The sequence below is a fragment of the Amblyomma maculatum genome, chromosome 1 (assembly GCF_055883805.1).
Source record: "Amblyomma maculatum isolate TAMU_Amacu chromosome 1, ASM5588380v1, whole genome shotgun sequence".
Taxonomy (NCBI): Eukaryota; Metazoa; Arthropoda; class Arachnida; order Ixodida; family Ixodidae; genus Amblyomma; species Amblyomma maculatum.
In genome coordinates, this window is record NC_139344.1 from 457,860,872 (window position 1) to 457,924,877 (window position 64,006).

Sequence of the window (64,006 nt, forward strand, 5' to 3'; positions counted from 1 at the left end):
CTAAAAAGATGACACACGCACACGCACACACACACACGCACACACGCTTCCGTACATGCGCGTGTTGTCTTGGGACCTGTATATGTTTATACTAATGCGTTTTACAAATACGTCTGATTGTATATAGTGGCTGCACAGCAACCATAGTTCTGCATAAAGAAAGTAATAAAACTCCCATAAAGAAAAGCGTTCGGCAAGGAGACACGATCTCCCCAGTACTATTCACAGCTTGTTTAGAGGAAGTATTCAGAGACTTGGAATGGGAGCAGTTAGGGATAAGGGTAATGGAGAATACCTCAGTAATCTGCGATTTGCTGATGACATTGCCTTGCTAAGTAACTCGGGGGATGAATTGCAAGTAATGGTTGACGACCTAGACAGGAAAAGTAGAAAGGTAGGCTTAAAAATCAATATGCAGAAGACTAAGGTAATGTTCAACAGCCTCGGGAAGGAACAGCAGTTTACGTTAGGTAGCGAAGCACTGGAAGTAGTAGGCAAATATGTCTACTTAGGACAGGTAGTAACCGCTGATCTGGACCATGAAAAGGAAATAACAAGAAGAATAAGATTGGAATGGAGTGCATTTGGCAAGCACTCGCAGATTATGACTAGCGGCTTACCGGTATTACTCAAGAGGAAAGTATACAACAGTTGCATCTTACCTGTACTCACCTATTAGGCTGAAACGTGGAGGCTAACCAAGAGGGTTCTACTTAAGTTGAGGACAACTCGGAGGGCTATGGAACAAAAAATGGTAGGGGTAACATCAAGAGATAGGAAGCGTGCAGAATGGGTCAGGGAAATAACTCATGTTACTGACATTCTAGTGGAAATTAAGAAGAAGAAATGGGCATGGGCAGGACATGTAGTGCAAAGAGAGAATAACCGATGTTCGCTTAGGGTAACAAACTGGATTCCAAGGGAAGGAAAGCGTAGCAGGGGGTGGCAGAAAGTTAGGCGAGCGGATGAGGTTAAGGAGTTCGCAGGAGTCAAGTGGATGCAGCTAGCACAGAACCGGGTTAATTGGAGAAATATGGGAGAGGCCTTCGCCCTGCAATGGGTATAGTCATGCTGCTGCTGATGATGATGTTTGTTTTCGTCGAACGTAGCTTCCACTTCCGTTTGAAATAACATTATCTCACGCCGCTTAACCAATCTGCTTGTAAGCGCGAGCTTTGTGCTGTTTTTGGCTTCTCCAATCTAGCATTGTGTACAACAGTGATTTTGAGATTTTGGTCTGCCTTCAACATTGAAGCAGGCCGAAGCATCATTACAAACGTGAATATTACACGCGTTGCATCGCATTGCATGCATGACGTCGGGGGTAGCACGCTGTATTTTTTAGGAGTAAATTTTGTTATTTTCAGCGTGCGTGAGGAATTATAAGCTAAATATATGGACAACTGCGTCTGCTATATTCTAGTTATTCGATAAAATTTAGTATAACTTTCAGCGAGGGACATTCGACTTTTGTATCATTCGCGCAGTGTCACACAATAATCTCTGTTGACTGAAGATCAACCTTTCTATGTTCATAGCCACGCCACGAACATATGGAGAAGGTCGAGCCTGGTATTTGTCAAAGGAATGCTCCATCGGGCCAAGTGGGCTTTTCGCTAGTACGACATTTCGTGAAACAGGAATAATAGGTCCTCTGAAGCTTTTTCGTTTTCAAATTATACGCGGGAATAGTTTTTCGCGAGGTTTTAGAGATTCGCAAAAATAGAAAAAGTTGGGATCTCATAAATATTAAGTCGTTTTGAGTATATGATTGGCAGCTCGATAAGTCACAAAGAAACTTCTCTCGTGAACTGAAAGGTGTAGCGGCGGCGTCTCGTGAAAGCGCTCGTGGGGAAGCAAAATGCTTGCGCAGTACAAAAGTTCAGCCCGAATGCAGCATGGTGTGCACATCGCAAGGCGATGTTCACGCCATGTTATCTCAGGAAGGTCTCATTGGAGGTTAAGCCAAATTTAGGTGAAGCTAAAGTTGATCGCCTGACACCCGAATTAGTGCTATCGCTTGTTTGGGCATCCATGAAACAATTGCGCAATAATACATGTAATTATCGCATTGCTTCCATAATGTTTTTATTATTTCATTCATTTGCATGCACACTACAAAAGACGAAAAATGACTGTTATCGTCGCCTAACTCATTTCAACGCTAGTTCGAGAGCAACAGAGTGTATGGACTGCAGCTCCAAGTCAACGGCTGTCCCGACATTGTCTGATTACGTGTAAAAGCTTATCGGAACAAAACGACATCTGCCATTTGAAGAGTCCAGCAAAATACATTAAATGCCTTATCAAAGAAACCGTTCCGATTCCAGTGGTTGATTGCGCGGAACACCCACAGCTGATAAACAGACTGTTGGAGCGATTTGTGACGATGCGCCTGCGCATTTACTTCAGTTCGCTATGTCACCCAGAAAAATCGAATGATGGGTACGACACCAAAATTATAGCTGGTGCCAACCTTGATTAAGAGTGTCCTAGGCGTGCATCCAAAATCACCTGCAAAGTCTTGATGTGGATTGGTTTGAAATAAAATGCTGTGTGCATCAGCGTGCGACACGTGTGAAAGGTTGATTTACTGATCGTTTTCTTCTGTGTATTTTCTACTGTTTACGATGGGCCATTGCAATAGATATAATTTTCGATATACGGCTGACTGAAACGTAGACATAGTTGTTGATCTTTAGCAATAGACGCACCTGAAGCCCACTACATGTTATGCAACTCGTAAGCTCATCATGTCCGCGGCAGTCCAAAATACATTGCTTTGTAAAGTAGTCAGTCGTCGAAATAATCGCACTGAACATCCGAAACGGCGAAAGAGTAAATGCTTGCCAACTACTGCGCGGAGGCCAACCGATATAGATTCACTGCCTGTCTCCAGTGACGCATGCGAGCTGTGCGTCGGCCACACAAGTCTTAACCTGTTTTCCAGCAAAGGGTTCTTTTTTTTCTTTTATTTCGTGTCCGTTGACGGAGACGCGCATCGCGGTCGTTGGTTGCCGCGCCGCTCGCAGCTCAGCCAGCCAAGTGATGCCTGCCTGAAGCTCTCGCTTCGAAATAGGTTCCCCCCCTTGCTTTCTTCCGAAAGGGGGTGGTCATTAGGAGACGGCGACTCTGCGGGCGAATTACTCGGACAACGAACTGCAATATGATCCTCTCCTGTGAAAACAGCGCATGCTAGCAAGCAGTAGTTGTTTTCATTTTTTTTTTCGAGCAGAAAAGCACTCAGGTTTTCAAATATATATGTACAAACGTTATACAGCTGAGCCAGCTAGTGCAAGTGCGTGGTGGACAAGAAGTCCGACCGACGCTCCATAGCCCACCATATCTGCGCTCGCTCCAATATGGCGCCGTCGAAGGCGCTGTGTCCACCCTGTATGGAGGCGCGCTACATCGAAGCATCCTAGGCTGCAACCGATATCTTCCGTTCGTGAAACTTTGTTCAAGGTTAGTTGAACTTCTACAATTTACCCCCACAGTCTCTCTATTTTCGGCAGGGCGCGACCACTCGACATCTGCTTCTCGCCAGTAAAATTTATTACGTACTATAATTAATCATTGCACGTGACTTGATGTCAAGTGTTTGCTACTTTTGTGTGTCATTCGTCTTGCGAATCAGTGTGGCGTGGTAATACCTTTCGCGACTTCTAAGTGCTGGCAGCCTTGGTTTAGCCCCCTCTATTCCTGACAAATAATTTCAGAATTCACGTTTTTCCGCGACACAACCACTAACATGCATTCCTGCAAGCCTATTTAGTTATCGTTTTCGCGACCCAATGTAACTAACATATTTAAGAAAACAACATTCGCTGAAGTCACAAAGGGAAACAAAAACATACAAAACATAAAGGCTTTGACGTTTTGGCACCGCTATCGGTGCTTTACTCACAATGAAGATGGAACGAGATGAGCCGTTGGTTAAGAAGCGAAAGTGTTGCATACAGAGCGCATTTACATCTCGGATAGATATCCCCGCGTCCTATTTATCGCTTCGCTTGTCATTTGGATGTGTAACGAGTAGGCGGATAGATAACAGTTTTTCTTTTTCAAGTATCCGTGCGGAATCCCAGTCAATCCGGTGGCCCGTGTCTTGATTGCGCTCTGCTAGAGCGTTAGAAGTCACTTTTGTGTTCTTCACGTCACGCTTGTGCTCTTTCAAACGTCTTCTGAAATCGCCAATATCGTCTATGTATAGGAAGCGCTGCAATGTCTGAAAGGAATTTTGTAGACGACGCCAGGGTAGCTTGTCTTCTGTACCTGTACCAGATGATTTCGGTACTTGCTGTATGGTACATGGGACACTTGGATGTCGTAGCCAGCGAATATCCTGCATCAGAATTCGCTGGCACCCTGGGCATAGGGAACGACAGCACGCTTTTTCTTTTCTGTTCTTGCTCCGGTTTGAGGGGCTGCAGCGCGTACTTCTTGCCAACGGAGCACTTGGTACGGTTATCTGTTTTCTTTAAGATTTTTCTTTATAAAGCTCAGTTCACGACCTATATTTCCTGGGTTCGAGAAAATTGGAAATCGCCGAGGCAACTAATTGTTTATGTCCTATTGGGTGCGCGCAATGAAAATTCAGGTATTTACCCTTGAGGATGGGCTCCCTGAGCACACTCGCCGCGAAACCGTTTCTTTTTTTTTTTTTTGTTCTTTCGACCAGGCCGCCGAGTAAGGGGAGGCGCCCGTTGACTTCTTCCGTATTGAACTGGGGGCTTTCTTGAAGCGAGTGTAGATGTCGAAGAAACCTTTCGGCGTCCTCTCGATGGTCAGACAGACGCAGCCGTCCGCGTACCGAAGAAAAAAGCCTTGGTGGAGGGTCGAATGACATGAGAGCGCGGTTTTTGATCGTTCTAGGGCCAGGTTGACACAAATCACGGATATAGAAGCACCCATTGCTGTCTCGAAGACCTGCCCGTAGAGCGTCTTATTGAATGCAAAGTATAGGCTCGACAGGCAGAATTTGAGAAGCTGGCACAAATCATCTGTTTCAATGGTCGTACGTTCTGTCAGAGACGAGCCGTCGTTCATTGCTGTTCTGCAACATTCGACTGCGAAGGTAGACTACGTCACACGTGTAAACATTGACTTCAGGTCGAAAGACACCGTGGCGGGGTCGTTATAAAACGTTACCGTCTTTAGTTTTTCCACAATATATGCCGAAACTTTCACGTGCGTGCTGGTTCTCCCGGCCAGAGGAGCAAGTACCCGGTGAAGGTAGCCCTACAACTTGTACAATGGAGACCGGGTGAATACACAATGATCGAAGTGGCACATCCTTTTGTGCACCTTGGGTACCCCTTATATGGTTGGCGCGGAGCCATTGTGGCAGAGAAGGCGATTGTGGAGGTAGTCTTTCTCCGGAGGAACGAACTTGAAAACCTCTGTCGAAAGTTTCTGCAACTCGGCTTCAATTCAATGTACTGGTCTGCATTGTGTCTTCTCATGTTTCTGACTATATATCCGTGTTTATGAGGTTGAATCCAGCAGGTGCCCCGCCAAGGTGGCGCAGTGGTTACGGCGCTCGACAACTGTTCCCAAGGGCGCGGGATCAAATCCCGGCCTCGGCGGCAGCTTTTCGATGGAGGCGAAAAACAAGGCGCCCGAGTGCTGTGCGATAACAGTGCACGTTAAAAAGACGTGGTCGAAATTTCCGGAGTCCTCCACTACGGCGTCTCGCATAGCCTGAGTTGCTTTGGGACGTTAAACTCCACAAACCAACCTGAATCCAGCAGGTGCATTTTGTTGTTCGTTTCCTACTTTTTTGCTTATTCCCTACGTTTTTTTTTTACAGTGTCAACAAAATGGTTACAGGGATTTAATGTACCTGCTGTCCCCTCTGCCGATGTACCATTCAGTCATTTTGGTTTACCGTGACATGGCGTACTCCGAACAGTTCTTAGAATATCTGTCTCGTCATGTATAAATCCTTTTTCGATATCCCACACCAGGACATTAAAACCTGATTGCACAGAAAGGTCATATTCATATCTACAATAAATAACCGCCTTTATGATGTTTTAGCAACAATTGAGCATTGCTTCGCTAATTGCACAGGAGCGGTGGTCGTCGGGGTATGCTGCAACTGACATTATTAAAGGCTTAAATTGAGACCAGTTTCTTTGCTATTCCACTTCCATTTGATGTTTATCTTTTAGAAATGTTGTTTTTGTATGGCCTCTGAAGTGTCCCGGAAAGATGCATGATGGACCTCCATTGCGAATCAATTGTTTCCGCAAATGCACACTTGATACAGATCATCTAAAGGAAGTATACTTTCGTTTTCTTTATTTTCCTTTCATATATACATTCGGAGGGGACGGAATCCAGAACAAAGCTACAGTTATGCAGCTTGAGAGTTCCTGGATATCTACAAGCAAAAGATTCACGTGGGAGACGAAACAAAAGACATGCAGCGCAATCACACAGACGACTGTATGCACCAAAAAAAAAACACCAAAATAATGTACTGTTACAATCTGTACATAATCTTAGCACATATACAAAAGTAATATGCTTGACAGTACAAAAGAAGAGCTACTCACCTCTGCTATGAAACTACAAATCCTTACGTGACATAGAATAAATGATATTATGACTCTTCTGGTATTTATGAAGTGTATGTGGCATGAAGAACTGCAATGCTTACTTGCCATAATTCGTTCGAGTGTTTAAGGCCCATTTATGGAAGCCTCACTTTATGCTTTTCCTTTGAGACGTTAGTTCGGCAGGAGAGCTTAAAAAAACAGCGAATATAGGCTGAGAAAAATTTTAAACAGTATATGGTAAGCTATATATAGACCCAATGAAATTTGTTGCACGATCATAACCAGCAAGAAATCACCCCTAACTTTTACCTGTAGTATTAACAACGTTCCGGTCCAAAGGTATAACAAATTAACATACTTAGGCGTCACATTTACTAAACTTTAAATTGGGGCGTACACATTGATCATATATGTGGTTCAGTTCAACGAAAAGTTGGCTTCTTAAAACGTAAACTGAAACACTCAACACCTGATGTAAACCTTGAGGCATTTAAAAGTATGGTCCGACCTAAGTTAGAGTATGCAAGTATTATATGGGACCCACATTGCCAGTACCAGATCAATAAACTCGAGAGGGTGCTAAGATTAGCCTTAATATCTATGTTTTCAGCTTACCGCAAAACACAGTCAGTCACTGATCTACGCATTCAAGTTCAACTACCTGAACTAGCCACACGTAGAAAAATAGCGCGCCTCAAGTTTCTTTAAATTTAAAAAAAGATTAATTTAGACCATACTCTTTATATCCGACCACCAGCAAGATTATCAGCCCATACTAATCACTCATTTGCCATTATGCCTTACACACCTAGAATTTACCTGTTTAAGCAATCGTTCCTTCCGAAAACTATTGTTGAATTTAATAACCTGAACCCCCACATTTTTCATAACACCAGCTCAGCTTAGGCTTTCGAGAAAAAAAAAACTAGAATTGTATAAAGTTTAAAGTTGAAATATAAGTAAGAAACGGTTAAAAAGTAGTGCAAGATACAGACAGCATTGAACAGGAGAAAAAGCAAAAAGTGAAGTAAATACAATATTAAGGCTAGAAAGTGGGATAAAGTACTATTTAGAATACAACGCTACGAACATCCAATATAAATGAACAGAGCGAGTTTCGCAAGTTGTCAAGGTGAGGACAAAAAGAGTTAAATAACCACTGCATCCTGTCCAGAGGGGAGTGGGAATGAAGAGGGGAAACCTGAAATGGTCTGAATTCCCTCATGCTCTTTCGCGGAACGCGCAGTAGGATGTACTCTAAGAGCTGAGGGCACATAATGTGGCCATGAAGGAGTTTGTACAGAAATATGATATCAAGTCTGATACGATGGCAGTGAAGAGAAGGAAGATTCAGTTGGGCGCTCCTGGTAGAGCGAGAGGGGGAAGTTGCGCAAGGAAAGCGATAATGGAATATCCGTAAAAAAAGTTTTTGTACTCTATCAACCATGTCCAAGTTCGATTTGCAAGTGCCATTCCAAACAACCGACGCATACTCCAAGACCGGCAAGCATATGGACAGGTACAGTTTTAGAAACGGAAGTGGAGTATGGAACTCTCTCGAAAGTCTGCTAATGTATCCTAGTGTGCGCATAGCCCGCTGAGCAATGCGTTTAGTGTGAGAGGAGAAGCTGAGGGTGCGGTCAAAAAGTACACCAAGGTCATTAATTTCATCAACCCTGTCCAACAGCACAGAATTCACAGAATAATGGTAGAGAAAGCTATAATAATAATAATAATAATAATAATAATAATAATAATAATAATAATAATAATAATAATAATAATAATAATAATAATAATAATAATAATAATAATAATAATAATAATGCTTTTATTTTCCATTCAAAATGATGAGGGAAGGTTCGGAGCTTGACTAGGTCTCTACGCCTCCTTACAAAATAAACAAGATTTATCGAAGGCTCGCAATGCGGCCTAGTGCACGCAATATGCACAAAACTATAAAAAAGGAGATAAGCTCATGTAATACAGGCATCATAAGGTGTTCGATAAAAAGGAAAAACATAGAAATGTACACAGTTTGCATAATTATGGTGGGAATCGAAAATAATATGTCAAATTTGCAATAGTACGGTACAACACAGGAGGATGAAAGAGTTAATAAAGACTGCGGTTAACAAAAAATCAAGCACATTGACTTCAGATGTTGTGTGCAGCTGAATATCATAAATCTTGCAGTAGTTTAACACCTTCAGAAAGTTTGCGTTGCATAGGTTGTTCCCCATAAGTAGTCCGACAAAGAAACACTTTCCAATTTTCAAGTGGCGTGTTGTGTATACCGACACTTTTTCGTTAAAAGGGCTAGACGAGAAAGCAAGTTAGTATTGTTTTTGTTTCTCTCCTAAAGGCTACGCACATGCGGTACATATAAATGTTGTGTATGTTAATGTTGTGTTTGTGGATAAGTGGAGCAGAGGGTTCAGAGTATTGGAAGAATTTGCTTTGCTTCTATTTTTTTTTCTGTAAAGTATGTTTTTCTAAGTTCTTGTAGGTTGTGGTACTCTACACCGAACAACAGTAGTACAAATGGGACAAAAATAGAAAGGCGTAAATAAGATGCTTCATCTTTGGAGGCAGAAAGTGTCTGTTCCTATAAGTTACTCCAGCAACACTTGAAAGTTTGGACATCATGTAATTTATGCCGTCGCCCACGTTAGCCGTTCTGAAAATGTCCCCTCAAGAATCTTGAAGGTGTTAACTATCTCTAGTTTACTATTGTTCAGCACGATATTGTGATTAGTGGATATAATCTTGTTTTTGGGACGGAAAAATATTACCTTTGTTTTAGTGACGTTAATATCTAGTCAGTTACATATTGTACATATTGACCATAATCCTAGGTTTTGAAGTGCGGTGTTACATTGAGTTGCAAGTTCTTCCGTTATAACAGCTGAAAAGAGCAGTGTTGTGTTGTCGGCATAGATCACAATCTTGCTGCTTGCAGTCTAAATTCATTTTGCTGCAGCAAAGCTTATTCAGTAGATTTATTCTTATGAAACCCAAATTTAGAATGCGGTCTAATAGAATGTTCACTAAAAAAAATTTCGCCTGAAAATGACGGACAAAATGAGTACTAGAGTTGTGGTTACAAATAGGCAAGCGTGATCAAACGATCAAATCTCTTACCACTGTGACCAACCAAATATCTAGAATGATAAGCAGGATAACAAACAAAAGAAGGGGGATCAAGGAACAAGACGCAATACGGATAATGACAGCCCTCGTCATCCCACGCCTAGCCTACAGTCTCCCATATCTTAAAACAACCAAGACGTAAAGGAACAAGATAAACGTGCTAATGAGGAAGGCATACAAACTGGCTCTGGGATATCCACCATACGCCTCTAACAGCAAGTGTGACGGTCTGGGCATGCACTGTACGTTCGAAAAACATAGCGAAGCTATGCTCGACTCCCAGATCAGAGGACTTAAACAGACCCAAGACGAGCCGTGCTCTCCTTTCGAAAGTCGGATATACCCTTAAAGACGACAATAGCGCCGAAACTACAAATATCGCGCTAGACATCAGAGACACTTTCACAGTCAGGCCACTGCCCAGAAATATAGACCCCATCAATCATAACGGCAAAAGGAATGCCAGAGCCAAAACCCTTGACAACAGAACACAAAACATTTTGTGATGCACGTCGACGGAGCGAGGTACAAAGGCAGAGAGGCGACCGCAGCCGCGGTCTTTGACTCACGAGGCAAGCTTATATACGGAACAAGTATACGAACTAAATGCATCAGCAAAGCGGAAGAGCCCTAGCAATATCGGAAGCAAACCGAAGACAACACAGTTACTGGATAGTCTCGGACTCGCAAGCCGCCTGTCGAGCCTTCCAAAACAACATGATTCATCGCATAGCAAACCACCTCCTAGCCGGCCGGCCAGAAGGAGCAGACTCAAGTAGGCAACACACGATTGTTCGGGTCCCCGACGCTGGGGTGGAGGGTAACATTAGAGTAGACGCTGTCGTCCAAGGCTTCACTAGCCGCGCGGCGGAGCCATCGGTAGAGCCTTTCACAACACCAAAAACATACGAGGAAACAATACGAGCGTGTAGGGAGAGGCGTAGAAAGTACGCACTTCCACATGACCCACTAAGCCGAGAACAAGCCACTACACTTAGACACCTACAAGCAAACACATATCCAAACAGAGCCCTGTACCACAAGATATGGCCAACATAATACAAAAGCGAATGTGTCTGGTGCGTAGACACTGCTACACTGTACCACACAACATGGGGTACAGTGTAGCAGGGTACAGTGTTGTCGGGTACACTGTACCACACAACATGGGGATGTGAAGCAAGCCCCATAATTCCTAGCATTGATAGCCCTAGCCCTGAGCACCCGGAGGACCTTCTAGCCGACTCGGACGCACAGCATCAGCTCATGCTGGTACAGCGGGCCAGAGCCGCTGCTGAGAGGACTGCCGACTACTGCTCTTTCCTAACCCAATACCCCTAACACCAATTTTCCGCAATAAATTTTATAAATCAATCAATCGAAACAATAGGAAGGACGGCAAACGGGCGATGGCTATATATACTGTTTTTTTCCTGCTGTTTTAAAGATAACTGAAACTTCAGCATTCTTTATTCCGTTTGGATGAGTGGATCGTGATGAATCATCATCATAATCCTCATCAGCCGGACTATACCCACTACAGTGCGAAGGCCTCTCTCATATTTCTCTAATTAACCCGGTTCGGTGCTAGCTGCATCCCCTTGACCCCTGCGAACTTCTTAACCTCATCCGCCCACCTAACTTTCTGCCGGACCCTGCTACGCTTTCCTACTCTTGGAATTCAGTTTGTTACCCTAAGCGACCATTGGTTATCCTCTCTTCGCACTACATGTCCAGCCCATGCCCATTTCTTTTTCTTAATTTCCACTAGAATGTCAGTAACTTGAGTTATTTCTCTGACCCAGCATGCACGCTTCCTATCTCCTAACGTTACTCCTACCAATTTTCGTTCCATAGCCCTCTGCGTTGTCCTCAACTTAAGCAGTACCCTCTTGGTTAGCCTCTATGTTTCAGCCCCATAGGGGAGTACAGCTAAGATGCAACTGTTGTATACTTTCCCCTTGAGCGATGCCGGTAAGCTTCTAGTCATAATCTGCGAGTGCTTGCCAAATGCGCTCCATCCCAATCTTATTCTTCTTGTTATTTCCTTTTCATGGTCCGGATCTGCGGTTACTACCTGTCCTAAGTAGACATATTCGCCTACTACCTCCAGTGCTTCGCTACCTAACGTAAACTGCTGTTCCTTCCTGAGGCTGTTGAATATTACCTTAGTCTTCTGCATATTTGTTTTCAAGCCTACCTTTCTATTTTTCCTGTCTAGGTCATCAATCATAATTTGCAGTTCATCCCCTGAGTTGTTTAGCAAGGCAATGTCATCAGCAAATCGCAGATTACTGAGGTATTCTTCATCTACACTTATCCCTAACTGCTCCAATTCCAAGTCTCTGAATACTTTCTTTCTAAGCAAGCTGTGAATAGTACTGGGGAGATTGTATCTCCTTGCCTAACACCTTTCTTTATGGGAATTTTGTTACTTTCTTTATGCAGAACTATGGTTGCTGTGCAGCCACTATATATATCTTCCAGCACTTTAACCTACGGCTCGTCAGCCCCCTGATTTCGCAATGCCTGCATCACCGCCGAAGTTTCTACTGAGTCCAATGCTTTTTTGTAATCAATGAATGCTATGTATAAGGGCTCGTTATATTCCGAGCATTTTTCTAGTTGATGGTATGGACGCCAAGGTAGAAAAAAAGCAGGCAGGAGACCAGGCAGTAGGTGACTATGGCATTGGATCGTGATGAAACAGCGCAGCAAAGGCACTGACGAGAAAGGAAACACGGCTCAAGCGCTGTCCTGTCACAGCGCTTGTGCCTTGTTTTCTTCCTCGTCCGCATCTTTGCTGCGCTGTTCTGTCACGCTGAATGACCAACTAGCCGGTTCATCCGACTTAGCGAAAAAGTGGACACGCAGATTAAAATGTTGGGTCTATTGTCTATTGTATAAAGCATGGGTCTATTGTTATCCTCAAACGTTATTGATTTAATTTGAAGACCGTCGTAATCCACACGTCGTATAGTCGTACTGCATCAAGATTAAGTAGAATAGAAAAATATTCATCAAGATCTGTAGGATGAAATGCAACTGACTCGCGAGAGTTATGTGTAAAAAATTAACTGCAGCAGCAGCACATGAGAAGGTTTAAATCTTGTAAAGAAGCTGCTGAATTCTTCTGAAAAGTCGCCACCTGATACAAGCTTACCATTGATATTAGGCGGTCCTAATTTCTTGGCTCTAGTTTTCTAGAGGAGTTGTTTCGATTTTTCTGTTAGAAATTTCCATACAACTGCTAGGTGTATTTTTGTTACTGTTTTCAAGCAAGTGCTGTTGATACGTAGCCTTTGCAGTTCTTAACACTTTGTTTAGGATATCTTGATATGCTTTGAACACAGCAAGGTCAACACTGAGTTGAGTTGGAGGGACGACCCCTTTTTAGATATGAGTTCTGCACTCCCTATTTTCTTGAACAGATTACTTTGATGTCTCTGTATTCTGCTCCACATTTGATTTGACATTGGTGTAGTAGTAGTTTGTAGAAAGTTTGCTTATATAAAACATTGCTCGTAGCAATGAACATCGGGATTGAAAAAAAAAAAAACGTCTTTAGCAGCGATGTTTTGTACCCGCTTCCCATAATTAATCCATTAGTCCGATGTTTGTTGTTTGTTTGTTTGTTTGTTTGTTTGTCTGTTTGTTTGTTTGTGTCATCCGAGCAAGCAGGTGCAAGCGACATTTTGGTCAGGTTTGACGGTGTGAAATAGTGCTTTCAACTAAGAATGGTGTAGGTCTTAATTCTGCACAGTTTGAATTTCCCGCGCCAATACACGTGTACTCTGACGTCACGAGCTGGCGGTCCAATCATGTGTCAGGCACAAGACGATTTTGTTGATCGGCTCAGGAGTCCTTATGAGCGTTTTCGCACAAATATGATCTGGCAAATCGTTCCATTCAGATTGCGTATATATGAATACATTTTTCAAGCATCTTAATTCCCGGATTTTCAAGTCATCAAGTCATCGATGCGACACATATGTGCGTGGTTTAATGTATATGTCCTTATCAGTGCCGGCCTTTTCCTAAAATTTCTTTGAGAAAAGGCAATTTCAGGTATTACGTGAAGCTACGCGAAGCCTGCATAGCTCGCTCGGTCGAAAAGCTATCGGCGTAACTCAGAAATAAGAAAAAACGCGTCGGAAAAATTACAAAGGCCTTGTTTGGTGTATATCAGTATGTCGTACCCAGCAATGTCGTGTTAAGTTGTCTGAAGTTATGATTAAGTTTTTATGGGTTTATTGAGGATTATTATAGAGGATAGGTTGAATTAAGGTTGGATTACATTAGGTTAGGCTGAATTAGGATATGTTTGAATAAGAGATGATCACGGAAGATTACATCTTAATTAACGTGATTAAGTTGGGTTAAGGGTGGATTAAGTGGGATTATGGGTTAAATGCTTTTGCTTTCATAGCACGCAAGAGGCAGAAATTGAGGAATTGGCAATTAGGCGAGCAGAGCCTAGGTGTATCTGAAAGACGATCCGCAATAGAAAGCGCGGGGAATAACCGTTAACGCCATGTCATGTTATATCCTTAAGTGTACTAATTGTTTTGCTACCATTTGATAGTAGAGGTCCTCATAGCTCATTTCAAATCACTGTAGCACTTTTTGGTGTGATTTTCACCGGAAACAAACCATGCTACACATTTTTGCGCAGCTTCAAGTTTGTTGATGTCCAACAATCCACTTCACGTAAAGGTTCCGTGCAGAGCAACCAGACTCTGATGATAGCGCAGATTATGTTCGGGTACAACAATTTTAAGTTCAAGATACCCTGACCAGAAATTTCGCTGGATAATGTTGAACGCCTGGTTGGATTTCGACAACAAGTTGAACACGGACGTTGCATGGCAGATCATTGAAAAACAGAACTCCCACGCACTTGTATTCTGAATCTGCAGTCAGCTTACGCTACACGAAAAATGGCTACTCATTCACGAAGTCATTTTTGTGATCGCAATTGTATTACATCATAAAATGTTCAGGGTCATTTTTTTTTCTCATTCTGACACCACGAGAAAATGTGATTTAGATCCTTTTGCAGCACCTTAATTTGAATCAGCTTCGAAAATGCTACTGCGGAAGACATAGCAATCATCCGCATTCAATCTAACCGAACTGGACACATGTTCTGGTAGATCACTGGTGTCGGTCTCGACGCGGACTTTAAACCTCCTCCTATAAAACACTTAGTTTCACTAGTACTTGTAAAGAATTAACTCCATCGATGACTACACGATAACTATGTAATCTTGTTTTGAAAAGATTTCGTGCTGAGTGTATGTCGAGATGAGCAAAGCGATACCAAAATCATAAAGAAGACATTTAGCGCACGTCTTGTTCGCAGAAAATAACTTTATGCGGTTGCACAACCTAGCGACGTCGTTTCGCATTGTAGGAACATTCTGCCTCTTTCAGCTCGTGGTCATACTTTCACAGTACAGAGGAGACGAGCGAACTTTAAGCCCCACTTCAGCTCCGAAAGGGTGTCAGTCCTCTTCTTAAAACTTCATCGCCGTCAAGCGCCACGTGATGACAGCAGGGGGTGCCCCGTTTTCAAAAAAAAAAAAAAAAAAAACGTGGAAGTAGTGGAGGGACTCACGCCGTCTGGCCCGCATAAGAAAACAGAAAAAATGAGAGGAAAAAATGACAAGACAGACCGCTCCTGGCTGAAGAAGGAAAAAAATGCAATCGCCTGCCTTCCTACGGGAATTAGGTCTTAATGCGGAGCACCACTCAGGTTGGTGTTGACTGTGTAGACTATGCACTGTAACGTCGGGAATCATTTTAGATATCTCATCGCAGCCCTTTCTAGGGCTCGAAGCAGCGGCTTAGCAGTTTCGCCGACAATCCCGAGCTACGCAGACAGCGGTCCACACCTACATTTGTTGGCTGTTGGTTGGAATAGCGTAGATTGTGCTGCGTGCATCCATTCTGTGTTGCCTGCTTGGTGTGCACGTAGGCAAGTGGATGGGCTTTTTCCGGGTACTGATTGAATTACACAGCGTACGGCGTGAGCTCCTGGGGTCATCGGTTTTATTTATGAGCATTACATCAAATATCGTCTGCACCTCACGCCCGGAGACGAAGCGAAACGGCGCAAACCACTAGTTTCCTGTACGGCCTTGTTATGAACGAACGTCACGTAAGGGGGGGGGGACTTCGCCTCAAGCCTTACGTTTTACCTCGACGTACAACCTTCCATTTTTAGAGCGCAGCTCTTTGGCGCCCGTTCCTGGGTTTCGCGTTCCTGTATAGTCACTTCTTGTTCCCACAAGCTTTAAACATTTCCCTCCTGTTGGCGCCTGTTCTTGGCATATATGAAGAGTTTTGGCGTTCTGACAAAAGTCCGTATGTCCGTATGTCTAAGCGCTATCAACCGGAATGGATCAGCACCAACTATGCTGAAAGATTGTTCTATTCGAGAAATTCATGTAGCTTATGTTCTAGACTGCATCAATTGACAATGACTCATACCAGAGCATCCACATTATTTGCGTTTTCTTTGGCGATTTCAGTTACTCTAATCACTGTATTTGTTGCATAACCGTACATGAAACTTCGCCCTATTATAATCTTGTACTTAAAATTTCCATTCACGTTCAGGTGCGACAGATGTCAGCTGCTTCCTTTTTAATTGCGTGTGTCAGGTGGGGTTTTGAATGCATTGTCACGAGTAGAAGTCACGCACTGGTGGGCAACACCACTCTGGAATCGATGGGCACCGCTTAACCGCACCACTCAACACTCAGCGTCGCCTTCGTCTACACACCCAGACACTTTTTTCACATGCTGAATGCCAGCATGGTATACCACATAATATTACCCCCGCTACAGAAGCACAGTCCCGGTACGTTCTAGGTAAACGAAGCAGGGCGTGAATAGTACAATACCGTAGCATCTGGGCGTGTTGGTCATTCATGATGGAAAAATACAGCGCAGAGAAGGACGAGGACAAAAAGAAGACACATAGGACACACGAGCGCTGACTTGCAAAAGTTTATTTCGAGCCTCAGAGCCTTATTATACAGATGAAAGCCCCCAACATCATACATGCGCAGTAGGCGATACATTCATATCTTGTCTTAAGTATATCAACTCCTTACGAGTAGGAGCGATAGAAGGCTTGCATACGCAAAACCCACCCAACCGATCTATCATTTCAGCTTCTATAATCTCACGAGTCAGTTGACATCGGTTTTTCGCGATACCATGGCAGTGTTGGTAGTCAGGATGGCACACGGACATTTCATCTGGATCGTGTTGGCTTACATTTTCGTCATTACAGTTTAGTTTACATTTCCTGCAGTGTACATCCAAAAACCCTCCTCGCTTTTCAGACACATTGTTGCAATGTTCCCGGAGGCGGTCGTCCAAGCACCTACCGCTTTGCCCTACACAGCCGTCTACCAAATTTTAACATAACCAAGATTCTTAGGTATGTTGACAATTTCCTAATTTTCCTTGACTGCAGTTCGGACTCATTTGAAGGGCTAGCTGCTAACACATTAACCTTTTTACGCGCAGGTTTATCGCCTCTAGAATTAACACTTGAGATGCCTTCTGACGACAGCATTAGATTTCTGGATATCAGGCTTTTATTCCGTAACGAACAGATTTACTGGAAGTATGAACCTCGCTCCAATAAGCCACTGCTCCCATTTGGGTCTGCACATTCCAAACTTGTAAAGAGGGGTATTGCGGGACTGTGCTTAAGAAATTCCCTGTGTAAATCTTGTCCTGAACTTATGGTTGCCAGCTTCAATGAACAGATCCTTCGTCTCCGGGCTGCGGGATATCCTACACATGTCATTATCAGTGTCGCCGAAACCCTATTTAAGCGCTTGTGCTCAAAAGAAACTAGTAAATCACTGCCGCCTACTAACAAGCGGATTGCTGTGATCCCGTACATTCATGGCCTGTCTCATCGCCTGAAAAAGATCGGCGAACGGGGGAATGTGAAAGTTGTCTTTTCTGCCCCCGATAAGCTGCAGAAGTTGTGCAAATTGACAAGGCCCGGTGGTTCAAGAAACCCTAATTGCAAGAAGAACCACCGTACAACGTTTGTAGAATGTTCGTGTTTAGTGGTGTACAGCATCCCTTTGAAATGGGGGAAAAGCTACGTAGGGCAATGCGGTAGGTGCTTGAACGACCGCCTCCGGGAACATTGCAACAATGTGTCTGAAAAGCGAGGAGGGTTTTTGGATGTACACTGCAGGAAATGTAAACTAAACTGTAATGACGAAAATGCAAGCCAACATGATCCAGATGAAATGTCCGTGTGCCATCCTGACTACCAACACTGCCATGTTACCGCGAAAAACCGATGTCAACTGACTCGTGAGATTATAGAAACTGAAATGATAGATCGGTTGGGTGGGTCTTGCGTAGCCAAGCCTTCTATCGCTCTTACTCGTAAGGCGTTGATATACTTAAGACAAGATATGAATGTATCGCCTACTGCGCATGTATGATGTTGGGGGTTTTCATCTGTATAATAAGGCTCTGAGGCTCGAAATAAACTGTTGCAAGTCAGCGCTCGTGTGTCCTATGTGTCTTCATTTTGTCCTCGTCCTTCTCTGCGCTGTATTTTCCCATCGTGAATAGTACAGCTTGAGTCGTGTCACATGCGCAATGTCGGAAGCCCGTGGTGCAGAATACTTCGGGTTCAAAGATTCGATTTCGTATGTGGCGTCGAGGACTCGGCTTAAGATACGGTAGGGGCCTGTGTAGCGCAGTAGAAGTTTTTCTCACAAGCCCACCCGGCGGCATGGGAGCCAGAGCAGAACGAGAGAGCCTGGGGCGTAGTGCAAATCGCGGTAGCGAATGTTATAACGGGATTGCTGGGAGCCTTGGGAGGCAAAGAGCCTGTAGCGAGCAATGTGGCGAGTATCATTAGTGATGGAGATGACATCACGAGCGTAAGTATAGTGGCGACATCAGTAGTGAGTAGCGATGTATCAGAGGGGAGTAGTGAGTGTCGGCCAAAGAGCAGATAAGAGGGAGAGTAGCCAGCGATATCATGACTAGAAGAGTTATAGGCGAATATTACAAAGGGTAGGATAATGTCCCAATCCCGGTGGCCGTCGGAGACATATTGATAACATATCTGCGAGCGTACGGTTGAGGTGTTCTGTGAGGCCGTTGGTCTGAGGATGATAGGCGGTGATAAATTTGTGGCGGACGGTGCACGGAGGAAGCAGCGACCACGATCCGTGAGTAGTTAACGAGGGGCACCATGCTGTTGTATCACGTCGTGGAGGATAAAATCAGTGACGTCTGTAGCGCAGCTTGTCGGGATCGCGCAGGTAATTGCGTAACGCGTAGCAGTATGAAGAATAATACCTTAACTAATATCGGATTTCTTTCCCCGCATAATGAACTTTTCAGGCAATGACCTCTTTCAAGGGAGTTAAGGTTATTTTGCAGTCTCTCTCTCAGACCACGAAATAATCATCTATTCTTCCGACCGGCACCAAGTCTCGTTGTGCACAAGTGTGTGACCTCAAGAGATGAAGTTAATTCTACGAGACCTGTTTTAAATGTCACCATGCAACGCCTGCAGCGTCATACACGTGGACGCAAGCTTATCTCCTCTATAAACGAGATTATCTTTACCTCGTAATCTAGAGGGGCCACTAGTGCCGTATTGTCCTGTATATAACCAGAAGAGCAGCAGAAGCCTGCGCTGCTGCTCTTCACTGCTCAGCGGTGCAGTAGTTACACGTTTTTTTTTTTTTCATTAAAGGAGTTCGTCAGTTCGACACAGGTCAGTCTCAATTTGACTCCGTTGTCCAATTAGACAAAATTAGGAGATGTGCAAGGACCCTAACTTTCTAGAGGTATGCTTTCTGCCTTGCGTGCATTCTTGTGGTGGTTTCATTTTGCCGCAGCGATCTGGAGCAATGAAGCCAGAGTCAACTGTGGCTGAAGCGGTGCTATTGAGTACGCATTCTGAGCAACGCGTGATTGCGACTTGGGATCGTAATCACGGGATGAAAGAAAGCGCGCGGTTGAATATCCAGCGTGCATTTAAAAAGTGGCCTCATTAGATATCTAAGGCAAGTAATGCCTGGCGTTTCGAGAGCTATTGTGTTTCAAGCCCGTTTCTAGGAATCTCTTATGAAGCGCTTTGTCACATGTTAGCGGGGAACTTTATACATCTTTATTTGCTGTATATAAGTCTAGGCCTCACAAGTGGTATTTTCCGCGGACTGCAGGTTCTCACGTAGTTTGTAAAAATGCGCCGCAGCCGAAAACGAAAACGCATGTGTGACAGCATCTTTCATCAATTGCTGCTTGTACAGCGGCGAAATCAACAGCCATTTCGTTCGTGTGCTGTATGGCCATCCGTGTGTCTCGGCCACTCTACGATATCGACGACATTGTGGGTTATTGCTTTCCTAGAACAATAAGGGGTGTAAAATTCTATGCAATTACTTCAGCCATCATTTCTGGCAAAATATTGAAAGCTATCTCGGATAACAAAGTGCAGTCACGCAATCTCCCAACAGGGCTACATTACATTGTTGCTTTGAGGGACACGGCGGTACCGCAAGGCAGGTGCATATCAATCCTTTTATAGGCAACATGCGCTGGACTTCATTATGTAATTAGCAGCACTGTAGAACACGGCATAGCGAGGAGAGAAAGCTCTTTTTGGCGCACCTGTACAACAACAACAAAACAACCTTTGCCCGCCACCTGCGTGCGCTTACAGGAATAAGCTAGCGCACTCTGTCGAACACACACGTGGCGTCGTCGTCCACATGTGCGGCGTTGAGCGTTAGCGCATAATGCTGCCAGCCGAAAGCAGTTCAGAACAGGGATTTTAGTTCTTAGCGAATCAAGTGTCCGGCGTTAATAGTCTATAGCCGCTCATCTGAACACTTTGGGCTCCACCCGGGGGGTTGAAGGTTGCTTATAATTTTTATTCATGCCTCGCCTGATTAGGTGTTCGGTCCCAGCATCCCTAGCGACGAGCGAATATTCAGGATATTGCAGTCAAAAGAACAACCGAGTCAGAGCATCGACATCTATAGCATTTCATGGCAAGTTGTTCGCACAGCTTAATGGAACCGTATATTCGGGCAATGCACTTCCTGCAATCACCCTCGCGTAGGCAACACCACTGACAGCACACGGCTTTGAACGGGGCACCGCGCATGACATCGGCATTGCGTGCTGCGACACCACGGGGAACACGCTGGTTAACAAGTTGCTAGCATTTTTCATTCAGGTAAGAAACGCCATGGCAAGCGTTTTTCTATTAGTGCATAGTTCTTGTTGGTGCTGCAGTGCCGAATGAAAATTTACGTGCCGTTGAATGACTGCGTGCATGTCATTGTTTCTAGAGACCTGCTGTTGCTTGCTCGTGCTATACGCAGAAAGCAACCTGTTTTAACATGCAAGTGCAGACTATGCTTTATATCTCCAAAATGTCAGCAGCCTGGTATGTTAAACTGGGCAAGCTACGAATCCTGAGAGTCGGGTAACAGATCGACGAGTCAATGGGAAAACCTGAACGTATGCTTTGAAACTACTTGCCGCTTTGAAAGAGGGCTGCAGTCGGTCAAAATTCATTATTTATTATACGAAAGAGCACAAAAAACAAACTGCTGGAAGACGTCAAAACGTATTTTGCCAGCCTTTTTAAAGACAGGTGCAGAGAATTGATTCCTGACCCAGAAAGATGCCATCATCTAGGGCCCCAAAAGTCATATTGCCGCAAATCATTCGAATCTTTATTTGTTCTTTTTTCGACAGCCGCCGGCATGCGGCCTTATCTCATTCTAGCACGCTGGTCAATTGTGCATTCTTTTGTGTGTGTGTGTATACTCGTTGTCACAAGAGGCAACTTTGTCCGCTTCTTTGTTGCGCAAGATGCGTCGAGATGTCTCGAAGATTCCGCCCACTCGCGTATGTTTCTGCAATGTTCCAGGTTGTGCTAGTCAGAGTTTGCGGCTTTATCTAGATGTTTCCTCTCCTTTAAATTGAGCGCTGATGAGTGGAGCGGGCATTCTTAGTTCGATGATCGACGAGCTCGCTTCTAACTATCGCCGACGCCGATTCGCTTAGTTCTTCTGCGGGCTCAAGTCTGCCCAATAGTTTGATTCAAGTGCAACGCCAGTGCCTTCGTTTCTGGCTACCGGACTTGTCACCGCTGCGTGAAGGTACAAAGTCCGTACAAAATATTTTCAAGCGAAATGCTAGCAAACTAACTTGCTTATTGGGTTGACTTACGCCCGCAAACAAGGGACAATTCAGCGGCAGTGACAGAAAATAGCGTGCTCGGCTGTCGTCGATGAAGAGCAGGCCTGCCGCTTTCTGCAAAAAATTTCGTGATCAGACACCAAAAACGCAAATACAACAATGTGAAAGCGATTATTCGACGCAAAACCAATCGCATCTCAAGTCCCAAAGGCAAAGTCACGTGCTAACAAGCAATACTTAGCGTCCCGGCTTTCGGTTCTCGCTAACAATCAGCGTTCCGATTCCTAAACAAAGCGTGGAATGACGGGCACAAAATGGCTGTAGACACTAGACATGCATTACTTCTAGTTAAGGAAGGAGGGGAGAGAGGATATTTGGGACGACATCCCTCAACTAGGACCGACTTTGTAGTCAAGTTAATGTAGTCGTCAATAGCCTTGTATGGGCTGAAATATACGGGGGAAAATGTTTGACTGATAGCGCTACTCAATGCAAAGGTTGAGCACCTTGTCCGGTGCGTAATTTTCATCTTCAGCGTACTGCCCAAAGTCAACCAGCGCTGCCAACCCTTAGCACTTAAGCCTATACACCGTGATATCAGCGATAACATTGATAAAAGATGCAGCCCAGTGTTGCTCCGTCAGTCAAGAAAGAGGAAGCTGGGCTGTCAGGCCTTGCGACTTACATTGCTGCACGTCGGTGGTATCGCAAACAATGAACGGAATCGAATCATCCAGGCGATATAGCTCGCAGGGAAGACGGATTGGCCAAGAAATGACAAAAAAAAAGCGCGCGACACGAGATGCAGAAACACCGGTAGAACGGCAGGCTAGGCATGCAGAGAACCGGAAAAGAGACCGTCAACGAAAACGCGCTGCGCCAAGCTATCGTTCATCAAACCCAGTTCAACACAATTAGAACCATCGCTAAATTTTCCTCTACCCGTGGAAGCAAATGGGCACCCAAATTAAGAAAAATTAAGAAACTAATACAATTAACCAAATCCCATATACTATATTATAGCAGCCTGATTCCCATGGCCAGAAAGAGGGTAGGGTGCGTGAAACCTCGAGCGTTAATCCTTATGATCAGAAACCGCAAGCTTGTGAGAGAAGACTAACATGGAAGGTGAATGCTGCCAAATTTTTATTTCTAAAAAAAAAACATGGGTATAAAAATATTTGTTAAAACAAAGGCTTATTTTTGAGAACATCGTGCCTGTATTTTTATCACTAAGCATATAAAGCTGGGCTAATTCGTGAAAGAGAGAAAGAAGAAAAAGAAGTGGCATGACATTAATGCCTGATATGTATGTACCCGATATTGTTATCTTGTCGCGATATACTTTTATGCCCTTGTCCTTTTCATACATATATGCCTGTTTCTAGAATAAACCTCAGTTGAAGTCCAGCGTTCGTGTGTGTCTCTTCTTTGTCCGTGTTTTTACGTGCGCTTTTCACAGTTGTGTATTTTTATATTTAGCACAGATACAGACGTGACATTTTGATATCAAGCTTTTCCATTTAGCTGCTGCTTAATTTTGAAAAATAGGTACAGGAGCACAAGAATTAAAATGTAGCACGCGAGATATGGGAAATTGCTTTTTAGCGTGCCATATCAACGGAAGCGCAGGACGATAGCAAGGGCAAGACTGGACGGGCCCATCAGGCAGTTTAGCAGCTCACCGTCTCGACAGCAAAGTGGAGCACGCAATCGTGTGCGCCCTATGGCACGATTCGCGGCGAAAGTTGTTTTTTCTTTTGTAGTTCGAGCGTTATGCTTAATCCTCGAATGCGTGATCGCGTGCATGCATTTCTTCGAGTTTCGCTCCGCAGTTGTTCTCCCCCCTACCACCTGTTAGACGCGCCATGATGGGTTTTCGCTCCGCGACCACCTGCCGCGGCTAGCAGCTTGCGTGTTATGCCGATGACTATTGTATGCGACTACGCCGACTGTGCGCCAACGACGACGACAGCAATGTACGTTCTTAAAGGAATACTTCCATTCGCCTCTCGGAGTTGTGATTATTTCCTTAACAAGAGATCAACTGCCTCCGTGACTTAAAGCTACGGGGAGCTTGCGCTTTCTACACACGGCCACTACAGCTGAAATTCAATGAAGGAAGTACAAGTACGCTTCTCACTTTGTGTGTAAACGTGTGCGCGTTGTGGGCTGAAAACGCACACGTGAACCTCACAATGCGCCAGCAATACATGCGCCGGCCTATAATTCGATGGCTTCATGTACGATAGACATGAAGGCGCATATAATGATTCTCTCCGTTAACGAAAGCCACGCGGAAGAAATCTGCTCGGAACCTTCTGCCGTGCCGCAGTTCGTCGTCACTAAATGGGCGTTCACTGTATACCAACACTCTAGCAGTGACAGCCAGAGGCAATGCACGTGCGCGTCAACGCTTCGTCCGTCCCTGACCTGGTGACCGCGCAACCACGCGGCTGCCCCGCGGGACCGCGTCCTCGACGCCGGCGACCGGTTTTGCGCATTTCACTATTCGCCAGCGCCGCGTCGCGCGTGAGAAACAAGCGCACCGCTATCCGCCAACGCGGTGTTATTTACATGACCGCAGAGTGCTTCTTCTACTCGCTGCGGTAACCTGTCGATTTCGACCTGTACCAGCATATTCATGGCTGTGGTTATAAGATGGACTTTGAACTGTCGTACCGCTTCGGTAATACCTCTGCGGATTCAAACCTGGTGAATAAGTGCGCTGCATACTGACACTGCCTTACCCGACCATCGACACTTCATTGCGGTTGGTTCGAACACAAGCAAACGCCACATCTACCGCGATGACGACATTCCGCATCGTATCTCTGCGGACTGTCACCAGTACTTCCTCCTTCCTCGAGTTACTATTAGTGTGACTAGCTCATAACTGCGGGGCAGTGCAAACCCGTGCAGAGCCTACTTTCCTTGTGTGTGGAAACGTTATCCGAGAAAGAAGCCAGAAGTGTAGCTCGCCTACGTTCTGCAGTGCAACGTTTAATTCTCCTGGTGATACTAACAGCTGTGCATATCAGCCTAATCCAGAAGGTAAGAGACATAAAACTTTGGTAACTTACCTCAAGAAAGCGGTCGCTTCGATTTGCTCATAGGCTCTTTTTCAAAATCTCTAAGGGCAAGAGCGAAAGTTTCTTCAAGTCGGCTATTTTCGTGGGGTGGTGTGTCAACTTCAAAGGTTGCATTAACTCCCATGAAGATGCGAGACAGCGCGGAATCCGAGCTTTTACTTGCGCTCTAAGCGTGAGGTGAAGAGAGAGAGACGTGAGATAAAAAGTTGTTGTGGTGCAAAAATACTTACTTTATGATAAGGTAACCATTTTTTTATTTTCACTGAACCTAAAACGACACCAGAGAGAAAATAGTCACAAAGCATAACACTTCTGTTACTGGATCGGAGTTGGACAGCGAAATTTGAATGGAAGCGTGCTTCGGTGAAAGTTCGCATGTGTTACGTCGTACTACTTGCTATGAACATAATCATAAACATCCTGTCCAGGAAGACCTTTAAATTATAGGATATAGCCTTTTAACGCTCGTAAATTTACCCTGCGTAAGAAGCAAATGCGCTTATTTAATACCGACTATAATGAAATCAGAAAATTGCCTCTGTTTTTTTTTTCTTGACAGGTTTCCAATGTTTCCGTATATTTCTACTGTTAAAAAGCATGGTGAATTCGGTAAATGAATAAAAATATTTTGCAGCTACGCTGTATCTGCAAGTCAGTTTCTATGGAAAATTTCGTACCTGCGCAGGAAGTGCGCAAGGAACAAAGGTGCCACAGCTAGGTCACTTACTTCCCTTGCTTGCATGTCGCAAACGTGTCTTCCGTGGCGCTCCTCCGCTGATTATTAGTACCAATTTTCTGCCCCAAAAGAAATTTTCGAAGTTTCGTGTTACCTGCAACCTGCGACCGCGGATAGTGCTCTGAAGACAGATATCGAAGCCAAAACTCCCTGCAGAATCCATCCCACTTGTCTAGAGCCCCCAATTGGTGCAACACGAAGCAGAATAAATCCAATCTTGATGCAGCTGACTCGTTAGGGGGCAATGCGTTTGCGTGTGCGGCACCCATTACTGTGCGGCTGCGCTAAAAAGCAAGGTTTATCAGTAAAAAGAATACCCCTTGCCTCAGTATCGAGCTGAACTTGCCCCACACTGCAGCGCTCGAGCGCTCATGTGCGGTAGATTCTGTAGATTGGTTTCATACAAAAGTCTATCAGTGTGGTTGATCAAAGCATTGAAGTATGGTGACTGCCATGCCACTTCAGGCATGCAGATGAAGTGCCCGAGCACCTAAAAAACCACTGAGCGCGAAATCCATAGCGAAATAAAAGTTCCAATCCATCGCCAACATCAGGTTGTCACTCTCAAAGGCTTCGCTAACCTCCGCTAACCGCTCCACAATGTGGTCACAGTGCGCGGCCTGATTTTTGCGCAGTTTTTTAGCTAACCTGTTAGCCTGATAGCCGTTCACAGGTTATGAGGCTGCATCGTTACCGTCATGTAACACACGATCGGGCAAAGACAACGTTGAAATGCATTGGCTCGTCCATGCGAAAAGTACAGTTGGCGGGCAAGCTTAAAAAGGAATGCAATAACCTCGGCGCATAAAAAGAGCCAGTGCTGTCATTTTGTATTCTTTTGTCTCCATTTTTTCGCGTTGGTCTTTTTTATGTACCACTACCATGTAAGAACTAAATGGCCCAAACAGCGATCTTGATCAATAATTTCGAAGAGCAATCAGGTGTTACCACACGGAAGAAATTTGCAGGGATTCCGTTTGTGCACTGCAATTCTCATAGGCTCAGAAAGTTGGTGCCACGTGTGACATCAATGTCGCCTTTCTTGGCTTGCACAAAGCTAACCCCAGTTTTTCAAGACAGAGGAGAAGAGACATAGAACCAGGATTCTTCCACAACGAACTCAAGACAAGCGCCATACATTCTGCTAAAAAAATTCTACGTGTGCTGTCCAAGCTTCGACAGCGTTCTTTATTTTGAGTCACGCGATGCATATACTGACACCCACTCTGAAGTTGAGTTGCAGAATTAGCATCAGAACACCTAAACCGTTTTACCAACTATTCTTCCTCGAAAAGAGAGGGGAGTAGTGGCTCATTTTCTTCATCTACAGTATCGTCGCTCGTATCAGTCCTATCTGGCAACTTATCAAGCGTTTTAACAAGCAACCTATTTCATATCTCTGATTGATACATATTCCGCAAACATCACTTTAACCGAAACATGGCTTTCGACATATGTTCATTTCCTCGAAAGTTTACTAAATGCATCATTTTTTTCAATCTACCGATGCGATATAGAACAGCCCATCGAGGTGGGGGCTCCTACTTACTATATAAAAAAGCTTATCATCCTCGTTTATTCGTAAATACAGCGATTTGGGAATAGTTTCGGCTTCTGTCAATATGTCATCAAAAAGTAACCTTTGGCATGTCTTACTGTAGTACACCCTCATCGCCACTTATATTTAACAGTGAACTTTACGACGCAATCAACGTGGTTCGTACGTGCTTTCTTTCTGCACCCTTAATTTTCGGCTACTTGTGTCTCCCTAATACTTCATGGAACTCGCCGCCACCTCACTGTGTCAGATTTCAATGCAGTTTTAGACTTGATTTCCACATTCTCACTCAGTTAGTTGCACAAACCACTAAAATAATATCTAATAGTTGAACCACTGTTGACTCAGTTTTGATCAGGCATTTACTAGGCATCTCCTATCGCATATCTACCGCGCATAAGTGATCACTGAGTGCTATCATTCTTCATCAACGCTAATGTGTCAAAGGTAATCAAGAATGTTAAAATCATATGAGAATGCAAACGAGCTTCATTCGACGGCACAAATAATTAGCTTTCTGCATTTTTGAAAATTTCTTTCCAGAGTTTGATGGCCATTCTGTTGAAACAAACTGGGGAATTTTTTTATTCAGAGTTCATGCACTCGCCCGCCGCAGTGGCGCTGTGGTTAGGGCGCTACGGGTGAATAAACCTGCGGCGGAAGCTAACAAAAAACGACTGGAAGATTGGTGGCTTAAAAGCAGAAAAGGGACATAATGCTCATAATGTAGAAACAAAAATTCAATACATTGAATGATGGTATAGTTAACCAATCTAAAACAATAATTAAGATATGGGGGAAAATGAGCATGATAGCAACTGCTACCACCCCGTTTCAAAGGGGACGCTCCTATACTCCATCCATTCATCCACTGCCGGACCCAAGTATTGCGGGTTGACTCCAGCCCGCTGCGGCCTTTTTCGATGGAGGTGAAAAGCAGGGCATTCATGTGCTGTGCTATGTCAGTACACGATAAAGAACCCCAGGTAGTCAAAATTTTCCGAGCCCACCACTACGACGCCTTTCATGACCTGAATCACTTTGTTACGTAAAACCCTGTCAACCAGACCAAACCACAGTTCATGTACTTGTTAAAAAACACATTCATACCTTCAGCATTACCACAAACATCTAGGCTTCATGGCATAACACACACAAAACGCTGAACAAAAATATGTATATCACTCCACAACTTTCAGTTCTGACACCCAATGGTCAGCGGGTAAAAACGCTTCTGATGGTATATAACATTTAAAAATGCCAAACGCAATTTCTTATCTAACACTCTCCCATCCATGCTCTGAACTGATTCTAGAAAATATTGGCGCCCAATTCACTTTCACTCTGTGACTGATGACCAGATCACTGACTGATCCCATAATTCTATCCGCGAGAGTCAGCGTGTGATACTTTTTTTATAATTCGTCCCTTTGATAAACCATTACAACTGCTTTGTCATGCCCAGAATCACTGTTGAAGTTCAAAGCATTGCTGCACTAATCGATAACCTTCCCGTTTACTCCTCTCCCGTTCACGATGGTATAACAGTCTAGTTATTAAAAAATATATACAAAATACATATAAAATAGAAAGTACATACAAAAATACAGCTATCATAAGAAAAATTTGCTAGCAATGACTTGATAAATATTCACTACCTGGTGCCTGGAGGTTGGAAAGGAGGCTTCATTGTATAAAACCCGCGATAAAACCTTCTGCGAACTACCGACTCACTTCTCTCACCAGCACATTCTGCAAGCTATTAGAGCATGCCATTTTTTCGGAGTTCGCTAATTTCCTGGAATCTCGTCTTTCATCTCCGTTCAGCATGGATTTCGGAAATCGTTCTTTCGTGAAATACAGCTCTCCCTCACGCATAATCTACATCACATCTTAGAGATCACATCTGAGATTTTTAGCAATGTGCTGATTGCATTTTCAGACTACGCGAAGAGATTCGACAAGGTCGCCAGCAAGTTTTATTTCACAAGCTAAACTAATTAGGTATTGTCTACATTCTTCTCAAATGAATTGAACGTTTTCTTACTAATGGCTAACAATTTGTTATAGCTAACGACCATAACTCCCCGCTTAAGGCTGTGCGCTCTGGTGTGCCGCAATTAAGGCACTGTTCTATGGCCTATTTCATTCCTTTATTACATAAACGACCTTCCATCCGCAATAAGCTCTAATATTCTTGTTTTCGCAGATTACTGTGCTATTTCTCATCTGTATTAATTGTATTATTGCCTATGAATTGTGTGCTGAAATATATTTTCCTACGTGCGTTCTGATTCTTTTTGTTTGTTTGTTTTAGTTGTTTTGTGTGTGTTTGTATGGAGCTCATTACGGCTGCCTGATCAAGTTTATTCTGTACTTGACCGTCTACTAGCCCCGCGGCTATCGGTCCAAATATTCTTTATGTATTTCGTTTCATACAAATAAAGATCACTTTGATTGAATGATTGATTGATTGATTGATTGATTGATTGATTGATTGATTGATTGAAATATATATTGGCAATGACGACACTATGCTTTAAAGAAGAAATCTAACTGCTGCAGAGAATTAGAGTAATGTATGGAAATTGGAACTTAATACTATTAAGTGTAGAGGGACGCATGTGTTTCTACAGATTTCGTTTCATCGCCTTGCTACAGAAACAGCATAGCTTTAGAGCCCATTAACTCCTGCAAATACTGCATAACAAAGAACGTAACATGGAAGAGGTGCATTAATATATAATCAATAATGCTGACAGCTTGCTAGGTTATCTTAGCCATAATTTATGCCAGCTCCATCTTTCTTTCAACTCTTTCCCTTTATGACACTATAATGAAATCAACTCGAGAATGCGTCATCAATATGGGATCCTGCTCATGTTAACCTAGTATACTCTCTTGTTCAAAATAATTTCATTCGGTTTGTACAGCTGAGTAACCAGTATATCAACCATAAAAATGTCTTCCATTTCCGTCTCTAGCCTCTCGACGTAAATTTGACGCTTAATTTTATTTCATAAGCTTTTTCTTGCCATGCTGTACATGACACCGAATTAATTACCGAACCACAGTGTCGCTCTCATTGCATTAATCGCGTACGTTGGTATCAACCGCTGTAAACCAAAAAAGGTTTTTTCTTCTTTTTCTATCATCCATTCCCCTTACTTCTCTAGAACGGAACCACTTCCCGCTGCAATCGTAATAACTTGTTTTGCAATTATTGAGCTATAGCATTATATAATTAGGTTAAAAGTGTTTCTATACTGTTTTACTTCGTGTATTATCACCTTGTGTTACCTTGAATCACTCGCCTATGTAATTTTCCTTACCCTGGGGGTAAATAAAGAAACAAATAAAGAAATAATCGGTCTCCCCTTATAGCGCACCTAGAAGCGTAGTTTGCAAGATGCCCCATGCATGGGGTAGCAGCTATATCGGAATATCAATGCAGTACCCAAATAAGCGCCTAATGAAGCAGAAGAGAACTTTGATGCAAGTAATTTTGTTTTCCAATATGAACTTACTCTCAAAGGCACCAGTGTGAACCAATATTAGGCAACCGTGAAGCTGTCTTCCCCTCCCCCCCCCCCAAAAAAAAAATGGTAAGGGAGAGAGAGTCGAATAATCTCGCATTCATGACAGGTGCCACGTGGTTTAGGACACCTTTTACTGCACTGTAGAAGCATGAAATTTTAACATTTGAGAATATTGTGCAATCGTGGCCGCACGACCACTTTACGTCATCATCCACATATCTTTCTCCTTGAATAAACATTCATGTGAATGTAACTTCCTCCGCTCACTTCCTGTCGTCTTCGTTTCTCCGTAATATGATGGCTGTGTATGGCTCGAGAAAAGTAACGGTATCACAGACAGATGTGGACGGTGGATGTGGATAAATGTCGCCTGAACACAGCAGGAGGGGAAGCGGTCTTTCCTTCCAAGTAATCGGCTAGCGCTTTCAGCTCAGGGTCTGATCGCTGTTGTTCTGCGAAACTGCTGGCGCTTACCGGTCCCAAAAAGGCGTAATCGTCATCGTCCTTCGGGGAAGAATCGACGGGAGCGCGGGATAAGCAGTCTGCGTCGGAATGCTTCCTGCCCGACTTTAGACTACAGTCATCTCAAGTTCTTGAAGTCGTAGGCTCCATCTGGCAAGGCGGCCGGAAGGATCTTTCAAATTAGCCAGCCAGCAGAGCGCGTGATGGTCGCTTACCACCTTGAATGGTCGGCCGTATAGGTATGGACGAAACTTACAAGTAGCCCAGATGATCGCAAGGCACTCCTTCTCGGTCGTCGAGTAATTGACTTCGGCTTTTTTGAGGGACCTGCTAGCGTAGGCGATTACTTTTTCCTGTCCGGCAGTCTTCTGGACGAGAATGGCTCCTAGGCCTACACTGCTCGCGTCGGTGTGAATTTCGGTCTCGGCGTTTTCATCAAAGTGGCCAAGTACAGGAGGGCATTGCAGGCGGCGCTTAAATTCGTCGAAGGCTTCTCCTTGCGGCGCGTCCCATTTAAAAGGTACGTCAGCCTTTGTAAGCTGCGTCAACGGTTCCGCGATCCGCGAAAAGTTTCTGACAATTCGTCGATAATAAGCGCACAGCCCAAGGAATCGGTGCACAGCTTTCTTGCCGGCAGGCGGTGGGAATTGTGCGATTGCAGCTGTTTTCTCCGGGTCTGGGCGAATACCGTCCTTGCTAACGATGTGACCTAGGAATCAGAGTTCTTCGTAGGCGAAGTGACACTTCTCTGCTTTTAGCGTTAGCCCCGATGACTTGACGGCTTCCAGCACTGTCTGTAATCGTTTTAGGTGGTCTTCAAAGTTTGACGAGAAGACAACAACGTCGTCCAAATATACCAAACAAATTTGCCATTTCAAGCCTGCCAGGACTGTGTCCATTACTCGTTGAAACGTGGCTGGTGTGGAGCAGAGGCCAAATGGCATCACCTTAAATTCATAAAGGCCGTCCGGTGTGATGAATGCAGTCATCTCGCGATCTCTTTCGTCGACCTCAATTTGCCAATATCCGCTCTTCAGGTCCATCGATGAGAAGTACCTTGCATTGCAGAGCCGGTCGAAAGTGTCGTCGATGCGGGGAAGCGGGTAGACATCCTTCTTCGTTATGCTATTCAAGCGGCGGTAATCAACGCAGAAGCGAAGTGTGCTGTCTTTCTTCTTGACCAAAACGACTGGTGCCGCCAGGGGCTGTTCGATGGCTGGATTACGTCATCACGCAGCATTTCCTCAACTTGATCGCGAATGGCCTGGCGTTCTCGCGGCGATACACGATAAGGGCTCTGGCGCAGAGGTCGGGCGTGTTCGTCCGTTATTATGCGATGCTTGGCCAGTGGTGTTTGTCGTACCTTAGATGACGATGAGAAGCACTCCCCGTAGCTTCGAAACAGACTGAGAATCTGGTCTTTCCTGTTGTGGGTCAATGCCGGGTTGATGTCAAATGTGGGCTGACGGAATAGGTTCGGTGCGTCTTCCAGCGTTTGGTCGTGGAGGGTGAATACATCTTCGAGGTCCGCTAATTCGTCGAGAAAGGCGATCGTCGTGCCCTTGTTGAGATGCCGATATTCTTCGGTGAAGTTTGTTACCAGAACCTGAGCTTGACCTCTCCGGAATTTCGCGATGCCTCTTGCGATGCCGACACCTCGTTCTAAGAGCAATTGGATATTTCCTTCGACGATGCCTTCAGCGGTTTCGATGTTTGCGCTACCTACGCAGACTGCGATGCTTGATCGGGGCGGGACGGTCAATTCTTCATCGAGGACGTTTAGGGGGATGTGTTGCATCGACGTCGTCGTAGCAGGAATGGCTTTGTCTGCAGAGAGCTTGATGAGCTTGGATCGCAGGTCGATGATAGCCCTATGTTCATTTAGGAAGTCCATGCCTAAAATCACGTCGCGGGAGCACTGCTGCAAGACCACAAAGCTGGTGGGGTAAGTACGCCCATTTACGGTTATTCTTGCAGTGCATCATCCCGATGGAGTAATCAGGTTCCCACCTGCAGTGCGAATCAGCGGGCCATCCCAAGCGGTGGTAACTTTTCTGAGTTGAGAGGCTAACGGTCCACTAATGACTGAATAGTCAGCTCTGGTGTCTACTAGGGCAGTGACTCTGCGACCGTCGATATCAACTTCAAGGTCACTTGTTCGCGTCCTCGCATTGCACGTGGGCCTTAGTGTCCGATCTCGGCTCCGTCGTTTCTTCAGGTCATGGCCGGGGCATACCGTAGTTACTGCGCTGGGCGGCGTTGTCTGCTTGCAGTATGGTCGTGATATCGTCGATGACGTCGTGTGGAGCGGCGGTGAAATGGCTGCGTCGTCGTTAGTGGTCGTCGGCGGCGGAGGATGTTCGTCATTTCGCCGTTGAGCAACCTCACCTCCAAAGGTTGCTCTGTTCAGTTTCCCCTGCGCGGGCTTGGGGACCTTCCGCGCATACTCTCATCATAGGTACGGTCTGGCAACGCAAAGCGGGCCCTGTACGGCGATGGAGATCTGAACCGACGGCTTGGTGGCGTAGTCTCACCGCTACGCAGGTAGTTGTCAATTTCTTGTGGTCGTTCACCTGGGCGTTGTCGTGGAGCGTCGACTGCAAATCCGCGGAGACCGACTCGTCGGTACGGGCAGTGGCGCAGAATGTGGCCGGCCTCACCGCAGTGGAAGCATAATGGCCGGTTGTTTGCAGTCCTCCAGGCGTCGCACTTCCTGGGGTTTGGGGGTCGTTGGTAGGCTTGGCGGGCGGGGGCCAAGGGGCGGCTTTCAGGAACAGGACGGTAGCGGCGAGGGCTGGGAAAGTCATCACGTCGGGGCGGAGGGCGACGTAATGCACCAGCGTAGTTCATTCCTGTTGCCTCTTGAGCTGGAACAGTAGCAGCCGTCGCTTGAGGAACGCCCAGCGCCTGCTGAACTTCTTCACGGACGACGTCCGCGAGCGTCGCTACCTGGGGTTGTTGCGATGATGGCAGCATTCGGCGGAGCTCCTCTCGCACGATCTCCCGGATGAGGTACCGAAGGCTCTCTCCGCATGCAGATGTGCTGGGGTAGTGGCATGAGTAGTTTGGTTGAAGTGGTCGCTCGTAGTGGCGCATCCGGGTATCCAACGTCTTCTCGATGGTCGATGCTTCACTCTAAAATTCTTCCACAGTTTTCGGCGGGTTCTGGACAAGCCCCGCAAAAAGCGACACTTTAACGCCTCGCATTAAGAATTTCAGTCTGTCATCTTCGGTCATGTTAGGGTCGGCGCGGCGAAACAGGCGTTTCATCTCCTCTACGTAGGCCAGGACGGGCTCCTTTGGTAGTTGAATTCTTGATTGGAGGAGGGCCTGAGCTCTTTCTTTTCCGACAGAACTTGTAAAGGCCATCAAGAACTGTGCTTTGAATATCTCCCAATCCTTGAAAGAAATCTCGTGATTTTCAAACCAAACTCGGGCATGTCCTTGAAGAACAAAGTAGACCTGCCTGAGTTTCGCAGCGTCGTTCCAACCGTTGAATTCTGCCACACGGTCGAAAAGGTCCATCCAGTCACCCGCATCTTCATCCGATCGTCCATGGAAGCAGGGGAGCTCACGGGGTTGGACAAAAACAACCGGTGCTGTAGGCTGGGCCATTGTCAGCGTCGATGCCTTCCGAGATCGACTGGGGTCAAGCAGCAGACCGTGTTCGGGTTGTAGGCCTTGAAGTCGGCGGCTGGCTCGGTGACCTGTAGGCTGGTCTTTCCAGGGCGACAGGAACACGGCTTGGGTCTTCGCTTGAACGATCAAAGGCAGCACCTCCACCAGATGTCACGTAGTGGTGACGAGGTCGACGACAAAAATTAAGGGGTCGATGATTGCTCTAAAGAAACTGTTTATTTGGGCTGACTTGCGCCCGCAAAAGAACTAAGCAACTCGGCGGCGGCGATAGAAACAAACGTGCTCGTCGATCGTCGAACAAAGGATGCTCGTCACACTCGGCAACGCTCAATTTAAAGGCTGCACAGAACAATCTAGATAACGTCGCAAACAGCTACCAGCACGGGCTGGAACATTGTGGAAAGACACCCAAGTGGTCGGAACCTTCGAGACAGATCTCGGTGCATCTTGCGCTACAACAAAACTGATAAAGGTGTGACTCGCGACATCGAGCATTAACAAACAAAGATTACGGAACTGATACGCGGTCCAGAATCAGAGTGATAAGCCTGTATGCCGGCGGTTGTCAAAAAAACAACAAATACTGTTTTGAAGGTTTCGCGGCTATATCAACCATAAAAAAGATTTTCCGTTTCCGTCTCTACCCTCTCGACGTAAATTTGACGCTTAATTTTATTTCATAAGCTTTTTCTTGCCATGCTGTACGTGACACCGAATTAATTACCGAACCACAGTGTCGCTCTCATTGCATTAATCGCGTACGTTGGTATCAACCGCTGTAAACCAAAAAAGGTTTTTTCTTCTTCTTTTTCTATCATCCATTCCCCTTACTTCTCTAGAACGGAACCACTTCCCGCTTCAATCGTGCTAACTTGTTTTGCAATTATTGAGCTATAGCATTATATAATTAGGTTAAAAGTGTTTCTATACTGTTTTACTTCGTGTATTATCACCTTGTGTTAGCTTGAATCACTCCCCTATGTAATTTTCGTTACCCTGGGGGTAAATAAAGAAACAAATAAAGAAATAATCGGTATCCCCTTATAGCGCACCTAGAAGCGTAGTTTGCAAGATGCCCCATGCATGGGGTAGCAGCTATATCGGAATATCAATGCAGTACCCAAATAAGCGCCTAATGAAGCAGAAGAGAACTTTGACGCAAGTAATTTTGTTTTCCAATATGAACTTACTCTCAAAGGCACCAGTGTGAACCAATATTAGGCAACCGTGAAGCTGTCTTCCCCCCCCCCCCCCAAAAAAATGGTAAGGGAGAGAGAGTCGAATAATCTCGCATTCATGACAGGTGCCACGTGGTTTAGGACACCTTTTACTGCACTGTAGAAGCATGAAATTTTAACATTTGAGAATATTGTGCAATCGTGGCCGCACGCCCACTTTACGTCATCATCCACATATCTTTCTCCTTGAATAAACATTCATGTGAATGTAACTTCCTGTCGTCTTCGTTTCTCCGTAATATGATGGCTGTGTATGGCTCGAGAAAAGTAACGGTATCACAGACAGATGTGGACGGAAGCAAGACAATGGAAGGAGACGAACAAAACGCTGTTAGAAGGAAGGACATGAACACTCTACTAATTCGTGGCTTGCCCGTGCAGATGCAACAGACTTCGGGCCACACGAACGAAGAGGTGAGGGCAGCTTCCAAATCACGCGGTCTGTCCGTCCGCCCAGCGTGTTCTTCGAGAGGGATGCGGTTCCTGGGCATGGAGTGGGCACCTCTGCGACTGCCGCTGCACCGGCGCCTGGAGACCCTAGCGGCGCTCTACTTCACCTTCTCGTTCCTGGCCGAGGGCGTCACGGGCTCGCTGCTGCTCCTCTACGTGCTGCTCTGCACGAGCATATATCCGCTTGCTCTGCTGTACGCCGGCTGGCTCTACTGGGACCGCAACACATGCGAACGCGGAGGCCGACGGAGCGACTGGGCGCGCCGCTGGACCATCTGGAAGTGAGCAGCCTTTCCTCGTGGGTATAAATAGTCAGTCAAGCCAACTTGAAGTGATAGCGTCGCAAGCCTACTCCATTCGATGTGACATATATGTCGGCGTTGTGAGCGAACGACCACGAGCATGCCATGCCCCTGGCAGGAAACTACGCGGGACACTGATTGCTAACGGGGTTGTGTGATGTCACGAATAGGGCATGAACGAGTTGGCACGAGCTGTCTACTTATCCACTGAGATGCAAAAGAGAGACGTGAATGGAATCAACTAGGGCCCTTAAATTCTGAGCAAGCACGATACCACTAGGTCACTTCGGCACATTCGTGCATGGCTTGGGTGAAGTGCTTACTTATATACATGTCTGGGGATCTTTCATACGCTGTGGTAGCCGGCTGTATGGTAATAAGAATGTGCGAGATAATATCGATACAAATCAAGGAATTATTGATCATGTGGATAGCAACGTCCGCGTATGCGAGCGAGGATCTGCAAAGAAAACCGCAGACAGCAGTCATGAACTCTGTGGCATCATGCCCTGAAAAAGGGTGATTATTGTTTATCAGGCTGATAAACAATAGTATTTTGAAGAGCGCAATATTTGACTGAATGAACCATAAGATCGTTTAATACAACTGTCATGTGAGGAAGTCCTATCCTAGGCGAAGGTTTGCCACCATAAGTGCTTCCCAAAAGTGTACGCAATCCTTAACTGAGGAACAACACCGCGCCTTCCTATCAAACGAGTGTCACCTAATTATCAAACTCGCAGACATGGAGATATCATCCCCCGGCGCTTCGTAGAAATAGATAACAACGCGCACCTCATAGCAGCCATCTGCTACAAGAGTGCACAGTGCTAAACTGTTTAGAGGCCATGGTTATATGAATGTGCTTGTAAATAAAACAGAAAAATCGTTGGCTTGTGACTACTGACTAGGACCCCAGAATTTACGATGGACAAACTCACAAGCAAGCAGCAAATGCAGCTCCCTCATAGCACTGCGACATCTGGAGTTCAGATACATCATTTCCAACAAATCAGTCACCGGTGAATAAGAATTAGCACAAGACGAAATAACTATGGCGTGGACGTTACCCTGCGCCTGCTGCTGAGGTCGAGTGATTGCTCTTACCAGAAGAAAAAGTTCGCGAGCACAATCTGTAGTGGAGAAAGGCGAAAAAAAAAAAAGAAAGCCTGAGCGTTGCTGCTGCACGTGCACGGTACATCGCGCGCCACTTGTCGAACACAACCAACGTTTCGTTGAACGCATCAAAGTTCACCGACAGTTGGTTTACAAGGAAGGAAAGGCGCAGTATCTGTCACTGGTGGTATCCCGCTGGCACATCTCGCTGACAACACAGCAACGCTCTTTTTACGAATTTTTGCAGTGCAGATTTTGCGATGACACTCGGAATTATTTTTCGCTCTTTTATGCCTTAATTATATTTTTAAGTGACTCTCATGACACACTTCGGATCATATGACGCATTTATTTCGATCATTCAGGCAGACCCATCTCTTTCCTGTTGGTGTGGCGTACCACCCCTTTGACGTCGACATTACTCGTATGGCTATTTCAAAGTCCGATTGACGTCCGATTTTACCATTTTGGCTCTAATAAATAACTAATCACCCTGCAGAAATTTTTTATCTTCTTTCGGTTACAACCAGTCGGTTGAATGTAACTATTACTAAAACGGCTACACGTGTTCGGTAGGCGCATTTTGAACACACGACCTTGCCGATATTGCCTAGTAATGGTTTCGCATTATTAATAAAAATAAAAAAATGACTGGACAATTAGGCTCCGCCTTTAAGGGCGACACGTGACAGCGTTGAAGGCTCCCTTTGAGGATTCTCGTTCGCGTTCATTCACTTGGCTAATCACTATCAGTAATTTTTATGTTTTGCCTCTATTATCCCGCTCATAATAAACATGCAGCCGTAAACATTATTAGAAAGACCACCCACCTAAGTATAACTCCGCGCTTTAACCGCACCCTATATAGAAACGTGGCTGTTTGGCCTAGGGGCTGCGTGTCTACTGGACCAGGCTCTCCGATCTCCATGTCGGCAGCGCCTGTCCACTCGGCCTTGTCACACGCGGTATCCCTACGTTACACTAAATCAAGATCAGTTATTGTACGCCCTTGCCGCCAGCCAAAATCGTGCCCGTGACTCCTTGCTCATTGCACTGACGCGGACAACGTCAACGCCGTATTTTGTGGAGTACTCTGTAGCGTTAATAACGTGCTTTCGAGGCTTTAAACGGTGGAGGAATATCCGGATAGCGAAACGTCGGCTTCTATGCCAGTTTCTGTTTTGAGTGCGGTAAAAGTGTTCAGCCATGCCTCGGTTTTTGTTGCGTTGGTCTACCTTTCACAGGCAGCATAAAACATCGGCCCTACATCGGTACTATTCTGGCGATGTACTGGTCCTGTGATGTGCCGGACATTGCCAATACATACCAGTAATGGGCCAATGTATTGTGCTGGCTGAGTTGTAACGACTTGTAATAGAGGAAAAAGGGAACTACGAAAAGGTGGCTTACAAAAAAATTAAAAAGACATCAAAGAGCCTATCAGTCACGCCTAAGGACAGCCGAGTAATTTCTTCGCTTCGTTTACTTTAGCTATTTGTATGCATGGAAATTAAAGTGCTTGAATTGTACAGTGTGCTGAAGAACTATAGTACAACCGCTCGAACATTTAACTCTATAGATAAAAACGATAGCTTGGACGGGCTTGGACGGGCTTGGACTGAAGTTAGCGCCACAAAGTGTTAGCTGCCGGGTGGGAGACCGCCCTATAGTGCTATAGACTAGTCCTCGTTACGTTTCTGGAGGCTGACGACAGCCGGTGCGCAGTTCACTTGACTGTAGAGGCAACCTCATTGACTGCTTTTCCGTTTGTAATCGATCTCCGTGTGCACAGCGCGAGCACGAGGAAGTTTTTCCTTACTTTGTTTGCTTTTTCAGGCTCACACACGCGCCCAGACAACGCGGGGTAGTTTATCGTAAAAAACCACTGGTCCTTCACGAGCCCGCTCTCCACGCGGTGATCGGGCACAGGCTAAAAACCCTTCAAGTCGAAGCGCTGACCAGCTAACATCAGTCACTGCAGACATACCGAGAATACGGTCTCGCACCCGTCGATTAACAATTATTGGCCCTGACATCGATCCAAGCCACGCTGTCGATAAGTCGTGTTAAGTATGTGATGTACATTGGGACGGCGCAAAGGACACGCACACTGGAAAGAAGAGGGACAGAAAGATCGTCCACTACGGAGGTGCATATCACTCAGAGCTTCGCAACGACGAAATAAAGAATACGGAATCATAATGTTTCTAACGCCAGCGCATTATCGCAGCCAAAATGAAGCATAAAAAAGTCAGAAACACTATTAAATGACCGAATCTCAGGATATTTCCTTTTTGTGTCTTTTGCTCTGTTTCAATGTACATCGTGAACCAGCGAACCCTATGATTAGTACTTAGGTGTGTGGACGGCTGTAGGAAAGAATACTTGATTTCAACAGTACTCAAAATTATACTGACGTGCCCGACGCCTTCCTGGGCGCGAAGCTATCTCTACTGTTTGAAGGCTCGTTATTATTACGATAGCGTTAAGCCCCTTTCACCTGAAAATACGGCGTCGTCGTCGCGAATGCTAAATCCTGACCTATGATAGCTGAAAGTTATTATGGACGAACATCGATTGGTCAGCGGGCTGTGTGACGTCACGTGACCATGAGCGAGCTGGCAGCAGATTCCGTCACCTATATTGCAGTCTGAAGAGGATATGGCAATCGAACCGCAGCTCTTGGATCCAGGGTCAAAATAATAATCATGTTCATTTAACATCGAAAGATTCTGGGAGCGGCGACAAAAAGCCAGTAAAGTTTGCCGAGGCGACGCATCCTACATAGATTTTGCACTAAAAACTGCCTGGAGTATTGCTACAAGAAAGAAACGTACATTGATTCGGACTTCTCATTAACTCGAAATAAATACGGAAGCGTGTAGCACATTTGACAGCCGTGATTTATGCACCCTTTGTTACAAAGTATTTCTATCTCGCTTGTATACAGTATTTTGGCTTTTCGTATTGCTATTGCAACCTTAACAGCCGCAACATGAACGTTTTAAGATACAAGAGTATATAGTCTGCTGAAAAATATAGCGGAATGATCCGCTTTTGAAAAATCTAAATATTTCAAGAACAAAAAGGTTTTGCTCAAAGGACTCAGCAATAACTTCTTTTCGGATGAGTAAGCGGATTTTGGCCGAAAAGTGTTTCCTGAATATATGCTCACTTGGCGTTAGTTATGTATAGCTTTCACAAAAACTAGGTACTCATATAAATAAGATCTTTTCAAAACACTTTAGAAAAAAGATGGAATGGATATAGGGCGATTATTTCATATTATTTTTATCTCCACCGCTATGAACGATCACGAGTTTAGCAATCTGCCTTTTTTGGGGGAACATGGCATGTTCAGTCATTATCATCATCTTTATTTTCGTTTTGAGACACGCGCACTACGTAGAATGACAAGCATTACCGAAGAAGGAATACGTCAATTAAACACATATCCTAACTGAACATCTGCTACATGTTCCACTGGTGAAATGTTCATGTCATCAATGTCAAGTGACTTGCTGTTGCACAAAGCCAGGTGGCAACTTTGATTTCGATCATTATCGGTTGGTGACAGGAACGCAGTGGAAAGAATCTGCGAGTGCTGGCATTTCACATTCCTGCGAACATCATTGAAGCACTAAGTAAGCGTTAAAATCACCTGCTAGCCTTTTACCACTCACTGGCTTGTTGACAATTAAACTTTGCACCGAATAATTAGCTATTTTAACGCGATTTAAAATTTTGTTTACGTTTTGCCACACAGGATCGCTCCTTTTAAATACATCTCTGTTGAACAGTTTTTCTACGTGGACTCCTGCCGCCTGTCGAAGGTAACAGGTAACACAGTTCCAGCATGTTTCGAAACGCACAAGAATATCCAGTAACCTGGTTTAGATAATGCTGCTTTAAAAGTCCGTTTTCTTTTTTTTATAATTTTGATACATTCTGCGGTTATCTACGGGTAAATCTCACTATATACCCCTAAGCCACGCAGGCATGTTCCTACGGGTTGCTGAATCCACGTCGGATCGTCTTCCAAATAATGTGGCAGCTTAATTACGATTACGGACTCATGAGTATGCATTAGATAAAAACAGAGGAACAATTAAATTCAGCGATTAGTGATTAAACAGGTAGCAGTTGTAGTGCATTCACGGGAATGGCTATCCGCTAAGGAGAGCCGTAGAGTCGGGTCTTTAAGCATGTCTCGTGACATCTTAAAAGCAGAGTGTCCCCCAAGACTCCTATTGGTTCGGCGGTAACTGGAAACGTGTCGGTAGTCCTTGCTGGGCAATATTGGTATCACACTTCTGTCGTCCTGAAGTGATCCGTCTTTCCGCGTGAGTGAGAAGAGAGAAAACGAATTCGAATTCGTAACATCACAGTGCCTTGAGTGACATGTATTTCTATACATTACGTCCCAGAAGCAATTGTTCTGCCATTATAATCTGCTCGCAATAATTTGCTCTGCGTTAAATGCACTCACATTATTTTGTGGAGCTTAATTAGTCATGTAATTTATTGCTTTCCAAAGTGACAATGGCATTTATGAAGAGGATGCTGGACATACGGTCCCTCGTGACGCCAAATAAATATCACCAAGTTTTTTCAGCTGAAAAATAGGCACTCGAAGATAGGCCGCCGCTGACTACTTTCTTGGCTGCTGATAGCACGCGTAATTCGGAATTAAAGGATAAGGTAAAAATCAGTGTGCACGACTATACCAGGACAGATGTTATGTCCAGCTTACGGTTTTTAAAGTTATTATTCGTTGAGTTCAATGCCTATGTAAAAAGCAGGATTCCAATAGCGCTAAATCTGTATGAAACAGCGAAACCAGTTGCAACGTGGGATTTCATTGTTCGCACAATAACGCCCTGTGCAGGTGCTGAAAACCATTAAACATTTTACGCGATAATAAAGGTCCCGCTCAACAGAACACCTGACGTTGCCGTCATCGATGTTGCGTCACGAAAATCCTGATTGGACGACAAGGTGATGGCGTCACAGCCACCTGAGCTTGCGTGGAATTTTCAAACGCCCTACAACGCTCACATGAAACATGTCCCACGAGGAATGAAAGTTATTAATGCAAGATATGCAACGCAAATTCAAGGTGACTGCATGTCTTAACTTAATAAACTGCTTTATTTCGCCTAAAGCATGCCCTTAAGATAAATCTGCTGAACCCTGTGCCCCACGTAGACGCTCTTTTGTGGCTTCAGAGTCCTACGTTATTGTGACGTTTCTATATAAACTATTAATGAGATTTTTAGTGCGGAAGCACCCCCGCAAAACCACAGGCGGCGCCTCCTCTGCCACAAACCGTTATCCTGTCTTACGTTCAAGGCCCCGATTAAGTATCTCCTTAATATTTGGGAAGTATGGTAGCCGAATTGTACCTAAAAAGGTACGCTCGTGATTTTCGTAAATGTACAACAACAGAACGGCGCAGGTACTTCCGGGACTACTTTCCTATCCGGCTGGTGAAAACTTGTGAGCTGCCGGCCGACCGCAACTACCTGTTTGGCTGCCACCCACATGGGATCATGTGCGCGGGCGCCTTCTGCAACTTCGCCACTGAAGGGACCGACTTCAGCGCCACCTTTCCGGGAATCCGACCCCACCTGCTCGTGCTGCGCGGCCAGTTCTCCTTCCCCTTGCACCGAGAAATGATGCTTATGGGCGGTAAGTCTCTTACTGCACTTTCTAGCTCGCTGTCTGCCATTTCCTCCTGAGTGAGGGCTACAATTCCTCTCATCAAGCTGGAGTGCATTCTCTACTAGCTTACCACCTGACTAGCCCCGAAACATAGCTAAATTGAGCGCATAAGCACGGACACAGCGAATATACCAACTTTTCATTTCATTTCATTTATTTTCCTTAAGGACCCGTTGAGGGGCATTACATAAGGGGTGGGTACATTATTCGTGGGCGGCAAGTGTTAACCCGATGAAAAATGAGCATGAAGATTGTCAGCGAAGGTCGCGGAGCACATGATGGCTGCAATGTCTCTGGGAAGGTCGTTCCAGTTAACAATGGTACGGGGGAAAAATGAGGCTGCAAAAGTAACCGTGCGGACACGTGGACGAGAAACCTCGGAAGGATGACAAGTGCGATGAGATATGTGGGTTGGCGGGACGATGTAGGGCACGCAGGAAAGTGAACTGTGATAAAAATTGTAGAATAAGCAAAGGCTGGCGATGCGACGACGAACTGAGAGGAGTGATAACCCTGATTTATCTTTCAACCCTGACACACTGATGTCGTAGGAATATGAAGAATGAATGAACCTGGCTGCTCTGTTTTGTACTGCTTCAAGTGCGTTGATGAGGTAAGCATGATGCGGGCTCCGAATAGGTAAGGCATATTCTAATTTTGATCTGACAAGTGTTTTGTATGCTAGCAGTTTTACATGATCGGGGCCAAGGCGGAGATGACGTCTTAAGAAACCTAGTGTTCTATTAGCAGTTGAGATAATATTAGTGATGTGTGCACTCCAGGACAGGTCGTTACACAAGGTGATACCTAAATACTTATATGATAGACAAGACTTTACAGGGTCGTTACTAATTACGTATGGGAAATCAAGCGGATTATGGCGGCGGTGAAAAGACATACGTTTACATTTATGTGGGTTAAGTTCCATTAACCAAACGTCGCACCATTCCTGAATGCGGTTAAGGTCGTCCTAGAGAGAAGTTTGGTCAATAATAGTAGTAACATGAGCGGTAAATGACGCAGTCATCTGCAAACATGTGAGTTTTAGAATTGATGTTGCCTGGTAAGTCATTGATATAAATTAAAAAGAGAAGGGGGCTGAGTGCAGAGCCTTGAGGGACACCAGATGTTACAGGAATGGGGTTAAAATTGTGACCGGTAATAGTGACAAACTGCGTGCGATTAGTGAGGAATTCTTATATCTAGTTTAAAATATCATTAGGCAAGTTTAAGTATGACAGTTTTATAAGTAATCGTTTGTGTGGTACCTTGTCGAACGCTTTTGCATAATCTAGGAAGATGGCATCGGTCTACAGGTTAGTGTCAACATGATCATGCAAATCATGAAGGAAAATAGCAACCTGTGTTTCACTGCCTTTTCTAAAACCGTGTTGTGACGGATGAAAAAAGTTGTTACAGTCGAGGAAGCTCATGATGTTTGTGTAAATGACGTGTCCCTTGAGTTTGCACGGTACGCTTGTAAGAGAAATGGGGCGGTAATTTAGCGGTGAATTTATTTTTTATTTTTTTGCCTGATTTGAAGACTGGCACGACCTTACCACTTTTCCAGTCGTCTGACATTCGTCCCGATGAGAGTGACTGCGAGAAAAGCAAGCATAAAAATTCGGCAGAAATATCCCTGATATTCTTTAGGAGCTTCAAGTTAATATTGTTAATACAGGATGAAGATGGGGAGTTTCATAGTTTCTATTAAGGACGAAATACCTTATGACAAGAAAATTACTGGTGGCATGGCACAACCTGTTTGTGAATGTAGCTTCGAAAAAGGCATTTCAGACTCGTTAGTAAATACAGATGCGAAGGCAGCATTGAAGATGGTGGCACCTGACTCATCTGAGAGCGTTATCTCAGTTGCATGATGTGGGTTTATGATTTGCCAATATTTTCTCGGGTTACTTTTTAACAGATTGGGTACGTCTGAGTAGAAGAACGTGTGTTTGGCGTAACGAATAGCGGAGAGATATGATTTTTCAGCTTCGTGATATTTTGCCCATGCGCAATTCGTATCATGAAACCTGGCGGAACGGTAAAGACGCTTGTTCTTGTTTTCTAAACGCTTAAGTGTTTTATTAAACCATGGCTTATGGGAATTCTGAAAACTGAAGAGGGGAATGAACTGATTGGTTAGAATTGCTAGTTTATTTTTGAACAACGACCAATTTTCTTGAATAGACTGAGAATGAAAACGTAACGCAAAAACTGGAAAAATCTCATTGAGTTCATTATTAATCATGTCATAATTTCCTTTACCATAAAGGCGAATAGTTTTATTGAGTTTCCTTCGGCGCGTTGGTTTGAGGACAATGTTGGCATGAATAACTTTGTGATCGCTGATTTCAGGCAGATAAGTAATCGGCTGAACACTGTCTGGGTGATTTGTTAATAGGAGATCTAGGATATTCGCGCAATTATCAGTTATGCGGGTAGGTTCTAGTATAACTTGAGTGAGGTTCATGTTATTGCAGAAATCTAAGAATTCCCTTGCTGCGCTATTATTAGCTATGGGTGTGGTATGGTTTTGCCAGTCAATATTCGGAAAATTAAAATCGCCAAAAAGGAAGACGTGCGAATTAGGGTGCTTTGTTATCGGTCGACTTAGTGTGTTATTTGGCGGGAAAAATCAGGGATTCTGTGAGGTGGCCTGTAACAAACACCGATTAGGACTGTGTTAGGTGCAGCGCGACAGTGTAGCCATAATATTTCTAAATCAGAAGAATCATCTATTAGTGAACATATAAGGTCCTGGCTGACAGCTATAAGCACGCCCCCTCCGCGTCCTTCGCTGCGGTCTTTTCGAAAAAGTTGAAAATTCGACAAGTCAGCTAGTACTTCATTATATGAGACGTCACCGTTCAGCCAGGTTTCAGTTAGTATTAGTAGATTACTACTTGATAATGAAACGAGACTCGAAACAAGCTCTCGCTTGGAAAGAAAACTGCGAATGTTAGTGTATATATAACGGAAAACGAGATGCTAGATACGGGACTATTATTGAAACGGGTGTTCGGCGGAAACGGGTGCATGGCGGGATGATTGCTGATCTGACTGAGACTGGGTGGCAGCTGCTGACTGAGAATGGACAGCAGCTATTTCTTGCACTGTTTCCGAGCTTTCGTCAAACATGTAGCGCCTAGAACCGATGTGCAAAGTAATGTAGTTTAAAGCGAATTTCGCAGAATTTGAGTTTTCATGAGCAAACGCAATTAGCTGCTTTCGAGCGTGTCAGACTTTCTTTGAGAAATTTTAATCGACGCTAAAGTCGGTGTTTTTAAAGTTATGGCCATTCGAGAGTATTGTGCTTTTAAGTTTGTGTGAATTAAATTTTGCAATGATTGAACGAGTGTGTTTAGGTGAGTAATGCCCAAGGCGATGAGCGCGTTCAATGCTCTCTGGACTGACTGTCAAGCTCATGTTCGCGAGGCAATGTTGGATAACTATTTCTTCTGAGTCTGCGTAATTTTCGGACGGGTTAGTATCAGGAATATCATAAAATATGAGGTTATTACGACGTGAGCGATTCTCTGAGTCATCGATCCGTGCCTCCAAGAGGTCAATCATGGAGGCCATTGCAGCATTTTCAGCTTTAATTGTATTCCATTCACTCTGGAACGTCGAGAAGGCTAGTATATGGCCCTCCAGATCGGCTATGCGCTTAGACAGACTAGCTATAGAATTGTCAGTTGAGATGATCTGGTTCTTAACGTCCAGTACTTCGGAAATTAACTTAGTCTGACCGGCGAATAGATTTGTTAATTCGGCAAGCACCGCTTCGGTGGCGCTAGGACCTGAATTAGATTCAATGTCGCCTGCTAAAAGTAGCAAGGCGCGCACATTACAACAACAATGGAAAGGCAACACTGTGGGCTCGGCAGCTGAATAAGGAAGTAGTTACTAGATCTTTTTGTAAGCAAAGAATGCAGGGCACCGACCTGCATGATGAATGCGAATGGGTTAGTGAACTGCGCGGGAGCGTAGCCACCGAGCCCACAGAGAAGCATAGAAGGTTGATCCTCATTTATATCGGTTGCTGACGTCTGTGGTGATGCGGCTTTCCAGTTGTCGTCCAGGAAACGGTATTCTGGCACGGGCTCCGTCGGACATGACGTAGCTTCGGTTCTGGGTGGATAAGAGGACAGGGCGGCGTAATCACTGTAGCACGAGGCCACAGGCTGAGCAGTAGCTGGAGAGAGGGCTAGCAGTGCGGCGAACAGCGCATTAGCAGTGAATGTGAACACCTGCATGATGAATGCGAATGAGTTAGAGAACTGCGCGGGAGCGCAGCCACCGAGCCCACAGAGATATTTTGCGTTTCGCCGAAATATAAAAATGTTTGCTTAATTGCGCCAAGCCTCACCTCAGTGCACTTATGCCAGATATTCAATCAGCTTAAGCGATTCCTCCCCGTGCACTTGAGTGCCGCTGCGCGAGGCTCGAGCCTTTTAGGCTCTAGGAAAAACTACGTCGTTATATTTTGCTCCACAGAGGCTGGACTTGAGAGGGCACAGCCAGGGAGTTTGACTTTGGGTTATGTTTCAAATCTTTAAGCCTCTTATAGAAGTGAAAATCTCTTGAAGGCGCAGTTATGAGTTGGCCTCCCCATACCAAAAGCAACTGCTTCCACGAATGCGACAAAAACCTTGCTTGCATGGCTTAGATGCCAATTTCTTTGGTTTCTTTATATTCACAAAGGCTGTATTCGTACCAATTAACCATGTCGAGCCCTAACTAGCAGCCTGCAGCACTGCAGCGGCCGTACATCAACGCAGCTGCTTCGCTCCAAACGCCTTGGTCATTTCACGCCGCCGCGGACGGAACCAACACCACAAGTCCACGGCTATCTTACTCCTGGTGATCCTAGAAGCACACAAAGTGACAAATATGGCCACCCTGCTAATATGCTAGTAGAAGATTTAATGGTGAGCTTTTGTAGCGTTTCCAGACAGGACGTATGACTGGTTGATCTGTTTATTGGCTTGTAGTTAAGGAACTGTTGTATGTGCGCAAATTACCAATTTTTGAGGGATGCTATTACTGTCTATCGCGCATGATTAGCTGCCGTATATTATACGCCAATTATGGTTTCGAACCCAGTTCCTCAAGGAGTGCTTTACCGTTAAAAAACGATAAACCTAAGGTCAAGTAAAAAGGCCATATTAAAGACAATAAGCACATCCTAAAGAACTCGCGAACATTGACGAGACGGCGACCCAATAACGGACACGAAACAGAAACAGCGGTTCTTTTTGTCTGTTGTCTGCTTGTTTTTTGTACCACCTTTTGTTCGTTAACGCTACTCATCACTCTATTATTGTCACTCGTATGATCCTAATGCTGGTTAATACAAATTAACTTACCCTTTTTATTAGTCTTGGCTGATCACTACTGCTAATCGCAAGGTTATTGCTGTTAATCACGAAGTCGCAAATACAACCCAGGCCGCGGTGGCCGTATTTTGGTTGAGGCAAAAAACAAACCAAATTGGTGTAATTCAACCCTACTGAACTTAGTAACGAGTAAGCTCTATTACGCAGATTTAGCCATCGATGGTCCAGGCACCACACCGTCCGTGGGTAGACTGCACTGCAACATCGGCGTTCGAGATCGCGGAAATACAGAACTCTTTCGCACATATTGCATTTCAGAATAACTATTTCTACGAGCAGAAACAATTATGAGAGGACTGCATAATCTGCGCTAGTGAAATGCGAAAGCCTTAGTGCTGTTGCTGCACGCGGTACGTAGCGCGCCCTTGTATAGCTTTTGCTAGCAATGCCATGGTTGGTGCCGCACAGTGGAAATTTTCTTTTCTCGGCGTGCGTTCGCTGCAGCGCTCTTGAAAATGTGAGATCGCCTGTCGTGTGACGTTCCTCGATGCCCGTCCATTTCAAGTGTAGATTAGCGGTACAGCGCAGGCAGCTCGTCGTCGCGCCCACTACGTTGTCATGAGATGGGGGACAAGGAGAACACATGTCGTGGAATCTCGCGAACATATCTCACGCAAGCGAAATTTTGACCATGATTCAAGGAAGCCTTTCGCCTTAAAATAAGAAAGCGAAAAATGTGCATTACGCTTTCAATGTCGAAATACAATGTTTCTGCATCAACATGAAAAACAATGACAGAAGGGGGAGGCTTGAGGAAATGTGCTTTAATTATCGTTATATTGCTACAGGGATGTATTTGGTGTAACTTGCACTGCAATGGGCGGAACTCGGCGCAAAGTCTTCAGAGGCCGTGCAGCATCCACTCTGTCAGCGTCGTCGTCTTCTAGCACACTTCGTCGTCCCCGCGTTCCTCGGTCATATAGTCGTCATCAGTGAACAAACCACTTTTCGGTCGCGCGTTTCCCGGTAACACTATCCCCCTCGGCAAAAGGCAACGTCCCGGTGCGTATTAGGCGTGCGATGTAGAGGGGGAATAATATGGCTTGAGGCGGGCCACATTTACGATTTCGGAAGTGGGTGTAGCGGACGGTGACTTTGGGCGGAGTGGCATAATCTCATATGTTACATCAGTCACTGGGCGTAGTACACGATAAGGACCGGTGTTTTGGGTTTCCGCACAACTCCACACGGCGGGACGGGAGCCAGAGCAATACCAGAGACCCGGGAGGATAAAACACATCACGATGGTGAGCTCGTAGCGGCGTTTTTGTACTTCTTGGGAAGCAGAGAGCTTGTGACGAGCAATCTGCCGGGCGGCATCGGCTCGGGCGATGGTATCGCGGGCAAAAGTTATAACGGGGCCAGCGATGGGAAACAAAGTGTCAAAGGGCAGTAAGGGGTCTCTTTCAAAGAGACGATAGAACGGAGAGTACCCAGCAGTGTCATGGCGCGAAGAGTTATATGCGAATGTGAGAAATGGCAGACTAACGTCCCAGTCGCGGTGACTGTCAGACACATACAGGGCGAGCAGTCGGCGAGTGTGCGGTTAATACGCTCCGTAAGGCCGTTCGTCTGAGGGTGATACGCTGTGGTGAACTTGTGCCGAACGGAGCAAGAACGAAGTATTTCGTCAACAACACGGGAAAGGAAACAGTGGCCATTGTCAGTAAGTAGTTAACGGGGAGCACCATGGCGAAGTATGAAGTCGTACAAGAGGCAGTCAGCAACGTCAGTGGCGCAGCTAGTTGGAATGGCGTGAGTGATCGCGTACCGCGTGGCAGTCTGCATCCCAGTGGAGCCGACCGGATTTGTGTACAACGGAGAAGTTATACTCCTGCAAGGGCAGTGCCCAGCGGCCGAGGCGGCCAGCAGGATCCTTGAGGGAAGACAGCCAACATAAGGCGTGGTGGTCGGTAATAACTGTGAGGGGTCGGCCAAACAAGTAGGGTCGGAATTTTCCAATGGCCCAAACGAGAGCCATTGGAAAATTCCATTGGAAGAGCCATTGGAAATTTAAGTTTGCGGCGAACAAAACTGCACTTTGAGTTCAGTTGGAGTCTGGCACGGCGGAAAAGTGCCAAGATAGAAGAAGTGCGACGGAGGTGGCTTTCAAATGAGGGCGAGAAGACAATCACGTCATCCAAGTAACATAGACAAGTCGTCCATTTGAAGCCGTGGAGTAATGAGTCCATCATCCTTTCAAATGTGGCAGGGGCGTTACAAAGTCCAAAAGGCATAACCTTAAATTGGTAAAGTCCATCGGGTGTGACGAAAGCTGTCTTATCATGGTCTTGTTCGTCAACAGAGATTTGCCAGTAGCCGCTACGACATTGCAACTATCAAATTTGACAGGAGCGCTTACTTGCTTACAATTGTTTCTTTTCTTTAAATTAATTTAGCATGGCGGGTATATGATTGTTCAACCATTCGTTCAGCACCGCAAACGTTTTAGAAGGCAGGGATGAAAAAAATTTGCTTCAGGGAGACTAAATACATAGAGCCTAGTTCTCACTTCCCAGTTTATAGCTCAAATACCTCCTCTACGGCGCGACAGCTCGGCGAGGGCAGAAACAATGACTTCGACAACAAAGCTAACCATTCCACAACAAAAGCAAAGAGGGAGGAGAAAAATGCAAAAGCTGCAGAGGAAAATCGAACGGTCTTTTACAGCAGATTTTCTGCACACAACACGATGCCTTTTTTTCCTTGGCATTATTCCCTGCACATGCAATTCATACTCACCGGAACAGCTTTCTAAATTCTGCTTCATTACGGGTCAAGTTATGAACGAATGTATTTGTAACGTTCTGCGCGTGCGTACTGTTGTTCAGGAGCTGAGAAATGTTTTGTAGCAAGCGCGAGGTGTGAGTTTTCTTACGCCTCATGTAGCTCGCTTGATCACTCCATACTTTTTTGCAGGCTAGAATAACAGCACGAAGGACGAAGATCAGGACACAAACAAAGCGCTGTGTTTGTGTCCTTCTGATCTTCGTCCTCGCCTTTCGTGCTGTTATTCCAAAATGTATTACCAACTAGCCGGCACTTCAACGCTTGTTTGCAGGCATGTGCTCGGCGACGCAAGAAAGCATCGACTGGATCCTGAGCAGAGACACGGGCGGAAACGCGGCCGTGCTCGTAGTGGGTGGAGCCGTCGAGGCACTAGAGGCACGCCCCGGATGCTACAGGCTGTTCCTCAGCCGCCGCAAGGGCTTTATCCGCACAGCACTCAGGAACGGGTAGGTTTGGGAACTGTGTGTTTCTGTGCACTTTTTCCCTGTATCACCTCATTAGCAGAATCCCGCCACAACGAATACCGCCACAACGAAATTTCCGCGACAACGAATAATTTTTTATTCCCCGCGAGTATCCTATAAGAATTAATGGCCTAAATTTCTCTGCACAACGAACCATTTTTGCAGAGCGTTTCCGCTTCAACGAAATTTTCGCGTTCAAAATCGAAACCGAAACTAGTTTTATTGGCGAGAAGTCCAAGTCAAATCCAAAGCCACATTAAGCATGAAATCACGTGATTGCAGTTCCGCCATTTTGGCTTTGTGTCGTGGTCGCGTTGTTCACTCGCTGCCTTTCTCTTCGACAACGAGTTTTCATCCGCAGGACACGATGGCAACGCAAGTGAAAAAACGCAAAACTCTTTCCCTTGAGCAAAAAGCTCAAATAATCGCCCAAGCAGAAAGCGGAAGGAAGAAAGCGGCAATTGCTGAAGACTTCGGAATTCCTGCAAGTTCGCTGTCAACGATTTTAGGCAATAAGGACAGCGTGAGAATGGCACTTGCTTCAGGCACATCCTCGAAGCACAAAAAGGTGACGCGGCCCCTCCATGAAGAGTTGGACAAAGCAGTGCATGCGTGGTTTGTGGAAGCACGAGCCAGCAACGTCCCCCTGTCCGGAAGCATCGTCCAGCAGAAAGCCTTGAACTATGCATGCCTACTTGGCATTGATGATTTTAAAGCCAGCATTGGCTGGCTAAACCGTTTCAAGGCCCGCCATAACATCGTTGGAAAAGTGTTGTGCGGCGAGTCAATGTCAGCAGACGTGGACGGAGCAGCTGCTTGGAAGGCGAGTATGGCCGGAATTTTAAGCAACTTCGCGCCTGCAGACATTTACAACGCCGACGAGACCGGGCTATTCTACGAGATGTTGCCGGCTAGGACGCTCGACTTCAAGGGGCAGCGCTGTCACGGCGGCAAACACAGCAAAAAACGCATCACAGTGCTGCTTTGCACAAACATGGATGGCTCGGACAAGCGTCCGCCGTTAGTCATAGGCAAAAGTGCCAAGCCGCGCTGTTTTAAGGGAACTCGTAGCCTACCTGTGCAGTACAAGGCGAACAACAAGTCATGGATGGCCCGCGCTATTTTCACCGAGTGGATGATGGCATTCGACCGCGACATGAAGCGGCAGGGCCGTAAAGTTTGCTTGCTTTTGGACAATTGTTCAGCGCATCACTCCGACGAAGTCAAGCTCACTAACACGGAGCTGAGGTTTTTCCCTCCCAATTGCACGTCTGTCTTACAGCCTCTCGATCAGGGCGTGATTCTTAGCCTGAAGCGCGCTTACCGCGGGAGGTTAATTCAGCGGCTGCTTTTTAACACTGAAACCGGCCGAGATACGAAGGTGGACTTGTACGTGGCACTGCAGATTATGTCTGCTGCCTGGAGCACACTGGGGCGCTCAGTAATTGTGAACTGTTTCAGGCACGCCGGATTTGCCGAAGGTCGACCCGTACACTCTGCTGGCCTAACACCAGGCGTTACAGACGACGACGAAGAGGCGTCACCGGCTCCGGGGATCGCGGCCGCCTGGAAAACGCTGGGAGAAATAGGAACCGTGCCGCCTAATCTCGAGCTCGACGAATACATCGGCGCTGACGCTTGTGTTGTTGTTCACGAAGATGTGAGTGATGAACAGATCATAAAAGCTGCCCGGAATGATAAGGACTCTTCCGATGAAGAAGACGACGACGTACAGGAAGCGCCGGCTGCGGCAACCGCCGTACAGGTGATGGACGCTTTTGATGTCATCAGGAATTTCGTTGCTGTCCGAGACGACGATGTTGCAATGGGTTTGCTGACCGAGTGCGAAAATCGCGTGACGGCGTTGCTCGCCGTGAAGCGTAAGCAAACCAAGCTTACAGATTTTTGGCATTAAACGCCTTTGCTGCTGCTTGGGCAATTCTTTCTGCGTTTCACGTCAAATTTTTGCGATAACGAAGTTCCGCGAGAACGAATTTTTTTTCGTGCACCGTGAATTTCGTTATAGCGGGATTCAACTGTACCCCTGTATACGCATATACAAAAACTCTAGCTTATCATAAGCTCATAGCGTTGCTCACACGTGTACCAGCTCTCACAGAGGAGACAGTGCGGACAACTCCATTCAATTCTTCTTAGAACAAACAACCTTTGCAGATGTTTTCGTGTGTGTGTGATGTTCGGCCAGCTCAAAATACGTGTTCACTGCACAGAAAATTGAATCTAAGCAGTTTCCCGCCGCTCGAGTCAAACTATAGTGACGTCACTGAAGACTCCGTGATCACATTGGACAGCCACTACACCGCCAACCTCTGCGACTACCTTAGTGAAACTGAACTTCACTCCTTCTTTTAGCTTTTGTATCTCCTGCATTCCATTGCCCCTTCCTCAACTTGTGCCTTGTGGCAAACTTTTCGAGAAAAACACAGCGAATAGCGTTTAGCTGAGCCTCTGTGATCTACGGCGAAAAGTCCATACATCGTAGTTCACTCGAGAAATCGTTGAGAGGAATAGTAGCATCTGCATTTCGCTTTTAGTACGAGAGTGCTATCAGTTGGCATTACTGCTTATTTATTTAATTACACTATTTACTCCTTCCTTTTGCACGTCTCTTTGGGACGTTAAAAGCTGCGAACCGAACCAAATCAAACCTTTCTTTTTTTTTTTACCTGAGATTTTCAGCCATGTCTAAGGAGACTTCAAAGCGCTAGTAATCTGGCATTAGAGCTATGACGCGATGCGCTATCACAACGGCAGACCAGTTTCTCTTTCTCCCCTCCCGCCTGCTAATACATATCAGTCGTTTACCTGGTCTCTGCTAAGCGAGTACGGCTTAATCAGCCCAGTTCTTTCAAGATGGCTTGCTCCCTTCTCCGAGAATGTATGTGCGGGAATCAAATCAATGCTGACATGACGGCTCGACTCGCTTTTGTCGAGCTCAAGTATACCATAAACATCCTGTATTGTCGCATGACCCGGCGGGCCTACTGCGAGCCTATAACAGGCCCGTCAGTGAGTGTGTAGATGTGTCTTCCTCGACAGGACTCCGCTGGTTCCGGTGTTCTCATTCGGCGAGACCGAGCTCTTCACGCAAGTGGACAACGCGGACGGGTCGCGGCTGCGTCGCCTCCAGACGTGGCTGACCCGCAAGCTCGGCTTCTCGCCGCCGCTCTTCATGGGCCGTGGTATCTTCCAGTACAGCTGCGGCTTGCTGCCACGCCGACGGCCGATCGTCACCGTCGGCAAGTGTTTTCTTGGGCCAAGCGTTGCGTCTACTGTTAGGCGGCTCTCAGGTCGCAGCAGGCAGCGCTGACAAGAGAATACGAAATGCAGCCAGACTGAACTGTAGCGATAAAATAAGCTCAGCAACTCACATTATGACGCGCGAAGCAAGCATAAATGGTTGAACTCTACTATCTTTCAATAATTTAAATGCTAAGGCATTCAAATGACCGAATTAATTGACCATTAGCCTGTCACCACCTCTCAGCTTGGCGTTTTGCATCGCCTCGACCTTATTATGCTCATCCCTAGCCTTTTCTTCGGTCCCTTCCCTGCATGACCATACTGACCCGTCCACTGTGCTCATTTCAAGCATTCTCATTCTCTCGCCCCATTGCCATAGATACTCCCAATGGTGTGCCTGGCTCACTATTGACCATCGGACCGGCTACCTGCTGTTGACTAGAGCGAAACCTTTTCGCAGCCATTGTGCTGTGTTAATGTTTCATTTGTCTCCTGCCGGCTGAAACGCACATTGCTCTTTCTATATACCACCGGGAACCATGAATTCTTGGCAAGAAATACGGATGCTTGAAGTGTCACATCGTTTTTGTGAGCGCTATTATTTGCTCGACTGCAATACTGTAACTCGAACACCTTTTAAAAAATTAGCATACGGCATAAGGGTGCTCATCAAGGTGCGAAATTACTTCAGTTTACATACGCGCATTTCTCTCTACTATGCTTTCATCCATAGCCATATGAACTGTAGTATTTCGTCTTGGGGAAACACATACAGAACACACATAGCTCCGCTACAACACATACAAAATCAAGCCATACGCATCATTACTTCTAACAGCCATTTGTACAGTGCTGCGCCCTTGCTGCAAGCTCATAACATCCTTGAAGTCTCATCCATGTTTCATTATTCTATTGGCATCCTCGTATTTAAGTTCATGAATGGATCACTTCCCATCTCAATAATTAATAGTACCCAGTTCCCGAGACATAGCTTCACTCGGTTTTCATGCCAAAATAATATTTTACTGCCAAAACCCAGAACTAATTACGGCAAATCCACAGTTAATTTCTCTGGCTCATTTCTGTGGAATTAATTACCATTCAGAATTAAGCAATCTTCTAATATTCATGCCTTCAAGCGTAATTTTCGTACTTTTCTGCTATCGGGCTAAAAAAAAAGGGGGAAAAAAATTCATTGATAAAAATACTTATCCCACATACAATTGTTTTCCTCTGTTTTGCATTTATATAACATGTTCCCAATTTATATTCTGTTTATATTACGCTATCATGTATTTCTGTGTGTTCCATGTTTATATTTTATAACAGTTAGTTTTCATCCGCTGTTGTATGCACTTAATTATTTTTGTTTTTGTATACTTGTAACAGGAGGTCCCCTGTGCAGCCATTGGCTTTGAGACCTCCTCCTGTACTTACCAATATTTGTATTCATTCGTTGCATTGAATCAATAAAATTCTGAAAATTCTGAAAAAAGAATCTTACTGGCATCAATTCTGTACCGTGTTTAATAAGTAGTGCTTGAAGTGTGTAGAGGATACCAATGTAATAATAATTCTAAGCCATCCCTCCCCGCTACCCCCCAGGCCTTCTGGCAGGCAAGATTGGCGGCGGGACACATAGCTAGTCTGGTGTTTCAATTAAATGAAAGAGCCCAATCCAGCAGAGCCCATCGCTGTAAATACCGTCGCCATTGTATGTTAAAATTTGTCATCACACAAAAATACAACACTAGTTTGGAGCAACGGCGTGGCAGGGTATCCTCCATCAGAGCAGGTAACGAATGACAACTGGTGAATATTTTGTATATTTTGAAGGTGACGTTCGCTGTCCTACTAACGTGAATGCGCTGTTCATGTACTTTCTGCGCAGTTGGAAAACCGCTGGAGGTGCCCAAGTGTCTGAATCCTAGCGCAGAGGAGGTCGAACGCGTCCACCGGCAGTACACCGATGCCCTGGTGCAGCTCTTCAATGAGCACAAAACCCTGTACAGTACGCCGGGAGCCGAGCTCATCATTACGTGACGACTTGGACAGCTCAAAGGGTTTGCCATATGTCAGCGCCCTACGTTCGCGCACAAAAAATGATAGTGGTCACGGCTAGCATTACTCTACATCAAGAAACCGTGCGTGTGGACACGGGAGTGAATCCTTGATTCGGAGATCGATGACTGATTCGATGAAAGCCCACGTGATGAAGCTGCACTCTTTCTTCAGGAGCACACCGCCTGCGGCCAGTGTGTCTCGTACAGAGTCGATATGGACACAAGCAGCTGCAGTGGGCTACAGCGCCTTGGGTACACAATGGCATGATGGGAAAGTGCCTACAGTCACTGTACATGGTTCTGCGGGAATGCTGTACAACACCTATAAGTACAATTCTTGCTTTCAGATCAGGAGTATATGAGAAGAGCCGCAGAATAAGTAGACAGTGTATATATTCATATATTTTTGTTTCGTCAACTGCGTAACACGTGCTCAAAACCAACTTCCGAGAAGTCGCAACATGCCGTTGCTCATCACCGAATCTCTAAACTCAGAAATGCCTTTAAGCAGACGTGTACAGTGGCAAACGAAGACACGCAGGGTGCTTCAATTATTTTGTGCTCGACTCTGACTGTGCACTGTCATGAGCACTGTCATCTGTCATAGCTGATATTTTCTCCATTTATTCTCGTACAAATTACGCAAAGCCTAAGCGGCAGTACACAGTAGAGTCGGATCAGAAAGCTGTGCAGAGAATCTCGGGCATCGTTTTTAAATTTGAAATTCTGCAGGTCCTCAAGCATTAGACGCTTTGAAACTGCTGATGCAGCGAGGCCTTCAACTGATGTGCTCGGTCGCTTTTATCACGAAATGTTCATATGTACAGTCTTCAGTAAGTGCCATTAATGTAATTAACCAAGGTTCAAAGCAAAAATATACCGAAATTAACTATATTTTAACAGTAGCAAAATTTCCTTCCCGGTGAGAGAAGTGGGCATAATCATAACAGCTTCTGGGTGGTTTATTAGAAACTTGAATTCTTGACAAACCTTCATTGGTTAAACCTCGCGCAAGAACCTTCGGCACCTTATGACTTTATAGTCAATTACAGTGCAGAATTTGCAAGGTTTTCAATAAATTATTACGATATCAGTAAAAGTTCATCAACGCATTTTAATTGTGAGCTCTCAAAATGTAGAACAATTTATCACAGAATAATGAAATTGTTGAACGTGGGAAGGCAAAATCTTTGATCATTATAAATCCTCCCCTCTGTTTTCGCTCACAGAACATACATTTTCAAAAAGGACTCTTTCTCAGAGAAGATGCTTTCCTCCGGCCTTATTTTGAGAAAGTAAACCACACATTTGCATTCATTTTAATGTTCTATTCTCAAAGGCCAAAATAATTACATGTTTACCAAAATTTGCTATTATGTTTGGCTGCGCGTATATTTCAGAACAGTATACATTTGTTATATCCTTATAAGGGCCCAAAGTATTACGCGATTGTTGCAGATGAACTTGCGGCAATGTTTGGCTGCAGGTCTATTCCAGAACAGTTTTCTTCATAGCAAGAATTAAGCGTATCACACAGCTTTTCTAACACGTGTAAAAGCTATTCTCGAAACCTTCTAATCAATCTAGGCAAATATTAGAGCTGGGATTTATTCTGTGCCAATTGAAAGTGCTCAGGAGTGTCACTATAGAAAGCAGTGCTCAAAATAACAGTTTGAGGGACACGTTGGTGCTGCCTAGTACCTAGAAATTTGGCGCAACAAACACAGCTGCGCAACAAACACAGCTTGGCAAAGAAGAGGTGTGTGAAGATGTACATAGGTGAAGAAGAGATGTTAGGTAAAGATCCATATTTATCTGAATACTCCAGTCCTTGAACATAAATATTTACAATCTACAATGCACCCTGGCCAATCCCCCGCCGTGGGTATGTGCCATTTTGTCTCGGGTCATCATCATCATCATGTGTGGTGAAGAATAAGTGTGTGTTCAGAACCATATTATAGTTGGTAGTGCGCGCCTGTGTTGTTTCTTCTCATGTGATTGTGTTTGTTGCGCCAAATTTCTAGGTACAAAGCGGTGCTCATTTTGTGAGCAAATTCGCTCTACATATCGCTGTGGTTCCACCCCAGCAGTGCAGTGCAGTGCGAATCGGTCGTAATTCAACGCATGTTAGAAGGGGATGCTGGCTCTCACACTATCTGCCTCGCCAGCCTTCGAACTGATACTCGTCACCAGTTGTCACCGCTGCAAGACCAGAAAAGAAGGTAATCGTCCAGGGATATAGCTCTCGGATGACTTGGCATCTAGCCAGGACCATCGGAACTACTGTAATTCTGGGCAGCGCTGTAGAAACAATGCTAGCACAGAGACCAGTTTGTTGATCATATTTGGAATCTTGTGCGCTACTTGCTACACGAGGGACCACACGCGCCACAAGCGCCAACTTAGAATTGTTTAATTCTTATCAGAAGGACGGACATATATGCACAGCATTCTTGTCATATCGCAAACCCGGGATCATTCATGCGCGGGACCACGCGTGTAATCATGACCACGACTACGCATCTGCACACCTATCATATCTAGCTTATCCTTTGTGAGGGCCACAGATGGTGTACTATATAACACATGTTGTTTTTTCGGCTGATTCAATCAAGAAGGTTTCTACAATTTCACTTTCAATTTCTTTTTGCTCGTCTATAATTTCAGTCCTATAGAACCGCAATGTCTACTCTATCTGTCATGCTGAACAAGGGCACACACGTATGCAGCGGCGAGCCGGTATCCTTGTGTGGCCATGGTGTGACCGTGACCCTGTGTTATCTTCAACTGCATAATAATTTTCGACGATAATATATTGCTACCAGTTATGATTGTTCCTATTCGCATTTCACCCAAAAAATTTGTTATTCGCACACTTCTAATCAGTTTGCTTTTTTTTTTTGTCACCATGCTTCGCAAAGATCGTCTGTGACTTAGCAACATGTGAAAAATGTTCCAGCCGATTTGCGCTCAGTTTCAGCGATAGGTTATAAACCTCGTTCAACTGAAACGCTGTCGGCATAGTAGTAGTAGTGGTGTTGTAGTTGGATCGGCACCGCGTGCGTGGAATAATCGAGCACTGCGAAAAAAAAAAAAACGTGTAGTAAAACTGAGATCTGGGCGAGCTGGTACGCATTCATGCTGGGGAAGAGAGGAATAAAGGCGGGACAAGGACGAAACAAACGCTGACGCAACAAGCGTGTCATGGTAATTGGTGGTTCTAGCGATTGTTAACACATTGATGTGTTACATTATACTTCAGGTTCCTCCTGAATTCATTATCTCCAGAAATATAGAGGGACTCGAATATGTTGGTCTGCTTTCTGTATATATATAATTCACTATCTATATCAGTCTATATCGTCGCTATCTATTTTACCAGTCAGTCCACATGAGATTTTGGGCTATTTTTAGAGATTTATGGCCCCAAGTATTTATTAGGGATAATTATCAGTGTGGTGCATGATGGTCAGCGTTTTTCAGATAATTTTGAAACAATAGGGTAAGAAATGAACGAAATCCTCTCTTGGGGAATGTGTGCACCTCCAGTAAATATGGTGGACAGAGAAAGAACATCTAGAAAAACGGATGTTGCTGTTTACTTGGATTTTGTAGTCACTACGAACGGAGATAGATCGGAGGCACAAATACTTCAACACTTTCGTTGAGTTTCGGGAGGTCGAACGGGCGCTGATCAGTGAACAAGAGACAGAGCTGTCTTTCTCTCTCCAGTAGACCACTCCTCGCTTAAGAGCAAAACATATAGGTGAGCCAGTGAGCCGTTCTGAGCCGCTCACTAAAGTTAGCCCCTTTGCCCATCTCGGTGAGGATTAGTACTAGAAGCACGAAAAAACAGGACCAAAGTGAACGAGAAGATGTAACACAGGTGCAGACTATCAACTGATTTTTTGTATTACAGAAAGGAAGCTTTATAGATCCACTAAACCAGAAAACAAAGAAAGGGAACACTATACCTCACTTCCACAGCTGGGATAGGAAGCCACAATTAAATCAAACCTACATGGCCTAAAAACAGACAACCATCAAAAAAAGCAAAATAGGAATGTAATGCATCAAACCAGCCCCCTGTACCGTGCACTCGTACTGAAGAAGCTATGTAAAACATTTAGAGGGTCTCTCAGATGGTTGGTTTGGGTTGGGTTGAGTTGAGTTGGGGTTGGTTTGGGGTTGGGTTTGGGGTTGGGTTTGGGTTTGGGTTTGGGTTTGGGTTGGGTTTGGTTTGGTTTGGTTGGGTTTGGTTTGGTTTGGTTGGACCACTTTTATTTCCATCGGAAATGGCTGTCCTCTTCCCCGCCCCCGGCACGCGTGATGGGGAAAACGGGGAGTCGTGCGCCCGCGGATTATAGGCTGGCAGGTAGCCCTTGGCTTGCGGCCTCTTCCGCCCTTTTCCGCCAGATGGACGGTGCGTAGCTGGATCGCAGGGTCCGCGCTTCGCAGCAGGGTATCCCAGGCTTCTCTGCTAGTTATATTTTGACCTATCCCTGGGGATTTTGGGCACTCTCAAATTATTTTTTTTATTTATTTCCAATACCTCAAAGACCCCAGGAGTACGGCGTTTTACATGAGGGGTGGGGTCGAGGGTCCCTCTCGCCCCACAGTGTTTGCACTGATCATTACTCCTAAGGTCTGATAACGCGTGAAATGACAAGACCGGGTTGATGAAGGTATTAGTTCGTAGCCGCCTCCACGCGAAAGCTTTCTATTATTTATGCCAACATCTGGCAGGGGTACCGGCCAGTCTACGTCTCAATTTATATGGTCGATGACTTCCCCGCAATTTTGGAAACGCTCGTCGTATGCCCAGTGTTCGGGGGGCTCGACGGCTACCCGCAAGTAGAAAGCTCGGGATAGCTCGTGAGCCGCCTCGTTACCAGGGACGGCAGCGTGAGCGGGTGTCCAAATTAACTGAATTTTCCTATTCAGCGTTCTTTGGGTGAGAATTCTGGCTGCCTCCGGCGATATCCTCCCCTTCCCTGACTGGAGCCATGGAGGAGGCTGAGGAGGAAACAACTTTAATTCAACGCACTATTAAGCGTCGAGAATGTCCTGGGCCACAGTCACCAATACCAACTGGTCCTTTAGCTAGTCAGAGGCTAACCAAGCCCACCAGGTTGGGGGAGGAGGGTGTGGAAAGTGAGGTGACTGTGAGGCAACAGGGCAGGAAAACATGCAGTGTTCTAAATTTGCATAATGTTCAGAACAATTTGAGCATGTTGGGGAATGTCTGATTCAGTATAGAAATGATCGCGCAGGAGTAAGGATTGTATTTAGTTGTATGCATCTAAGTATGCGTATTTGCGTGGTAGGGATTGATTTATCAGGAAGAGGAAGTGTACGAAGAGTTTCCCTAATGTTGTCATAGTGGGTGTTGATTTCTTTTTTGTAGTGAAGAGTAGCGTCCCACGTGGGTTGATAAGGCCAGGGAATGCCAGGCGCCCGGTGCTAAAGTTCGCGGGCGAGGCGATGGACTACCTCATTACCTGGGATTCCAGCGTGACCAGGAATCCACCTCAGTGTGACAGTGTTGAGACGTAGTTTAGTGAGAGCTCTGTGTAGATCATCTTGCAGTTCTTCAGAAATGCAACCCGTGTGAATGGCGCGTATAGCCTGTATTGAACCAGTGTATATTGTATATCCTGAAGGGTCAGGGGGTGCTTGTGCGAGGTCTTGATTTGTTTGTTTGTTTGTTTGTTTATGGGGTTTAACGTCCCAAAGCGACTCAGGCTATGAGAGACGCCGTAGTGGAGGCCTCCGGAAATTTTGACCACCTGGGGTTCTTTAACGTGCACTGACATCGTACAGCACACGGACGCCACTCCGCTTCGCCTCCAACGAAACGCAGCCGCCGAGGCCGGGATTCGATCCCGCTTCCTTGGGCACAGTAGTCGAGCGCCGTAACCACTGCGCCACCCCGGCGGTGCTGTGCGAGGTCTTGAATACTGGCGACTATTGGTAGGGTCTCGAGAGTAGCTGTAGGAGGAGGATTTATGTAAGCGCCGATGGTATGCGTCACTACCTCGCTGAAGCTCTGAATTGAGTAAGCAACTGCTCCGACGTCAGTTCGTGATGCATCTGTGTAGACGATCGTGGAATCAGTAGGATGAACATGATTGGAAACGCGAGCAGTACCTCTGCCTTGGTTAGTATCGGGTGCAACGTTTTTTGGAATGGGGGTTACTCTTAAGTTATC

General features: G+C 45.3%; 1 protein-coding gene across 1 annotated transcript; it reads left to right on the top strand.

Annotated features, from left to right (window-relative positions):
• The first annotated feature begins 20,520 nt into the window (after positions 1–20,520).
• Positions 20,521–60,661, top strand: LOC146209745 (2-acylglycerol O-acyltransferase 2-like). Its single transcript, XM_084603413.1, has 6 exons — positions 20,521–20,976; positions 36,596–36,945; positions 43,541–43,773; positions 52,273–52,447; positions 55,526–55,725; positions 57,621–60,661. The coding sequence occupies exons 2-6, from the start codon at positions 36,596–36,598 to the stop codon at positions 57,770–57,772; spliced, it is 1,110 nt and encodes a 369-aa protein (XP_084459539.1). The 5' UTR covers positions 20,521–20,976; the 3' UTR covers positions 57,773–60,661.
• Positions 60,662–64,006: the final 3,345 nt, after the last annotated feature.

Bases quoted from the DNA above. Each gene is read 5' to 3' on its own strand.
- LOC146209745 (XM_084603413.1), top strand. From the start codon at position 36,596: ATGCAACAGACTTCGGGCCACACGAACGAAGAGGTGAGGGCAGCTTCC. The intron at 36,946-43,540 runs GTGAGCAGCCTT...AGAACGGCGCAG, and splicing joins CGCCGCTGGACCATCTGGAA to GTACTTCCGGGACTACTTTC. The intron at 55,726-57,620 runs GCAAGTGTTTTC...CTTTCTGCGCAG, and splicing joins ACGGCCGATCGTCACCGTCG to TTGGAAAACCGCTGGAGGTG.